The sequence below is a fragment of the Nicotiana sylvestris genome, chromosome 5 (genome assembly GCF_000393655.2).
Source record: "Nicotiana sylvestris chromosome 5, ASM39365v2, whole genome shotgun sequence".
In the NCBI taxonomy this organism is placed as follows: domain Eukaryota; kingdom Viridiplantae; phylum Streptophyta; class Magnoliopsida; order Solanales; family Solanaceae; genus Nicotiana; species Nicotiana sylvestris.
This window is the reverse complement of record NC_091061.1, coordinates 122,292,816-122,364,904: the sequence shown is the minus strand read 5'-3', so window position 1 is coordinate 122,364,904 and position 72,089 is coordinate 122,292,816. Positions and strand designations below refer to the sequence as shown.

At 38.1% G+C, this 72,089-nt stretch overlaps 2 protein-coding genes across 2 annotated transcripts; both read right to left on the bottom strand.

The window, feature by feature from the left end:
- Nucleotides 1-34,741: 34,741 nt before the first annotated feature.
- Nucleotides 34,742-36,675, bottom strand: LOC104247522 (5-epiaristolochene 1,3-dihydroxylase). The gene is made up of 2 exons (XM_009803562.2): nt 35,700-36,675; nt 34,742-35,550 (listed from the first exon to the last, which is right to left on the bottom strand). The coding sequence occupies exons 1-2, from the start codon at nt 36,591-36,593 to the stop codon at nt 34,930-34,932; spliced, it is 1,515 nt and encodes a 504-aa protein (XP_009801864.2). The 5' UTR covers nt 36,594-36,675; the 3' UTR covers nt 34,742-34,929.
- Nucleotides 36,676-54,670: 17,995 nt separating this feature from the next.
- Nucleotides 54,671-55,228, bottom strand: LOC138869249 (uncharacterized). The gene has a single exon (XM_070146852.1). The coding sequence runs from the start codon at nt 55,226-55,228 to the stop codon at nt 54,671-54,673; it is 558 nt and encodes a 185-aa protein (XP_070002953.1).
- Nucleotides 55,229-72,089: the final 16,861 nt, after the last annotated feature.

Below are 72,089 nucleotides of genomic sequence, written 5' to 3'. Positions count from 1 at the left end.
TAATACTAGAGTCAATCAGGGACGTTGAAGATACAAATTTAGTTGACTCTAGTGTGATTAGTGTTGAGGAGGTTAAAAATCTTGAAGTTCATGTATTTGAGCACGTTGGACCTCATTCCAAACACTTCTCTACATTATGTTCAGATGGTGAAATAGAAACTGGTCACTATGAGCCAATGCAAGAGTCAAAGGAAGAGGTATATGAGCCCTATATTCTGAAATTTTCAAGGCCATTTGGGCAAAGTGACACTCCTCGGTTGAAAGCCAAAAAGTTCATAAAGTATCATTTAATGTTTGGCCCGCAACAATTTGTATCACCCCATGAGCATGATCATAGAGCAAAATCAAAACTTGGAGTCCAATTTATAAGTTCAAAGTGGAGGCAGAAAGTGATTCGTGTCGTGCCGCGACGTTAAATCAAGTGCTTGTTGGGAGGTAACCCAGTTTTACTGCTTTCTTTTATTTTTTTATTATTAGTATTTTTAATTATATTATTTTTGTAGAGTCGATTTTTAATTTTCTAGGAGCATGGAAAGCAAAACTATTGGAAGGATGCAACATCAAACAAGATGGTTGGAACTAAATGTGAGGTACCCGCACGAAGGACCAAGCCTGAGAAAAGTCTGAGTACCCCATGAGATGCTAGTACTTCGGCTTTTGGCCTGCCAGGGAGTTTCTTTTACCCTCTTATTAGTATGGTGTGCATTGGAGACAATGCACAATTTTAAGTGTGGGGTGAGGAGATTGTCTGGGTGACTTTCTATGTTATTTTAGTTGTGTTAGTTTAATTGAATATTGTTTTTTTTAGAGAAACGAAAAAAAAAGATTGGACTTTTCCCGACGATGTATATCCTAGAAAATTTTCTTGAGGGATTTAAGTCTAAAGAAAAAAAGGACACAAATATTTCTTTGTAGGTAGTGTAGTTATTCCCCTTGGTTTTTCTTTGTGTCGCGGTTCTGTTCCAAGGATTTTGTTTGAACCGGGTGTAGCTAGTTTTATTTTTATTTGGAATAAGAGCCAGTTTGAGATGAATTAAATTGAAACAATACCTCTTAATTTTTTTATGCCTTGAGAACAGTTAGTACTTTGGTTGTGACACTTAGGCTCAATTTTTTACTCTTGTATAAGTACCTTAAATCGTATGATCTTAAATTTTCTTAACTGCTTTGACTAGAGTGTCTTGATAAAAACCAATCCTGAATGAGTTATGTGCCATGTGTATGTAAGGTTTTGTGGTATTTTGTGTGTGCATTTGATGTCTACAACTTGCCTCGTGTGCTTGCAAAGCGAAATAGTAGTTTTGTTCAGTCTTAAAAGTGATATAGGCGTTTCTTTGTTGATCCAGATATGTATATTTTACTCGCCTAATTATTATGTATCGTAGTTAACCCCTTTGAGCCTGTAATCCTCTTTCTTTGGCAACCACATTACAAGTCTTATCCATTTGTTTGAATTAACCATCTATTTGAACCCTCTAACCTCTCATGAGCACTTGAATTGTTATGAACTTTGTAAAAGTTAAAGTGTGGGGTGGTTGGTTTGGCTTTTGAGTGGAGCTAATGAAATAAGGAGAAAGGTGCATTATTTTGAAAAAGTAAAAGCAACTTGAATTGAAAACAAAAAAGAAAAGGAAACTAATAGTTGCATTGTTGTGAAAAAAAATATTCCTTGATAACTGGTGGCTCTTGATGTAATATGCTAAAAGAAGAATGGAGTTAATGTATAGTGATGTGAAGGTGGAGTTATGGTTTGACATAAGTGTGGGGTTTTAAATGTTAAAGTGTATGTATTAAAGTGCTTAGGGAGGTGTAGTCACTCTTATATATAAATGTATCATACCCGTCCCGCAACCTACATTACAACCAAATAAAGTCCTACTTGATCCTAGACTAAATGAGCTCGATTAGTAAAGTAGTACATTACGGGTAAGCCTATGGTGTATCTTTTGTGGCATGTGAATGTTATTTCTGAGAGTGAGTGAATTCTTTGTATCTTGAGTTCCTAATTGTTCTTAACTCTTATTGTGTGTAGAACTACTCTCTTTTGTTGTGTGAGGGAACTTGATTCATGAAGGAAAGGTAATGTTAGTGACCTATATGTTAGAGTAAGTGGGTGAGTTGTGAATAATGTGTGGTACTTGTGAGTCATATCTTGAGGTGAAGATGTTACGCTTTTGTGTTTAGTCTATTTTAAATATTCTTGGTGTGATGAGTTAGGAGAATTGTTTTAAAAGGTCGTGTCTATATAAAGTGTAGTTTGATTACTCGAGGACGAACAATAGTTTAAGTATGGGGTGTTGATGATATGCTATAATTACATATTTTAGTCGATTATTACATTCCAATTTACTGCGGTTTAATTGAGTTGGAGCTTTAATCGTTAGTGTTATGCACTAATTGTGTGTTTTATGCCTTGTAGGGGTGATTCTAAGCTATGTAGATGTTATGGAATAAATTCAAGTGACTTGGAGCTTTGAAGTCTGAGTAAAAGCCCAAGGAATTAAGTCGGGATCGTCTTCGGGGATCAACGGATGATAGTTAAGAACGAACGAAGAATCGAGTAGGCATATTGCGCACTGTCCAGTAAAATACACATAACATTTCGCTCAGAACTCCATTTAGACTTCACAATATATGATTGGAAAACTAATTCAAAGGCTAAAACTTTTATGTTTTACGTTTTTCCAAATTCCAAACATTCCGCAGTCAGGTCTGCGGTCAAATCCGCATCCGCGGACAGAATATTATGCAAAATCCTCGGTCAAGTCCGTGGTCGAATTTGCGGCCGCGGACGTCCTGACCTGGAAAAGTATCCTTTTTAGCATAGGAGAAGGTATAATTGTTTGGGCCCGACCCTACTTGGTAGGTATATATATATATATATATATATATATATATATATATATATATATATATGGAAAAGTGATATTTTGAGCACCTTTGATATACTTTTGACATAATTTAGACCTAAGGAGGCTAATGAGACCAGGGATTCGACCTAAGGAGGCAAGAACACACTAGGAGCAAGGCGGAGAATTCTTCTACGAGTTTTTCACTTCCTTCTTCCTATTTTCATTATTTGTTATAAATTCTAGTATTGTAATTATGCATACTATTATGAATAGCTAAGTTGTTATCTAGGGTTTTGATGAAACATATTGAAGGATGATTTTCCTTTCACGTTAATTTAAATTTGTTGTAGTATTTTCTCTATTTGTTCAACTACGTTATTATTGTGGTTAGTTGAAGAGCTCTCAATCGACTGTGCCTATTTAGTATGTATTACTCGGGAAAGAGTGCATATTTAGGTAGTTGTTGAACAACATCACTCCTAACATATATGAGGGATCAATACAAAGGGTTTAAAAGTGGGATTAGGGATAACGAAACCTTGGGTGCGATCCGAGTGAGCCGTACTTAATGCCAGATAGCGTAATTCGGGAGAATATGTCTAGTAAATTGTGGTAATTACTCGGGAGAGAGTTACGATAGTCAGAGCGCTCATGATCGGTAGAGAATACTTAGGCGAATTTATAGAAAACGTAGTGGGAAGGATTCCGACAATAGGGGAAATCATAACTCTAGACCTACTTAATCTTGTCTCTAACCCTTAGTATCTTTAGTTGTTAATTTACTTTTAAAATTTGTTAGTTAATTAGTTAAACACAAGAATCTTAATATCTATAAGTTAGGAATTGTTCAAGCTTGTCTTCTTGGTGATAGTGAATAGTTGTAGCTAAGCCTTAGTTCTCTGTAGTAGACTTGTAAACCGAATTATATTTGCAACGATCGCTTAGTCCTTTTTATAAGGCATAGTTGGGTGTGATCAATGGGTGTAGCCTTTTCTCTAATACGGAGCTTTGGAGTGTGATTTATCAAATTTTTTGTTATGGACTTAATTTGGAATAAATGAGGAAAAGAGGAAAAAGGAAGAAGAAGAGAAATGGAGGGGGGTTACGGGGGTGGCGACAATGGGGGGGGGGACATGAGTGAAGAAAAGGAAGGGGTAGGGATAAGGGTACGGGAGGAATAAAAAGAGGTGGGTCTTTTTTTTTATTTATTTTTATTAATATTTTATCGTATTCACACGCTTCATACCTGTGATTAACACACAACTGACCACATCAGCTATAATATTGCCACATAAGTATAGTCAACGGTCAAAGGTATTTATTAGTAGCCATTTTCTCAAGTAAAAGTGTTCAAATGGGAAATCCAAAAGTTTATATATCGGCTTTACAAACTGATGCAAGTTTAAGTGGCCAGAAAGTCATTTCACCTTTTATAATTAAACTCTCTAACTATTTGGCTCCTAGAACACAATAGCTTCCCTTCCCTCATTTGATTTTTGCTAAATGATTGACTAATGCATCAAGAGGGAATAGTTCGGAAGGAATGATTTAAAATAACTCTTTACAATTAGAGCAAAGTAAATTGAATAAAAAGTTTTTATAACCTAAATTTATTCAAATTTCTCTCGAATTTACTAAAGTTATTTTTTTTTAATGAAACAGTCACTCAACTTTTTTAACCAAGTAGCAAGAATGCCACCAAATTATTTTTTTAACCAAAAAGTAACTCAACGTCTAATTATCACACAAAATCACTAAGAGAAAAATAAAAAAGTGATTCTTATTATAATAATTAGGCAAAGCTGAATGACATTTTGGTTATAAAAATAATTTAGTAACTTTCGTAATACCTAAGTAAGTTGAGTGACGTTTTGTTTAAAAACATATAATGACTTTGATTAATTTAAGGAAAATGTGGGGTTATAAAATTTCTGGGAAAAAACATAAGTAACCCCTTGAATTACTAACTATACACTTTATCTTTCAAAAGATCAAGGGGTAGTCGGACGCCAAAGTAAAAGTGTGTAACCGGAAATCTGCGACAAGTTTTATGCCTTTTCCCTAAAATCTTTTTATTGTTAGAACCTAGAAGAGCTGACTCAGTAGCTTTTAGAAAAGATTAAGAGCCCGTTTGGATTAGCTGATTTGAAGTAGCTAATAAGCATCAGGTGCTGAAGCACTTTTAAGTGCTGAAGTTGATTTAATAAATAAGCAGTTACGTGTTTAGATACAAGTGCTAAAATTAATAATAAGTTGCTGCAGTATTTGATAAAAAGTGCTGATAAGCTCTTTTTCTATTAAAATGACTTAAATAACCTTAGAACTGTTTACACTTATTAGGGCGTAACTTCTTCAAAATTTTAGATTCCACATCGATTCAAATACAAAATATTCTACTCCCTCCGTTTCAATTTATGTGAATCTATTTCCTTTTTAGTCCGTGCCAAAAAGAATGACCTCTTTCCTTATTTGGAAACAATTTACCTTTACAGAATGATTTATAGCCACACAAAATATATGTGCCTCATTTTACACCATAAGATCAAAAGTCTTCTCTCTTTTCTTAAACTCCGTGTCCAGTCAAATGGGTTCACATAAATTGAAACGGAGGGAGTATTTTTTATTTTATTTTAAATACAATTGTGATTAGATAAGATAATTTTTATGATAAATATAATTTAATTTATGATAAGCATATAATGATAAGTTATAATAATTAATAAATGGATAAAAGTTTCTCAGTAAAAAAATAAACCAAAATAGTACAAATATTTCAAGAGAAACAAACATTGTCTTCATCACCACAATAATTAGAAAGCAATATACCAAAAAATAGATATGTCCTCGTTTATTACATAAAGTTCAAAGATTAATACACAATCACTTAGAAACAAATATGCAAATGAATAGAGAATTTGCTTACTTTAAATAGTCAATGAGAATTGCAGACTTGAAGAGGCGGAGGGTTTAGGCTGAAAAAATACGTGAGTCATTGAATATCGATGTAGGAGTTTTGTTCTAAAAAGGAATATTTAAGGATAAAATAGTAAAAAAATTAGTCAAACTTAAAATGCTTATAGCTAAAATTTTATTAGCTGGGGGTGACTAGCTTATGACTTTTGGCTTATTTCTGACTTATAAGCACTTGGCTTATAAGTACTTTTAATTTTACCAAACGCGTAGATAACCCGAAAAGTACTTATAAGCTGGTTTTACCAGCTTATAAGCTGAGGCAAACACCTCTAAACTAACCTAGAGAACTGAAGTGGCGGGAACGAAGTGTCGGAAATCACCAAAAGAAAGCGGAGGAGAACTGCCTTAACACCTGTTTGGATTAGCTGATTGTAGATAGCTGATAAGTGTGAAGTGTTGAAAAATATTTTTAAGTGCTGAAACTGATTTTTAAATAAATAATTATGTGTTTGAATAGATGTGTTAAAGTTGATAATAAGCAGTTGATATATTTGGTAGAAAAGTGTTGATAAGCTGTTCTTGTATTAAAATGACTAAAATATCATTAAAAACTTTACAAATGACTATGAATTTAAAAGTTTTTGTTTGTAATGAAAAGGATGAACAACAAATATGAAATAAAGAAAAAGTTAGGAAATTTATTTTGACAAAAATATTTTGTGAATTAAAAAATATTATTAAGTATAAACTAGTAAAAGTCTTGATCAAATTAAAAGTGTGCTTGTAAGTATAGCACCGAAGGAAAGCTTTGAAGATTTATCAATATCAACATCAAAGAGGTAAGGGAAAGCTTCTTCTGATTTCAGTAATAGCACCATTTCCTAAAGTCCACAATGTTTGCTGAAATACTTTTTGTTGTTTTTATTTTAGTCTGCTGGAGACTCTGTTCGCTGAAATCTTGGTTGATATCCTAGTTTGAAATGGATTCTTCTGTTGAAAAAAATTAGCCTCAAATTTAACCGGATTGTGGTTGCGAGAAAGCTTCCTTTTAAGTACTGTTTTGATATTCTAGAGACACGAATAATTTTCATTGCTTAGGCATTCGCTTATCTGTGTTCCCAGCGGCCTTGATCATGATTTCCGCAGATTCTTGTTTTTTGTATTAATTTGGTTTTTCTATATAAAAACAAGTCTGTACAAGCAAACATGCAATTTAGCTATATATGACATGTTGTATGAATCAAAGGGAAAAGATTAACGGTGTATTGCAATTCTTCCCATCGCGACAAAGCGAGTCACTCATGATTCGGTAGGTTCATTTTCCGCTGATGCATCCAAGGAAATCCCTGATACGGAGTTAAACAGAGGAGCTTGCAGAAGTTGTACATCGCGCTGCATAGTTGAACATAACGGTCAATTAGTTAGGATTAAAGAGCTTTATAGATGTTTATTTAAGTCCATTATCTTTTAAATTAGAAGTTCCTCAAATTACATATTGACCCCTTAATTTTCTTTGTCTTATATAAACAAAGTCATGCCCAGAATTGTACTGAGATGGCAGATTGAGTAGATTATACAACTGTAATCCTTAGGTCGTTTTCATGATTTTCTCCTCTATATAGATTGTAATTATCTCCTTTTATAGTTATGAATGAAAACCTCTTTAATTTGCCCTAATTTATCTTTGCATTTCTCTTATCTTTTCCCTTTTTCCTTCTTTTTCCATTTCTCTTCACTGTTCCATTGCCTTGCATATCAGTGGTATCAAAGCAATTCTTGGTTCTGTGGACAACCATGGCTAATAATATTAGCAATGTTATGGAGGTGCTTAAAAAAAATTCACTCGATATGTCAAGCTTCCTGGCCAGACAAAATCTGTTGGAGGCAAACCAAGAGCAAAGTAACAAGAATCAGGAAGAAGCTTTGAGTGAGCTTAGAGAAGTGCTCAATGAAGTTATCCATGGAGGAAAGAGGCCATAACGTGACAAATCTATAACCAAAAGTGGAGTTGGGCTTTATTCTCCAAATGATAAACCCTTTGATTTTGGTGACTTACTTCCCCTGGCTCTAATAGAGCTAATACCTCTGCAATACTAGTGAACCTCCCTGCCGTTAGCTCGGTTGTTCCTAACACTCAAACTAATTCGACTACAAACTTAACAACCTCAACTCCTCAAATTCCCATAAACCCTAGTCCTTCTTTGCACACTCAGAACCCCAGGACCTCTCAGCTAAAATCTTCTCCTTTTCCAGCCATGGAGTTGCAGGCTTTTCAAAACTCCTTCCCTAGAACAGCAGTACCCTTAGCTCCCCACCTTCCTAATCACCAAGGAAAGTATTATCAAACCACACAATCTCAAGGCTCCCCATTGTCACACCTCCTTTTTCACCCGCGCCCCCGCAAAGGCGGCGCAGAAGGGAGTTTTTTCAATTAAAGGACAATCGAAACGGAATATATTTATTTATTTTAGAGTCGCCACTTAGGAGATTTATGGTGTCCCAAGTCACCGGTTGAATCTCGAATCGAGGAAAAGATTGACTCTGTATTACAGTCCGCGAACCAGAAATCCGAGTAAGGAATTCTGTTAACCCGGGAGAAGGTGTTAGGCATTCCTGAGTTCCGTGGTTCTAGCACGGTCGCTCAACTGTCATATTCGGCTTATTTATTTGATTTTAATGCATGTTGAACGTATGTGCAAATTTTAACTGCGTACCGCTTTTATTATTATTATTTTTACCGAGAATTGCAACATCGTGGAAATACATCTCGAACCACGTCACATCAATGCACCCGTGGTTATTGACACATTTTAACTCTGTTGAGATTTGGATTTGGGTCACATAAATGGGCACCCGAGTTTAAGAAGATAACATTATTAAATGCGCGCCTAAAGCGACTAGCGTGTCATTATTTTGGGTAGGGCCGTTAAATTTTGCTAAACGACCCATCCCGAAGTCTAAGTAATTTTACCAACACGTATAGAGGGCCCCACAGCTTGTGTATTTTTGTTTGTCGAGGCTCGTCTCATTCATTATTTTTAAATGGAATTTGCAACGTCGTGGAAATGCATCTCGAACCACGTCACATTCAATGTACCCAAGATTAGCGACACATTTCGACTTCGATGAGATTTGGATTTGGGTCACATAAATGTGCACTCGAGTTTAAGAGAGTAAACTATTTAAAGCGCGCCGGAAGTGACTTGCGCGTTGTTATCTTTTGGGGAAGGCCGTGAAATTGGCTAAACGGCCCGTCCCTAAGTCTAAGTATTTTAAAACAAATATTTATTGAGGGCCCCGCAATTTTATATTTTTTATTCGGCGAGGCTCATCTCATTTTTTATTCAAGGATATCCTAAAGCGACTATGATTTTCTATTTATTGGTCTCTAAGAATAAAGAAAAAATCCTAATCAATTAGCATTAAAAGTTCGTGCTTCAAATTCAAGTCCGGATCCAAACAAAAGGAAACACCTTCTAGTTTGAACCCGATGCCTAACTTAAGATCCGTCGCCTGCCGTTGTAAATATTAACAAACCAGCTACCATTTCGATCCAGTTCAACTTTAGCCTTATTATATGAATTGGATTATTAGAGTTAACTATGTGGAATATAAAGCCATTTTTGAGCTCTTTTTACAATTTGTTGAAAATTGCTTCAATGCTTAAAACTGACATCAAGCTAACATTAATCACTAACATTAGTTACTAACATTATTTACATTGCTATTTAAAATGATGTTATTTACTCGAGTGGACTCGCGATTTCAGAATTAGACCTATTAAACCAACATGTTGATTTTCATAAACTATTTGAACCTGTTTTGCGACATAAACTATTTGAAACCGTTTCACGACTACTGAACAAAAGAATTAAATACAGTATATTTCATAACTAGTAATAACCAACTAAGATTAATTACAATTGATATTCCATGTTTGTAGAAATAGATTCAACCAGTCCAGTTTATGCATTTCAAAATCATTCCAATACGTACTATGAAATATCAAGTGAACTACTGCTTATACATCAAATTAAACACAAAGAAATAGTTATTTTCAGAAATCCATTCCAACAACTCTTTACTTCCTTTCCTTTAAATTTGAGAGCTGTAGAACATGTACCTGGATAACGGAAATACAAGAAGACAAATGAGCAGTCAGCAACAGTGATAACACAGCAACGCAGTGACAGAACAACCCAGTGACAGATTAAAAAGGAAGGAACCAGTAGAGTTCCAGCAACACCCAATGAAAACAGTAGCCAATAACCAATAACAAACTCAGGAAGAACCAATTGAAACCCTTTTCAGTTTCTTAACTCTCCAAACACTGAACCTTTTAGGATTAAAAACCAGCCTTTTTTTTACTCTCGAATTACTGAACTTTTAAATGTTAAAAATCCAGCCTAAACTCTCTGAAAACAAAGACCGAAAGAGAACTGATTTTTCCTTTTCAAAAACCAGCCCCTTTTCTGTCTTGAAATGACCCTATTTATAACCCAAAACAGGTATGGGAAACATATTTTATTCAATCCTTTTTAAGCTTTTCATACCATTATGTTTTGTTCCCCACACTTGCATGCTTTGTTCCCCACTCTGCTTTGTTCCCCACTAGCAAATGCCTTGTCCCCCACTATATTAAACAAATGTATTAGTTCCCACTACCATATGTCTTGTCCCCTACTATGTATTAAACAATGTATTATTTTAATATTATTAGTGCTTAGTGGATGAAACACTCGAATGAATCATTTTTTAAAACTTAAAATACCGAAAATGCCCCTGAAACTATTGAAATTACCATTCTACCCCATCAACTATATCCAATCCTCCTAAATCAATTAACCAAACTATATCAACTATAACCAATCTTAAGTGAGAAATCCTAACAATTGACTAATTTAAACACATGAAACTAACTCTCAATCAACGACATTAAGATTCATCAAACTCAAATCACAATTTAAGCTTGAAACTTAATTCAGACCAAAAATAAAGATTCATTGATTAAACTAACACACTTCTAGATTAAACCTAAACAAGAACAAATGAATACTGTCAACATACTGAATGAAAACAAACTGACTTCATATGCAAGAAATGATGAACAACGACAAGAAAAGAAACAACATAACATAACTAAGAAACGATAGAAACTAGAACGAAGCAAGATAATTGAAACAAGTAAGAAGAACGACAGATTCACGAACTTGTACTGCTGCTCACTACGTTTGATCATGGAAACACGCACCTCATTGATATCAGTTTAACCAAAAAACAAGATGAAAAGAAAAGGGAAATGGACCTTCATTGTTGCCAAAAAATGGATTTCCAAAGTGATTGAACACAGAAAACTCTTTGAGCAGAGCTGTACAGCAAAGGCAAACAACGAACAAAAGCATCAAACTAATGTTCAAGAAACGCGAGCAAATCTGGAACCAAGACCCCGCCGGAAACTCGAACTCGCGGACTGGAGATGAGTCATTTTTCAAAGGAGGGTTTTGAAGGTTTTGAGCCCGAGTTTCATGGCTGCTCGAGCATGACGACTGACGGAGCTGGAGTGGCGGACTGTTTCAGGTGGCGTTGGACGTCGACAGTGGAGGCTGAAGCTCGCGACTGGAAGGTGACGGGTGGACGAGTGACGACGTTGGTAGTAAAGCTGGCGTGAAGGTAGGTGGTCGTTTGGATAAAGCTGGTGGACATGAGGCGGGCTGTCGACGAGTTGACGGAGTCGCCGTTGTTCGTTGGACGTCGATGGGGAAGGCTGGCAGCCATGGATGTCGTTTGGAGCTTGGAGATGGTAGTGGGGGGGGGGGTCATTTGTTTGAAGAGGAGAAGAGGGCAGCCATGGGGGTCGTTCGGAGCTGGAGATGGCAGTGGGGGGGGGGTCGTTTGTTCGAAGAAGAGAAGAGCGCAGCCATGGGGGTCGTTTGGAGCTGGAGATAGCAGTGGGGTGGTTTGGAGAAGAAGAAGAAGAAGAAGAAAGGGCAGCCATGGAGGTGAGGGGGAAGGGGAGGTCGTTTGGAGAAGATGAAGAGGAGAGGGGTCGGATGGTTTAGGGTTTAGGGGTTGAAAAATTAAAAATGGAAGAAGGGGGAGTGGTTGTTTGGGCTATGGGGCAGACCGGGTCGGGGATGGGGTATGGGCTGGGTATCCGGGTTTCAATTTCAAAGGGGAAGAAAAATTGTTTGGACTTTAAATTGATTTGGCCCAAATATGACTTAACACTCCTTTATTTTGTCTTTCTTTTCTTAAACTAATAAAACTAAAAATTCCAAAAATCCTAAATTAGCTTATAGGACTAGATTGATTTACAAAAGTACTACTAACTTTTTAATAACAATTAACACACACAATCAAATAAAATCACATAACTTGAACATGAAATGCTAAAAATGCAAAAAATACATTATTTTGTGATTTTCTTTCTCTTAAAAACAAAACATGGTTCAATTAATTCCTAAGTGCACAATTAAATCTTAAATGTGCATGCAACATATATTTTTGTATTTTTTCTTAATTAAAGTAGAAATAAACATGCACAGACAAAAATACAAATAAATCACGAACAACACCAAACCATTTTATTTTAAATTTTTTTTGGTAGTAATTCTCATAGGGCAAAAATCCCGTGCTCACAGCTGCCCCTCTTTGTCCGAAAACACAAAAGGTTTTTGTGAAAAGATAACGTGAGCGGATACGAGCAATTTTTTGCCCGTTAGAATACTCCGTGTGAAGCATTTTTTAAAAGATTTAACCTAACCTTTGCTTCAAAGGTTTCCTACATATCTCTGGCTAGAAGGGAATTAGGTTAATGTAGTTCGGGAAGTTTTGGTAGCTGGGCCTACCATGGGACTGCAATGTTACTGCTATTGCACGCTGTTATTACTGCTTTCCGACCTCCTTATTACACCATGCTGAAAGAAAACAAGAAGCTAGACTAAACTATAGTCTATGAATTACAAAATCTTATCTAGATCTTCAGCCATGCTCTTGTGTCTCTTGTTGCTTTGATGTCTCGGTGACTGGTGTTTCCTCTGATGTTTCTTTCTTTGTGACTTGACTCGTATTCTCTCTTGATTGCCGAATTTGAACTGCTTATTTCCTTCTTGTGAGCTTCGAATTATTCTTTCATCGAAGCTTGAACTACCTTCTTCTGACTAGTGTTGCCTTCCTTCCGACTTCTGAATTTTAACTTATGCTGGGGATTTTTGTTGTAACCCTCCGCTTTACTGACTTCAAACTTCAATGTCTTCCTCTGTTATATGGGCGGTCTCCCAGCTTCAAAACTTGAAAATAAAACACCATTCCTTTCTTCAGGCGGGCTCCTGACTTCAACAACAACTTCGAAAAATAAAGCGCCATTCCGTTCTTCAGGCGGGCTCTTGACCTCAACAACAACTTCGAAAAATAAATCCTCATTCCGTTCTTTAGGCGGGCTCCTGACCTTAACAACATCTTCGAAAAATAAATCGCCATCCCGTTCTTCAGGCGGGCTCCTGACCTCAACAACAACTTCGAAAAATAAATCGTCATTCCGTTCTTCAGGCGGGCTCCTGACCTCAACAACAACTTCGAAAAATAAATTACCATTCCGTTCTTCAGGCGGGCTCCTGACCTCAACAACAACTTCGAAAAATAAATCGCCATTTCGTTCTTCAGGCGGGCTCCTGACCTCAACAACAACTTCGAAAAATAAATCGTCATTCCGTTCTTCAGGCGAGCACCTGACTTCAACAACAACTTTGAAAAATAAATCACCAATCCATTCTTCAGGTGGGCTCCTGACCTCAACAACAACTTCGAAAAATAAATCGCCATTTCATTCTTCAGGCGGGCCCCTGACTTCAACAACAACTTCGAAAAATAAATTGTCATTCCTTTCTTCAGGCGGGCCCCTGACTTCAACAACAACTTCGAAAAATAAATTGCCATTCCGTTCTTCAGGCGGGCTCCTGACTTCAACAATAACTTCGAAAAATAAATCGTCATTCCGTTCTTCAGGCGGGCTCCTGACTTCAACAACAACTTCGAAAAATAAATCGTCATTCCGTTCTTCAGGCGGGCTCCTGACTTCAATAACAACTTCGAAAAATAAATTTTCATTCCGTTCTTCAGGCGGGCTCCTGACCTCAACAACAACTTCGAAAAATAAATCGCCATTCCGTTCTACAGGCGGGCTCCTGACTTTAACAACAACTTCGAAAAATAAATTGCCATTTCATCCTTCAGACGGGCTCCTGACTTCAACAACAACTTCGAAAATAAAATGTCATTCCGTTCTTCAGGCGGGCTCCTAACTTCAATAACAACTTCGAAAAATAAATTGTCATTCCGTTCTTCAGGCGGGCTCCTGACCTCAACAACAACTTCGAAAAATAAATCTCCATTCCGTTCTTCAGGCGGGCTCCTGACTTTAACAACACCTTCGAAAAATAAATTGCCATTCCGTCCTTCAGGCGGGCTCCTGACTTCAACAACAACTTCGAAAATAAAAACGCCATTGTTTCCCCTTACCTCCTGAACCATTTTCCTTGAATTATCTTTCTTCAAAACTGCTTCCCTCAAAACTTGTACTGTCCTCCTTCTTCAAAACTACTTCCTTCAAAACTTGTATTGTCCTTCTTCAAAACTACTTCCCTCAAAATTGGTGTCTCGTTTCTCTGCGAACTGCTGGGGATAACACTTTTTCAAAAATATGTTATCTTACTCCTTCAAAGGCTACTCCCTTAATACTGATGTTTCATTCCTCTGCAAATTGTTTCCTTTTGCGAAATTGGTCTTCCTCTTTTTTTCTTTTTCTCTTTTTTTTCTTCTTCCTCCCTTAAAACTCGTGTTATCTTCCTCCTGACATTGCTTTCTTTAAAACTTGTTTCGCGTTCTCCCGAAAAACTGCTGGGGATACTGCTTTTCACCAAACTTGTGTTAGACTTCCCGAAAATTTTCGAAATAAATGAAAATTTTCTGCCCCAGTTTGATAATCTTCTTGTGGCGCATCTTTCCGTCATCAGTAACATTCTCTATCCCTACTTCAGATAAAAGAAAATTTGGTCAATTTAAAACGTGGTGGTTGGTTGTGATACTCCTGCTGGGGATGTTATCAACCATTTTCCCATCTATGTGTCGTCTGACCATCTTGAAGCTTGGCTGATGCCTTCCGTATCTTGATGATTCCTTATTCACAAACCTCTTAACCATTTTCCCAGTCTCCTTATCTGACCTCATGTATTTTCATAACAGCTGATTTCACTTGAAAATCTTGCATGTTCCTTGATTAACCACTCCCTTCATCGTCTGTGTTACTGAAATACCTTTTTCCGATGCAGACCCAATATCTTCTTTTGCGGTATTGTCTGTGAACTGGCATTTCCCCAACCTTTGGGTCTCCTATGAATTTCCCATTTATGTCCATTGCTTTCCGCGTTGTTCTTTCTTGATTTTTCGCTGGCCTTGGCCTTATAACCCTCGATTTCTGCTGGGGATATCCTTCTTAACACTGGTCCATCCTTTTGTCAATCTCATCATCGAATATACCCTCGGTTCAATCCCCTGTCCCTCTTTTTGTTGCACTATCCCTGAATTGATATGGTCCAATCTTGGGTATTTTGTGCGAACCTCAAAGCACGCTGACTATTACCAGCTCATTGCGCTTGTTCTTTCCTGACTTATACCACTTTGATTACTAGTCAGATCTCGTCTTGCATAATTGGAAAGCTGATGGCAAATTTTGAAATCATTTCTCCCTTGTTCTGACCAAAGAGACTCAAGAAGAAGAAACGACAAAGGTAAAAGGAACGGAGTAAAAGACAAAAGGAAGAGATGACTCCTGATGAGAAAAACTACAAAGTAAACCTATCAGATGTGGATGCCAACTCCATTGGCCATGACATGCACATGTGGCCTATCCTTTGTTGTTAATCTCCTTTCACAATCTTCGTCTGGTGCTTTCCTATTTGATTCTCAATCTTTATTCGACTTGTAGTACCCGAAGGGTTTTCACTATCAAGCCTCTCTCATTTTGATTTTTCTCTCAATTTATAGCCGCCTCAAAGTGCCCATGAAGGTTTTCACCGATAAGACTCTCTCATTTTATTACTTATCTGCCGGGGATCAGAGTGTTATTCTCGACTTCCATTTTCATGACTTGGCATCTTTCGAAGACTGGTCAAAAGGTCTTTCTTTGGATTGTAACGTGGGGTTTTGGATAGGGCTAGAAAGAAAGGGTATTTGTGGCTCAAAACGAATCAATTTGGGTTCAAAATTTACAAATTTCGGAACCAGATTTCTTTACATCAAACACAACTTCTGCCCCAGTTTCTTGCTTGGTGATTTTTTGATTTTTTGTTACACTATGACCGAGCCGTAAAGCGCCTACGTATCCTCTTTGAGGAATCAGGTCAAACGTAGTTCCCAATTCCTTTTTTTTGTTTTCCTTTCCACTTATTTATTATTTTCTTTTCTTTTTATTTTTCTCTCTCTTTCTCATTTCTCCTTTCTCCTTTTTCTTTTATTGTTTTGTAGTTTCTGTTGTTTTCTTTTCCTTTTTCTTTTTCTTTTTCTTTATCTTCCATGCTTGTGTTTTCTAATTTTTGCTACTGATTCCGAGCGAGGGGTATGAAAGAAAACCAATAAGGCTCAAAGGGTTAACGAAAGATAAAGTGTTTAGATAGAAGAATAAAATCCCTTCGTCATTCCAATCTTCAAAAAATGTCAAGCACAAACAACACAATTAAACATTCACCACATCTTCTGATTGTGCCGGACTTGATAACCATATCCACACATTCGCCTTTTCATTTGTCATTTTTAAAGCACCATTGGGCAATACTCTCACTTTCGTTACCATGAACGGCCCCCTTGTTAATATGGCTAACTTGCTTTTATGGTTTTTCTTTATGTTTTACTTTCCCCAGTTTCACGTGGCTGGGGCTTCAAATGATCTCAAGCTGTTCTTATTTCCCTTAAGTGTCTCGATCATCTCCCAATGGCTTTATAATTAACTCTTAAGATTAGGCTTAAACTGTGCGCGCATGTCATGTCACTAGAATCGGCGTTGAACAAAGACAAAACAAATGGATAAAAAGAACTAAACAAAGAAGATGACTGGAGGTAACAAAAGACCGTAATTTGCATTAGACCAGTGGTGAAATGGTTCGTATAACGAAACAAGCAAAACAACTGGGGTACAACCTTGGAACAAAGCTAAAACAATCCTAGACAACACTAAACAAACCACTATGACAAAATGGAAGGATAAGAGGGTTTGACCTAAGACAATGTCCGGATTACAACCCTGCAAATAACACGGACAACAGAAATGATAACAAAATGAACCACCAAAACTCCGCTCCGGCTGACCAAGAAAGGGAGCGTCTTCCCAATTAACAAGCACGACATCTTAGCCACTGAGCTTCACATCAAGACCACCATCTTCCTCAACATCTTCAACTTTAGTCAATATCCTAAGGGGGTTCACATGCTCTTTATTACTGTCGTCGATCGCAATCACTCCTTCGTGAATCATTCTTTCTATTTCCCTTTTTAACGAATGACAACTCTCAATGCTATGCCCTGGGACATTGGAATGGTATGCGCATCGTGTAGTAGGATCAAAGCTTCTTGCATGTGGATCTGGAGTATATCCGGGGAGCGGCTCAATCAGGCCATCATGCTTTAGTCTTTCAAACAGACTTGCATAAGATTCTCCGATAGGGGTGAGAGCCTTTCCTCGTTTCAGCAACCTCTTGTTCCTAAATGCCTGATTTGGCCTAAAACCTGATCTAGGGGGTTTCTGGTGTGCTCGTGGGGGTGGATAGGCACTTTGTGGAGCTGGGTACTTGGAGAGTGAAGCATGTTTTTGGGAGTCCCATGGAGAGAAGTAGCGTCGGGGAGGGGAGTAGCGTTGAAAAAACATAGTTGGACGACAAGTGATGGAGCTACTCGGGTGGCTGGGAAATCTGTCATGGGAGGGTAGATATGGAGAGTATGGAGGATCATCCGTTATTGTTTGAGGTGTTTGGGTAAGGATAGAGTTTAAGAAGCTAGGCGGGGGTGGTGCTTTCCCAGTCATCCATGCCCGATACATGTCTGCCACATGTTGTCTCAACATTCTTACCTCTTCTACTAACCTGTAGTCCTGTTCATCCAACTGCTTTCGGGCATCGGTACCAACCCACTCAGTTCGGTTTCTCTCTGCCATTGTTTTTTTCCTTTGTGTTGCAGGGAAGCGTTACTTTAGAATCACAACCAACCACCTTTCTGGAAATATAATCGAGAACAAAATGGGAGCAACCTGTTAGCGTTAGGGTTTTCAACAGATAGGAAAACACACATTGAGGATGCAATACAACTAGGCAATTAACCCTTTCTATCATTCATTTGCTTCAGTTATGTGCGCCATTCCGGCTTCTTGTAATTGTGCTCTTTTTTTTCTATTTTTTTATCTCTTCTTTTTAATGGTGGTTGAATCTTATGTGGATTGCCTACGTATCATGTCCCCGCATGAATCAGACCGTGCGTAGTTCTGACCACAAGTGCGAAAAAACAAAGACACCATTTTTGGATTTTCAATCTTTATTAGCAAAACAATCTATTACAAGGCAAAACACTTTTTGAAAGGAAACTGACGGACTTGACACAGACTACAAACTTTATGCAAAAGGGAAATTACAAACTCCAATGGACAACAAACTCTGAAGACAAAGAACATACAGACTTCAAACTGTGAATGCCTCAGAGTTTTTAATTTTTGGGCGCCCGCGGGGCGTCGTTCGGCCTTGCCGCGGGTTTTGGTGCAAGGCCCTTCTGCAGATCTTTTAAATCTTCCATGACCTGGTGGATGTGAATCAGTATTGAAGCAAAGAAGGTGGTACGGGACATATCCTCACAAGCTAGACACTTTATGGTGATGTAGTGCCCGATATCGTCGATTCTTCCCTTGATTCTGTCCCTTTCCATAGGCAATTACTATATGTGTTGATTCCGCATCCCCCGCACTTGAGCGTTGTAAAAGAGTTGATCTTGAAACACATCCATCTGTTTCTCCATCCGGGCCATCAGATCATAGCAGCGCTTCCTATCTGTTCCGACATCTCAGGCTTGTCTAAAGATCCGCTCTTTGAGAGTGGATATTATTTTTCTCAATATAGCGATGTTCCCTCCATAGTCCCTCTTTATTTGCCACGTATGCTTTGCTTGCGCTTATGTACCCCTCGAAGAAATCTGCCTCGTCTTTACAAGCTGTGGGGGCTTGGTACATCTAGGATACCATTATGGGCAAACGTGCTTTTATTGACGACTCCTGCCAGCGTTAAATCAATATTTTTGTCTTTTCGGGGAAACACCACCATGCCCCCAGAATGCTACCATGAAGGCGAACCACCTATGTTCATCCCATTTTGTCCGATTTCCTTTACTTCCAACCCCGCTTTTTGGATCGTTGAACCCTCCTATATGCTCATGAACTGCAGAGTAGAAAAACTTTATCCGACTCAGTGTACGGGACTCCTTTGCTTATCTTCAGTAGATCCATGAACTGACATGTATTGACCGCTCTTGGAGGAACCAGATATTTGTGCCTTAGCCCCTCAGTAATGTCCATATAACCTGATACCTCTTCTAAGGTTGGGGCGCGTATAAAATCTGAGAAGTGGAATACATTGTGGGCCGTATTCCAAAAAATGTAACCAAAGCCTTTATGATATCCCCCTAGGATTAGTCTTCAGCCACCCAGTGAGGCCTCCCAAGTATAGCTTGACCGTGTCGCGCTCTGATTCGTCCAAGTCATCCCACCACATGTGCAACTCCAAAGGGATCTTGTTCACTATTGTTACGTGTAAATTCTGATTTGTGCTCATTCTGCACATTTATTAGGGTGTTTAAAATTTAAGACTTATTTGACTCAAAATAAAAATAACACACATTTTTCAAAAATAAAATAAAGACCCGATTTCGCAAATACGGCCTTTCAGCACTTCGAGAACGAAGATTTTAAGGCTGTGTTGGCTCACTGATGAAAGCCTTGCAAAAAATGACCACAGGTGGCCGTTCTTGCAAAAACGGCCTTCCGGCGCCCTTTTTAAGGACATTCGGCTATTTCTGACAAGAATGGAATTACTCTAACTATTTTTCAAACAAAAGTAAATTCGGTTCTTTTGGCTATTTTTGCAAAAGGGGAGGCTGGTCCCGATGATGGTTGTCGACGTATCTCACACCCTATGAGAATCAAACCGGCGTAGTTCGGGCCGATAAAACAAACTTCTTTTGAAAACAAGACTCTTTTCATTGGCAAATATATATATATATATATATTATATATATATATATATATATATATATATATATATATATATATATATATATATATATATATATATATTCTTTTTTTTTTTCAATTTTCTCAAAAATTCGGCAGAGTTTCAGCACTATTTGGACATTGGTTTTTTCCAAAATAGGCGATTAACTCTCTTTAACCCTCGTAAAAATATTCAAAAGTCGGTCAGCCTGCAAGTCTGAAGCGAATGAATGCACAAGTAGTAAGTAAGATGCATCAGGATGGTCTTTTTCATTTTTGGTACACCTGTCCTAGACAGACCCAACCCCTGTGTTGAGCCTCCAAAGTTAAATGCACGTAATGCAAATGAACGTTCCTACTAGGGATCCGGCATGAAGCTGAGTTATTCTAGGTTTATAACCTGGGTATTTGTTCTAGACTGTGTACCCGAGAGGACAACTCGAGTCGAGGAGGGGGCTACGTACCGGGGACCCGCGGGATCGTCCAGCTTTGTAACTTGTCCGGCCTCTTTCTTATTTCAAGGTATGACACTAACAGAATAGGGAGTCTTGACCAGCAAGCTCATCCCCGGAGGTAAGAGGAGAAGGGTGTCGGCACAGTTTGTATACAGTTCATATAATATCAAAGCGGTAAAAGCAGCATTTAGCACGTTAGGCCCAAACATGTAACAAAAATCAGATAAAGCCAAATATAACAATTTATCTAAGCTCGAATTCTGAACCCTGAACCAGTGGTTCTGGGCTCTTTGTCCCCAGCAGAGTCGCCAGAGCTGTCACACCTCCTTTTTCACCCGCGCCCCCGCAAAGGTGGCGCAGAAGGGAGTTTTTCCAATTAAAGGACAATCGAAACGGGATTTATTTATTTATTTCAGAGTCGCCATTTAGGAGATTTATGGTGTTCCAAGTCAACAGTTGAATCCCGAATCGAGGAAAAGATTGACTTTGTATTACAGTCCGCGAACCAGAAATCCGAGTAAGGAATTCTGTTAACCCAGGAGAAGGTGTTAGGCATTCCCGAGTTCTGTGGTTCTAGCACGGTTACTCAACAGTCATATTCGGCTTATTTATCTGATTTTAATACATGTTGAACCTATGTGCAAATTTTAACTCCGTACCGCTTTTATTATTATTATTTTTACCGAGAATTACAACATCGTGGAAATACATCTCGAACCACGTCACATCAATGCACCCATGGTTATTGACACATTTCAACTCTGTTGAGATTTGGATTTGGGTCACATAAATGTGCACCCGAGTTTAAGAAGATAACATTATTAAATGCGCGCCTAAAGCAACTAGCGTGTCATTATTTTGGGTAGGGCCGTGAAATTTTGCTAAACGACTCATCCCGAAGTCTAAGTAATTTTACCAACACGTATAGAGGGCCCCGCAGCTTGTGTATTTTTGTTTCTCGAGGCTCGTCTCATTCATTATTTTTAAATGGAATTTGCAACGTCATGGAAATGCATCTCGAACCACGTCACAATCAATGTACCCGTGATCGCGACACATTTCGACTTCGATGAGATTTGGATTTGGGTCACATAAATGTGCACCCGAGTTTAAGAGAGTAAACTATTTAAAGCGCGCCGGAAGTGACTTGCGCGTTGTTATCTTTTGGGGAAGGCCGTGAAATTGGCTAAACGGCCCGTTTCTAAGTCTAACTATTTTAAAACAAATATTTATTGAGGGCCCCGCAATTTTGTATTTTTTATTCGGCGAGGCTCATCTCATTTTTTATTCAAGGATATCCTAAAGCGACTATGATTTTCTATTTATTGGTCTCTAAGAATAAAGAAAAAATCCTAATCAATTAGCATTAAAAGTTCGTGCTTCAAATTCAAGTCCGGATCCAAACAAAAGGAAACACCTTCTAGTTTAAGCCCGATGCCTAACTTAAGATTCGTCGCCTGCCGTTGTAAATATTAACAAACCAGCTACCATTTCGATCTAGTTCAACTTTAGCCTTATTATATGAATTGGATTATTAGAGTTAACTATGTGGAATATAAAGCCATTTTTGAGCTCTTTTTACAATTTGTTGAAAATTGCATCAATGCTTAAAACTGACATCAAGCTAACATTAATCACTAACATTAGTTACTAACATTATTTACATTGCTATTTAAAATGATGTTATTTACTCGAGTGGACTCGCGATTTCAGAATTAGACCTATTAAACCAACATGCTGATTTTCATAAACTATTTGAACCTGTTTTGCGACATAAACTATTTGAAACCGTTTCACGACTACTGAACAAAAGAATTAAATACAGTATATTTCATAACTAGTAATCACCAACTAAGATTAATTACAATTGATATTCCATGTTTGTAGAAATAGATTCAACCAGTCCAGTTTATGCATTTCAAAATCATTCCAATACGTACTATGAAATATCAAGTGAACTACTGCTTATACATCAAATTAAACACAAAGAAATAGTTATTTTCAGAAACTCCAACAACTCTTTACTTCCTTTCCTTTAAATTTGAGAGCTGTAGAAAATGTACCTGGATAACGGAAATACAAGAAGACGAAGGAGCAGTCAGCAACAGTGATAACACAGCAACACAGTGACAGAACAACCCAGTGACAGATTAAAAAGGAAGGAACCAGCAGAGTTCCAGTAACACCCAATGAAAACAGTAGCCAATAACCAATAACAAACTCAGGAAGAACCAATTGACACCCTTTTCAGTTTCTTAACTCTCCAAACACTGAACCTTTTAGGATTAAAAACCAGCCTCTTTTTTTTACTCTCGAATTACTGAACTTTTAAATGTTAAAAATCCAGCCTAAACTCTCTGAAAACAAAGACCGAAAGAGAACTGATTTTTCCTTTTCAAAAACCAGCCCCTTTTCTGTCTTGAAATGACCCTATTTATAACCCAAAACAGGTATGGACAACATATTTTAATCAATCTTTTTTAAGCTTTTCATACCATTATGTTTTGTTCCCCGCACTTGCATGTTTTGTTCCCCACTCTGCTTTGTTCCCCACTAGCAAATGTCTTGTCCCCCACTATATTAAACAAATATATTAGTTCCCACTACCATATGTCTTATCCCCCACTATGTATTAAACAATGTATTATTTTAATATTATTAGTGCTTAGTGGACGAAGCACTCAAATTAATCATTTATTAAAACTTAAAATCCCGAAAATGCCCCAGAAACTATTGAAATTACCATTATACCCCATCAGCTCTATCCAATCCTCCTAAATCAATTAACCAAACTATAGCAGCTATAACCAATCTTAAGTGAGAAATCCTAACAATTGACTAATTTAAACACATGAAACTAACTCCCAATCAACGACATTAAGATTCATCAAACTCAAACCACAATTTAAGCTTGAAACTTAATTCAGACCAAAAATAAAGATTCAGTGATTAAACTAACACACTTCTAGATTAAACCTAAACAAGAACAAATGAATACTGTCAACATACTGAATGAAAACAAACTGACTTCATATGCAAGAAATGATGAACAACGACAAGAAAAGAAACAACATAACATAACTAAGAAACGATAGAAACTAGAACGAAGCAAGATAATTGAAACAAGCAAGAAGAACGACATATTCACGAACTTGTACTGCTGCTCACTACGTTCGATCATGGAAACACGCAGCTCATTGATATCAGTTTAACCAATAAACAAGATGAAAAGAAAAAGGAAATGGACCTTCATTGTTGCCAAAAAATGGATTTCCCAAGTGATTGAACACAAAAAACTCTTTGAGCAGAGCTGTACAGCAAAGGCAAACAACGAACAAAAGCTTCAAGCTAATGTTCCAAGAAACTCGAGCAAATCTGGAACCAAGACCCCGCGGGAAACTCGAACTCGCGGACTGAAGATGAGTCATTTTCTAAATGAGGGTTTTGAAGGTTTTGAGCCCGAGTTTCATGGCTGCTCGAGCATGACGACTGACGGAGCTGGAGTGGCGGACTGTTTCAGGTGGTGTTGGACGTCGACGGTGGAGGTTGGAGCTCGCGACTGGAAGGTGACGGGTTGACGAGTGACGACGTTAATAGTAAAGCTGGCGTGAAAGGAGGTGGTCGTTTGGATAAAGCTGGTGGACGTGAGGCAGGCTGTCGACGAGTTGACGGAGTCGCCGGTGTTCGTTGGACGTCGATGGAGAAGGCTGGTAGCCATGGATGTCATTTGGAGCTTGGAGATGGCAGTGGGGGGGTCGTTTGTTCGAAAATGAGAAGAGGGCAGCCATGGGGGTTGTTTGGAGCTGGAGATGGCAGTGGGGGGGGTCGTTTGTTCGAAGAAGAGAAGAGGGCAGCCATGGGGGTCGTTTGGAGCTGGAGATGGCAGTGGGGTGGTTTGGAGAAGAAGAAGAAGAAAGGGCAGCCATGGAGGTGAGGGGGAAGGGGGGGTCGTTTGGAGAAGATGAAGAGGAGAGGGGGCAGGTGGTTTAGGATTTAGGGGTTGGAAAATGAAAAATGGAAGAAGGGGGGGTGGTTGTTTGGGCTATGGGGCAGACCGGGTCGGGGATGGGGTATGGGCTGGGTATCCGGGTTTCAATTTCAAAGGAGAAAAAAATTGTTTGGACTTTAAATTGATTTGGCCCAAATATGACTTAACACTCCTTTATTTTGTCTTTCTTTTCTTAAACTAATAAAACTAAAAATTCCAAAAATCCTAAATTAGCTTATAGGACTAGATTGATTTACAAAAGTACTACTAACTTTTTAATAACAATTAACACACACAATCAAATAAAATCACATAACTTGAACATGAAATGCTAAAAATGCAAAAAAAATATTATTTTGTGATTTTCTTTCTCTTAAAAACAAAACATAGTTCAATTAATTCGTAAGTGTACAATTAAATCTTAAATGTGCATGCAACACATATTTTTGTATTTTTTCTTAATTAAAGTAGAAATAAACATGCACAGACAAAAATACAAATAAATCACAAACAACACCAAACCATTTTATTTTGAATTTTTTTGGGAGTAATTCTCATAGGGCAAAAATTCCGTGCTCACACCCACTAGTGCCACCACCCTTATGCCACCAGAAATATAACCAGCCCAGCCAATTTCCTTCTGCCTACTATAATCCAAGCACACATATGCCACTACCCTTATACCACCGAACCCCATATATATCCACTCCCTATCCTTATCAGAATGTCCCCACCACCAACCAATTCCACAACTCAAACACTCACAATGTGACATTGCCCAGTATACCTTTTACCAAGTACCACAAGGTTGAATTTTCCAAGCTCAATGGTGAAGACCTTAGGACATGGTTGTACCACGTAGAGCAATTGTTTTCCTGATGAAGACCATACTATCCAGCAAAAAATGAAGCTAGTTTCCATGCATTTTGAAGGGGATGCTCTACAATAGCATTTAGGCTATATGAGAAGTAGAGTAGGGGTGGGCATAATACCGATCGAACCGAAAAAACCGGCCGAACCGAAAATTTTGGTTTATTCGGTTTTGATTTTTCGGTTTATTCGGTCGATTTGCGGTTTATAGTTTTAAAAAGTTCAGTTTTTCGGTTCGGTGGTCGGTTTTAATAGTTCGATTTTCTGTTAAACCAAAAAACCGAATTTCGGTAGAGGCAGGCTTGAGATGTTGCTTCTTCTGTTGAGATGCTGAGATGTTAAATCGACACACGTTCTTAATTAATTTAGGTTAAACTACTATTTTCAACCTAAAAGAAAAGGAAAAATAAATTAGTAAAGATATTACTCCTCTTAAATAAAGGGGTGTAAAAACTAGAAAAATTACGATTTGAGAATATTCTTCATGTATTAGCCGTACTTATATAGTATGTTTATATAGGAAATGATGATATAGATGCCTAGAAATTGTTTTTTAGAATTTAGTAGATCTTACGTTGAGATAAACATCATAAGATGCACTTGACCTTAACGTGGGGAAGATCTCTGGGAATCCCACTGAAAAATATTCGCATCAGAATTATTAATGGGTAGTTTGTTGTTCTACCTAATTTTTCTAGCTATGTATTTCGCTATTGATAGTAGAAGCACTTGTATCGACGGCAAAAAATAATTTATTTTCGTTATTTCGTACTATTTTTGTCATGGCTTGAAATCGAAAAATCGAACCGATTAAACAGAAACCGAACATAAATAAACTGAACCGAACCGAAGTTATTATGGTTCGATTTTTGTTATTAAAATCACAAACCGAAAACTGAATTAACCGAACCGAAATTCTACAAAATCGAATCGAACCAACCGATGTCTACCCCTAAAGTAGAGGACAAATGCCACTTCCTACTTGGGATGAATACTTGTGGGCTTTATGTGATAGCTTTGGAGCTGAGTATTCTGATCCTATGACTGAGATTATGAATATCAAGCATCCTGGGAGTGTGAAGGATTGCCAAAAGGCTTTCAATAGTGTTACACCCCAAGTTTTCATACGTGAGAGTACGTCGTAAGTCATTGATGTAAGCTCGAAAATGAGATTATATTTGGAAGAAAATACAGTAAGTTAATCATGTTACCTTGTAGGTTACAAATATTTAAGATCATGAATAACGAGTACCAAGAGGGTTGGAAATCTTAGAAGCTAAACCAATTGAAAAAAATAAGTTTCGTCAAAAGTCGACAAGTTTGGAATGTTATAACATGTACTTTGGGGTGAGACTAGGGTTCTTACATGATAAGGAGGTTATTCTATGAGTTATTTTAGTCGTATGATATTCATTTTCTACATTTTGAAGGCAAGCAAGTTGTGGAACAAGAGTTGGCAAAGGTCATCACAAGTTACATTCATAAATTTGCTGAAATTTAGGTCAAATATATCTGAGAATTTCTCCTAATATACTTGGAATCATGGGGTGTTCTACCTACCAAATTGAATACCTACGAGTCTAGTTTCTAACACATTAAACCGTTCGTCAATACGACATCGGAGTAGAGAGATATTCGTGTTTTTGCGAGACCGCGCAAGCAACTCCCAATGGGACCCACTTAGGCGGTGGTTGACCTACTTCAATTTAAAAACGATTTGGACGCCTATTTTTGCTCATTTTTCAACTAATATTCGTCTCCAAACTTCTCCTAACCCTCCTAAACATATACCACAAGGGCTTGAAGTGATTCCAAAGTGATTACACCATATTTCAACATCAAAACTTAGTTCTAGTGAAGAACACCTCTTTGAGGTTGTGTTGTCATTGAGGATTGTTGTGGGTTGTATTTAGATGAAATTCCAAGTTTTTGCTGCTGTCTAAGGTGATTATAACAGCCTACTAATTGTACTTAAGCTTGCTTGTATGATGGTTAAGTTGTTAGGATGATAAACTACAAGATAATACTTGAATTAGCTTAAGTCACTTCTATGGTGTTGTATTGCTATTAAGGGTTGTTGTAAAATGAATATAGCTTGGATTTTGACTTGAAGTTACTGTAGGAGGTATGTATATTGTGTTCTTGCTTGTGCCTAAGGTTATCTTGATATTGATTAAGTTAAATGGATGGGCTAGGCATGAACTAGTGAATAAAGTTGCTAGTTGGGGATAGTTGAAGTTATGAATTATTTTCGTTGTTATAAATATATGGTATAAGGCTGGAATCACTGATAAGGGGTATGTTGAAGTAAGAAGTCTATAAGGATTGATAAGGGGTATACGAATTCCAATTGGAGCTTGCCGCTCGTCGTAATGTAGTTGTGACTTGTTGTTGTTATATGATGTCTTGATATTGATAATTATGTATTGATGGATTGCTCTGGTCATTGTTGTTTGTATATGGTATTGGAGGAGGCTCTTGTTACAAGGGAGATGCTGCCAAAATTTACGTAAATGAGCTACTAGCTTAAGTTATAGACTTAGCCTTTGCTCAGCACTGATTTTGAATCTCCTTATACTATGATAAATTGAGTTGACTTGTTTGAAGAGTTGCTTGAAAGTGATTTAGGACTCAACGGGTTTAAGGTATGTTAAGGCACTTTCTTCTTTCTTTTGGCATGATCTAAAATGAAATGAACATAAACGATACGCTATTTCATAATGACTCTACTCCTAGCAACTAAGGTTGTCCATATTGTTCTTTCCTTATAAAATTATTCTAAACAAGTGTGTATGATCCTTAAATCCTACTAAGGTTCATATTGATGGTAGGGATGTCCATAATGTTCTTAAGTCACTCCAAAAGGTTTAGAATGTGATTCCATGAGTCGAGCATGCATTATGTATATGTATCTATTTTACTCTACCGAGCCGCGCTATAGTCGGCCGGGTACGACACATATTGTGCAACCACTGATCAGTTGGGTTTTACCGAGCTCCACGTGGCCGGGTACGATTCTACCGAACCTTATGATGGTCAGGTAAGCTTTTACAGAGTCCTCTTTGAGGCCGGGTACGATATGATGATGATGATGCCCACAGAGGCAAATGTTTTTAAAAATTTTATGTATATATATGTATTATGCATTTCATATCATAGCCCCTAGAGGCACTCAGATGTTACAGGTTGTATCTCCTCTATCTCTCTCTTTACATTACTGTTCTTGTTTATGCTTTCCTGCCTAACATACTCGGTACTTTATTCGTACTGACGTCCCTTTTGCCTGGGGACGCTGCGTTTCATTCCCGCAGGTCCCGATTGATAGGTTGACAGTCCTCCTAGTAGGCTATCAGCTCAGCGAAGGTGTTGGTGCACTCCACTTGCTCCGGAGTTGCCTATTTGGTCAGTATGCTTTGGATATGTATTGATTGGTATGGCGGGGCCCTGTCCCGACCTTTATGATTTTATGTACTCTTAGAGGCTTGTAGACAGATGTCAGGTGTATGGATAATCATATGGCCTTGTCGGCCTATGTTTCGAGTTTACTAATGGTCATGTCGGCCTTATAGGCCCGTATGTCACATATATTAGTTTGTATATCATGTTGGATCTTCATATGTTGAGTATTCCCTTATGTTTTATTCTTGTTATCTCATGACGGGTTATCTGGCTCATTTAATCATGATAACATGTTAAGAGAGATATGTTACGTTGGTACTCGGTTGAGTAAGGCACCGGGTGCCCGTCGCGGCCCTTCAGTTTGGGTCGTGACAAATAGTGTCATGACTAGGATGAATGTGTCAGTTGAACATGCTATTAGTATATTCCTGAATAATCTTAAGCCTGAAATCAGCAATGCTATGAGAACTGGTAATCCTACCAGTTTATCACAAGCCTACTACTTGGCCAGGCTGTATGAGGCCAGCTTTATTGCACAAAGCAAGGCTATCAAAGCAGCATTTGCAGTGCATCAGCATTCTATTGTAAGTACACCTCAAGGACAAGGCTCTACTGGGTGGGTAAAGGCTGCTACACCTACCTACAAACCACATGTTACTGCCAACTTTGATGGTTTCAAGAAAACAAGACTTACACCAGCTGAAATGGATAAGAAAAGGGCCCATGGTATATGCTTCTTCTGTGATGAAAAGTTCACACCAGGGCATAAATGCAAGGCTAAAAGGCACATATACTCCATGGAAATAAATATAGAAGAACTGAGAGACAATGAGGAAATAGAGATGGAAGTGGAGGAAACTGAGGAGCCTCAACAAGCAACAAACCCTGTTGAGAACTGTGAAATATCTCTTCAAGCCTTGAATGGCACTAAGGGCTACAAAACTCTTAGGATACATGGCTTCTCTGAACAAAATCCTATCAATGTTCTCATTGACTGTGGATCAACCCACAACTCCATCAATGAGAAGGCTGCTAAGAGAATAGGCTGCACAATTAGCCAAATACACCCTCAGGATGTATCTATAGCTGATGGTAGGATCATTCTAATCTGTTAAGGGAAGCAAGGACTTCAAGTGGCTCATGCTAGGGGTTCTTTCCCAAGATGACTTCCTATTGCTTTCTATAGGCAGCTGTGATGTTGTGTTGGGAATTCAATGGCTGTGCAAGTTAGGAGACATCAAGGTCAACTTTGAGACGCTTTTTATGCACTTTCTCTATCAAGGGAAGTCTGTCACCCTGCAGGGTATTTATCCTTCATTTAAAACTGTTGATGCCAAGGCTTTACATAACATCTCTATTGATATTGCTCAGATCTTCATGATCAAGGTCTGTTCTACCAACATGTCACCAGCTGCAAACTTTCATAAACAAGAGGAAATTCCGGTACCAGTCCAAACATTACTCAATGAATATAACATGCTCTTCCAAGAACCTAAACATTTACCACCTTCAAGAGGAGTGTTTGACCATCACATTCCCTTAGTTGAAGGCAGTGCTCTTATTAATTCTACACCTTATAGATACTCCACAATACAAAAGAATATGATAGAAGATATGGTGAAGGAAATGATGGCTCCAGGGATCATCCAGTATAGTTCTAGCTCTTATGCCACACCTCTGGTCTTAGTTGGAAAGAAGGATGGCTCATGGAGACTGTATGTTGATTACAATGCTCTAAACAAAGTCAATATTAAGGATAAATTTCTCATACCTATCATTGAGGAGTTATTGGATGAACTTGGGGGGTCAGAAATTTATTCTAAGATAGATCTAAGAGCAGGCTATCATCAAATTAGAATGGCACCCTCTGATGTGCACAAGACAACCTTTAAAATACACTCGGGACACTATGAATACTTGGTCATACCCTTTGGATTGACCAATGCTCCCTCTAGTTTTCAAGGGCTTATGAACCATATTTTTCAAGCATATTTGAGAAAGTTTATCCTAGTGTTCTTTGATGATATTCTAGTTTTCAGCAAGACATTAGATGAGCATGTGCAGCATCTCAGATTCACCTTTGAATTGTTTGTGCAACACCAACTTTTTGCTAAAGGGAGTAAGTGCGTGTTTGCAGCAACTAGGATTGAATACTTAGGATACTATATTTCTCCTGAAGGAGTGACAACTGACCCCAAGAAATAGAGGTAATCCAAGGACGGCCTGAGCCTATTAACATCAAATAGCTAAGAGTTTTTTTGGGCCTAGTTGGGTACTATAGAAGAGTCATTAGGGGTTATAGAGTTCTTAGAAAGACACTTACTGATTTACTCAAGAAGGACAATTTCAAGTGGTCTCCTCAAGCTACTTCAGCCTTTGAAAAGCTTAAGGAAGCTCTCACTTCTGCACCAATGCTAGTATTACCTGATTTTTCTACACCCTTTGTAGTTGAAACTGATGCTTGTAGTAATGGCATTGGTGCAGTTTTGATGCAAAAGGGTCAACCAATAGCTTACTTGAGCAAGGGTCTCTCACCTCAGCACCAAACACTGTCAGTGTATGACAAAGAACTATTGGCATGAGTTATGGCTGTAAATAAATGGACTCAATACTTCACTGGCAGGCCCTTTACAGTGAAGACTGACCAAAAGGCTCTAAAATTCCTTCTTGAACAAAAATTGCATAAAGGTTCAAAATTGAAATTGATAGCAAAACTTATGCAATATGATTTCATAATTGAGTACAAGAAGGGTAAGGAAAACAAGGTGGATGATGCCTTATCTAGATTGCCTGCAACTGAACTAGCTGCCCTTACCTTATCTTCTATTCAAACTGACTTGCTTAGTCTGATCACTCAAAGTTGGAACATAGACCCAGACTTGACTGCCTTGATTCCGACTCTAAAGAGGGTACAGAGATACAAGGCTACACTTTAATTCATGATAAACTTAGAAGACATGGTAAGTTGGTGATTGGTCCAGACTCTAGCTTGAAGAAGAAGAACATCATGCAGTTGTGGCATGATTCCCCTATAGGGGGACACTTTGGGATTGAACAAACATACATGAGGATAGCATCATTGTTTTATTGGAAAGGTTTGAGAGAAAATGTTCATACTTATGTCAATGGTTGTGACATTTACCAAAGGCACAAGTATGATAGATCCCCCTACCCAGGACTTCTACAACCCTTGTAGTTGCCCATCACAGCTTGGAGTAGCATCAACATGGATTTTATAGAGGACTACCCAAATCAAAAGGAAAGACTGTGATTCTTGTAGTAGTTGATAGACTCACTAAGTATGCTCACTTCATGAGTCTCTCTCACCCTTATTCAGCTTCAAAAGTGGCCAAACTCTTCATGGAACAGATTCACAAACTTTATGGCATGCCTAAAGACATAGTGAGTGACATGGACCCCATCTTCTCCGGTAAAGTTTGGCAGGAATTGTTCTCTATGCATGGGTGAGACTTAATACATCCACAACATACCACCCTCAAGCTGATGGGCAGGCATAGGTCATCTATAGATACCTTGAAACATATCTCAGATGCTTCTGTTCTGATTCACAATCTGACTGGTGTTCATACCTTTCTCTGCTGAGTGGTGTGTATAATACTACTTTTCACTCTTCCATACAAAAAACATCATATGAGGCTCTGTATGGCCAACATCCCCCCCCCTCCATTTACCTTATGTAGAAGGTGCCTCGACTGCAGAAGAAGTTGATAGAAGCCTCTTGACAAGAGAATTCAAACTGCAACTCCTCAAACATCATCTCCAACGAGCACAACAAAGAATGACTGCTTAGGCTAACAAGCATCGCTCAGATAGGCAATTCAAAGTGGGAGATTGGGTTTACCTCAAAATTCAACCCTATAGACAAGTGACACTATTAGGTTCCCATTTCTCAAAGCTCTCAGCTAAGTACTATGGACAATACCAAGTCTTACAAAAAATTGGTCCTCTGGCATACAAATTGTCCCTCCCACCCCAGTTATTTATCCATCCCACCTTTCATGTTTCCCAACTCATATTATGCCACAACTTACCTACCAATATCTCTCACTCTCTTGTCCTTGACATATCCGGCCCCTATTGCCCAAATCCTTAGAAAATCCTTGATCGATGCATGGTCCAAAAAAGGAACAAGGCAGTTACTCAAGTTCTGGTACAATGGGATCAACTAACTCCTAAGCAAGCTACTTGGGAAGACTACCACTCCCTTATGGTTAGATTTCCTTCCTTCCTTCCTTGAGGACAAGGAAGATTTTGACAAGGGGGATCTGATACGGAGTAAAATAGAGGAGCTTGTGAAAGTTCTACATCGCGTTGTATAGTTGAGACATAACGGTCAATTAGTTAAGATTAAAGAGTTTTATAGATGTTTATTTAAGTCCCTTATCTTTTAAATTAGAAGTTCCTTAAATTACACATTGACCACTTAATTTCCTTTGTCTTATATAAACTAAGTTCTGCCCAGAATTGTACTGAGATGGCAGATTGAGTAGATTATACAGCTGTAATCCTTAGGTCGTTTTCATGATTTTCTCCTCTATATAGGTTGTAATTATCTCCTTTTATGGTTATGAATGAAAACCTCTTTTATTTTGCCCTAGTTTATCTTTGCACTTCTCTTTTCTTTTCCCTTTTTCCTTCCTTTTCCGGTTCTCTTCACTGTTCCATTGCCCTGCATATCAATCCCAGCAGTCAAACCAGCGTGTTTGTTCCGCACCCTCCTTCCAATCAAATCTATTCCAAGGTGTCCGGATGCAAGGGAAAGAAAGGAGGGATTGAGCCCCCGGGTGCTAGATCGAACATAAGTACAAGTCCAAAATAATCATACGAACCTATAGGAACCTTTAAATCATGATTCTCAATCTGTTTAGCTCAAATGTTGATCTTGGTCAACTCTCTGAAGTTAAGGCTTCACGTTAGCAACCAAGTGTAACGCCGTTACCTTTTTTGTAGGATTTTCATTTTATAGGGATATTAAGTGCTTGATTTTTGAAATACAAGGGGTGTGTCTATAATGCAGTCAAATTATAAGGGTGTTTAAATAATTTGCTCAAGATTAAACCCTTCCTTTTTGTTATGAACACATGTGATTAAATGATAAGAAGTTAAAATATTTGAATTTTCACCTCTGTATTCTTCAGGTCGTTTTTGGTCATGCTTTAGAAAGTTCTGATATTTGCATTCTATTCAGTGGTTTTCTGATAAATTGCATTCTATGCACTGATTTGGTGTTCTTACGTTCTGCTTGTGCTATTAATTTCGTTATAAAAATTACCAGTGATGTTGAAACTATACAACAATTCTGTGGCCTTTTATCTACTTTGTGTTGAAGTAAGATGGATGATCTGATGCCTCCTACCCCCTTTATTAAGCGCCGGAAGGTAACATACTTTTAAACTATAGTTCTACCTCCAACACTTTTTTTTCCACTCCTAGGCTAGTGTATAAAGCTTTTTTTTTTTAAATGCAGAATCTCTCCAAGTGTGGGATTGACGAGTGACGACTTGCCTGATGAGTTGCTTATTGCCATACTTTCCTGTTTGAACTTCCACGAGGCAGCAAAGACCCGTATTCTCTCGCAGCGCTGGAGATACTTATGGGAACATACAATTTGCAGAATTGAATTATATAATGACGCCACATTCGAAATTGAGGCAGCAGAAAAGTTTATAAATTCGGTGAATGATGCCTTAAAATTTCATGAGGGTGCATTTATTGAGCGGTTAGTTTGCTGAGAACATTGGCGACTCTCAAATCTTTCCGATTTGTTAATTCCTTTTGTCCCACTGCCCTTTACTGGAGGAAGTCTGTATTTCAACCTCAGATTCTCTTGAGAGTTTGAAAGTTGCTCGTTCATTATCTAAGTTAAGGTCCATGGAAATATCAAATTGTGAAGCTTTAATTTGAAGACTATGAAGGTTCATGCTCCAGAGCTTTCAAGAAAGTTCTAAGATGGAACAAGTTACCATAAAATCATGGCACAATTAATTGGTGCGTCCTCCTTATACATGGAATGTGATACATTTTTTAATAAAGAATACATGTATTGGAAATCGATAAAGCCTATAACACCAGAAGAATGATTATTGTACAATATTGAGGTTGATGAAGGAAATTTAAAATGTTTATGCCAATATTGAATTACTCTCGAGAAGGTTGATAAGGAGTGGCATTTAAGTAAAGGTCACCCTTTCTAGCAATAGTTATTCCCGATAATTCGGTCAAGTCTAAGTCTCTTGGCTTGATTCCGGTTGGGAGTTTCCAGTCAAAGTGATAGAGTAATTGAGCCAATGGCAAGTAAAGATTAGCTAAACCAAATGACATTCCAGGACAAATTCTCCGTCCACCGCCAAAGGGAAGAAACTCAAAATTATTACCAAAAAAATCCACAGAGCATTGCTCAAATCTCTCTGGCTTAAAGCTTTCCGCGTCATCCCAATATTTTGGATCTCTTCCCAATGCCCAAACATTAACCATAACTTTGGTCTTTGCAGGAATAGTGTAGCCGTTTATATCCGTATCTTCCCTGCATTCTCTTGGGACCAAAAGTGGAGACGGTGGATGAAGTCTCAAAGTTTCTTTAATGACTAACTTTAAGTATTTCAGCTCCTCCACATCATTTTCATCAAAAGATACTTTGTCCCTAAAGGCTTCTCGCACTTCTGCTTGAGCTTTGGTGAATACACTTGGATTCTTCATCATTTCAGCCATAGCCCATACAGTTGTTGTTGATGAAGTTTCTGTTCCGGCAGCAAACATGTCCTGCAAATTAATAATCGCCATGTTATAATATTAGATTATTTTTCTAACAAGAAATCTTATTTGTAGAAAAAAATCAAAAATCTTGTAGCTATGACAATGAATATGGGAGTAAGAACAAGCATAGGATTGTAGTATTGAAAAGTACTTACAACAATAACAGCTTTGATATTGTCGTTGGTGATGGGAAATTGAAGACTTGTGTCATTCATAAGTCTCAGTAGGACATCAATTAGATCTTCGCCTCCTAATGCGCCATTACTCTTGCCAGCTGCAAGATTTTTCTTGTGCTCGTTGATGACATCCTCAACAATGGCGTCTACCTTAAGGTGGGCATTCAAAAGTTTACGCTTCATCCCACTGAGAACATGAAGAAACTTGTATGTAGGGAAGATGTCTACCACATCAAAGCCTTCTGCTAATCCTATTACTTCTCTGATCTTTTTGGCAAATATGTCTTGCCCCTTGAGTACTTGCCCAAATGCTGATCTACACGTCATGGAGCTTGCAAACCAAATGATCCTCTGCGTAAAATTAACTAGCTCACCTGAAGAAGAATCTGACCGGATAGAGTCAATGAGACGAACGACTTCATCACGTCTGATGGAGCTGAAAGACCGAACATTCTTTGCATTGAGAAGTTCCATGACACAAATTTTACGCATTTGTCTCCAGTGGTCGCCATAAGGGCTAAAGGCAATGTCGGACTGGTTATAACAGATAATGTCCATGGCTACAATTTTAGGCCTAGATGCAAAAACGACGTCATGAGTTTTTAGCACTTCTTTTGCCATGTCCCTAGAAGTAACCACAACTGCAGAAATTTCACCTAACTGAAGGTGCATAAGTGGTCCATATTTTTTGGCTAAATCTCTAAGGACATGGTGCGGTTCTCCACCAATCATATGAAGCATACTTCCTAGTATTGGTATTTTCCATGGACCTGGTGGCAATTTTTTGCTTTGGCTATTGGAGTTCTTCCATTTCCTCAACAAAAATAGGAAAGATAGGAATAGGAAAATGGAAACCAAGCTGAAGAATTGCATTTTCAGAGATAAATGGAGGATTATTCGATGATTCTTCAAAGTCTAGATGCGTATGGTCTTTTATAGGCATTTGTTTTGGCAAGAAACGGAAAGACAAATATGATATTTCCTGCAACTTTTGTTTTTCAACATCTCATTGAAGCAGACTTTGTTTACTTTCCTGTTGACCATTAATTATTCATAGGCAAAATAATTCAGCTGACTAGAGAGCAATAATGATGTAATTATTTATTAGTATTGTGGACTAATTATTGTGAAGCCAACATATGAATATATTCTTTTTTCTATGCTGGGAAATTTCCTAGTAATCTGAAAGTATGGCCCAGAAAGACTCAAATTTGGCGGCTAGAAATTTGATACTAACTACTAATACTTGAATAAAACCCGAACGAAATGTGCAGTTGCCATCATGGAATTAAATATTGGAGAATTTGGGAACCACGATAATTTGATAACTCAAGGTCCTGCTTTGTGGCTGTTTTTTTACCGAGAGAGTTTGAGAACCACAATAATTTGATAACTCAAAAGGGTTTTAAAAAATACTTTTGAGTCGCCACCTAACATAAAAATAAAAATAGCTGACTAACTGGTGCTGAGTCACTTAGCTAACTTTTTAATTTGAAAACTTTTAATTAAAATATTATAACAAGGAAATCTGACATATAACACAATTATTCGTGATTGCAGGTGGTTATGGGGAAGAAGCTGGTAGTCAAGCTATTAGGAATAAAGAACTAAATGTTGGGAGAGCTTTACCCCTTACTAGGACTACCTGTCGCATATCTGAATTAGTCGTGCCAATGAACTTCGGATACCTCATGGTTAAACTAAACAAATGGAGTGGCATGTATAACATACATGTTTTAGTAATTAACATTGACAACCATTTATTTAGAGGAGTACTCCCTAAGGAAGTGTGACAAGTTTTCATTTCAAGTGATATAATAATTTTTATGCACGGAACTTCAACTTTTTTACTGAGTGAAATTTATGTCATAAAGTTTTAGTTTTCAAAATACTATTTACTTTCAAATTTCAATTTCACCCAAATATTGTCCAAACCCCTTTGAATAGCTGGAATACTTCATAAAATCCATGGTTGATTGACGCATTTCCACGAATGATGAGGAGAAATAGAGTGCCATAAAAGTAGAATCCACAAGTCAGCATTAGCAGTTGAATAAACTACTTAAGGATTTTAGAGCATGCACTGCATTATTCCTCTGTTTACAAACTTGTTTGTTTGGCGAAAATCATAAATTAAAGTGTAGCAAACATTTATGATGTCCCACAGGCCACAACACAACTACTATCTTGAGAAACAATTAGCGTAAGAAAACTTAAAAACAAAAAAGAAATATACTATTATATTGGATCAATAGAGACGCCATGAAAGAAATCAAACGGCTGCTGAGTACTGCCAAAAAAATAAAAATAAAAAGGCTGCTTGTATATAGTCTAACTTCAAGTAAGGCAACTGAAGAAATAAAAAATTAAACAAGAGAAAGAAAACAAGATGTATGTGTAGTATGGCATATCAATTATACTTGTGCCTTCTCTTCCATTTGGGTCGTCTCACTTTCATCCTAGAGTTTCTTTCTTCTCCAATATACAAGAACCAAAACTTCTCTTGATCTTGTGGAAAAAAATACTAAAATTAGCAATGGCCTTAGCTGCAGTTGGCAATTATCTTGTGAAGCATGAAGAAGAAGAGATCGTTCGCCTCGTCGCCAAATTCTCTCCTAGTCTTTGGGGCGATCGTTTCCATTGAAAATCAGGTATAAACTCTTCATCTTTTCTTCTTACATGCAAGCTGGCAAATGTCGGATTTGAACATTTACTTTCTCGCAACAACATCATATTTGAGCATGAAGTCTGCTATGGAGCAGAATTTTGAGTGGTTGTCCTGCTAAATTCGATTTAGAAATTTGTGTATCGGCTCGCAAGTGGTTATACAAGAGAAAGTCAAAGTCTGATGGGACTATTGATCGCTACAAGGCTCGGGTGGAAGAAGTTTATTTTTGTCAAAGAATCCTAAAATTCTTGAAACTAGTGTGATTTATGTCAAGTTATTAATGATACAATCACATACGAGGTTTGAGTTGTATCTCACGAAATTTAATTTTATGAGATTTGGACAAAGTGTTGTGATGATAATCGATAAGCTAACCCCTAATCTATCCACCTTTCCAGGTCGGAAATAGTATGGGACAAATTACAACAGGAATTGAGTGTTGCATGAGATACGACGATATATCAACAAAAGAGGCAATAGCTAAGTTTAAAGAAATGGCTGAGGCATCATGGAATAATATTAATGAACGAATTCTTAGGCCCACTCCTGTCTTTATGAAGTTTTTATCTCGTATTCTCCGTCTTGATCGTATTGTTAAGGTTACATATATATAAATAATCAAGATCGATATACTCATCGTGAGAAAGTCCTACAAACTCACATTATTGCCCTACCTGAGGACTCCATCAAAATTTGAGCTGCCAATTGTTACTCTAAGAAAACTTCATTCTTCATTAATGTGTTGAGAAGATAGATATAAATATTTTATTTTTATCCTATTGTAAACATCCTCTTTCATCTTCAACATCAACTTCACCACCATGAAGCCAATCACCGACGCATCGCCCCAACAACAGATCATTACACCTCCAAAACCACCTGACCCTCCAGATATTATCATCGCCACTCCGACCACCTCCTTCAAAGAAAACTTACTGGCTACTGAAGGTTTTATTGATATGGACATCGTTCCCTAGACAAATGGCAACTATCAAGAGCATTAGCAGACATAATAACTACATGGCACACCAACAAACACTTAAACCACCTTCAACGATATTAAGAAAATTTCTCTTACGGACGACGACCTACAACGCATTTACTCACCATGGAGATTCTCATTAATCATCAACGTCATTGGTAATCGTCTCCTCCATCACCACCTAAAACAAAAATACAAGAACAATGGAAAGCATCTGAGAACTTTGCTCTGATCGACTTAGGATCAGACTACTTCATTGTCAAATTCTCCAAGGAGGAGAATATGGTTAAGGTGCTGCAAAATGGACCGTGGTTCCTGTATGGCCACTTCCTCTCCATAAAGCAATGGGAATCTAATTTTGTGGCCAGTAAAGCCAAACATACTCTGCTATTTGGGTGAGATTAGCACAACTGCCCACAAAATTCTACGACGTCGCCATATTGGTACCCTTCTAAAATTAATTCTTGTACAAGCTCTACCCTTCGTGGGAGATACGCACGTATGTGCATAAATGTATCATTAGAGGAACCAGTACAATCTCATATCTACATAGGCTCCCACAAACAAGAGATTTTTTTTATAAGGGATAGAACTTTCTCTATAATCTATGTGGACACATTGGCCACACTCAACGAATAAGAAGTAGCAACGGATAAACTCCTTATTAATAACAAAGAAGCAGAGGCAGATCACACGCAGGAAGTGTTGGGAATAAACCCCTTGCCAAAATAATATTCACGGTAATAAAGCGGAATAATAATGTAGCACCGAGATACGGTAATTAACAAGAATAAAAGAGCAACAATGACACCAAGATTTTTACGTGGAAAACTCTTCTGAATAAGGGAAAAAATCACGACCTCGATAGGAGCAACTGATATCACTATAGTAAGGAATTTACACTTTGTAGGCCCGAGTAAAATACTACAAAGACTACTACAATACTCAAAAGAAATAACCCTCTTTTGATATTTCATCTCACTACAATATCGCTCACACTCTCTATTTTCTTCACAGACTATTTTCTTATACCTTGTCTGTGAAACCTCACTCTTTCTTTCTCTCTTTGTTGATGTGTGGAAATGAGAGTTGAAGCTCTCCTTTTATAGCCAAAGCTTCACTCTCTAAAGCCTACCATATTTGACAATTTGCACATTTTTCACAATTCAACAAAGTTGGCTACCAAACCAAAGAAATTCAACAAAGTTGGCTACCAAACCAAACTAATTCAACAAGGTTGGCTACCAACCAAACCAAGTCAACAAGATTGACTACCAAACCAAAGTAAAACTTTTATTAGGCACATGCGTAATACTTCTTCAATGAGATGGACCTCATCGGGAAGCAGCATCCCCACAACAACAACAACAACAACAATGGCACACGGTCCAATTTAACAAGAGCAGAGCTTTTGGTACTTACAAGTCAAAAGGGATGCCAACAAATGAAGCAAACCTGAAGACTAACTATTCTCTTGCGACAAGTATTAACGTTCGTATTTTTGATGCGGATACAGGTAAATACTTAAAACACTTAAAAACTTGTTTATAAATCCAAAAATAATAGCTATAGTGACCGTCCCTCTAATTCCCCACTAATGAATCCACCAGTCGCCAAGCGCTTGATCTTTCTTCCACCAATAGCTTTTCACGGCTTCCTGAGGAAAACGAGGAGTCTGAAAATCACACTGACATTCAAAATTCTCCAGCTTCTCCGCGTAACTGTTGTTCCCCCAATGAAACCCCTTCAATGCAACCAATGCACCCTTCTCCTTCCATTCAGACAAGTGGCGCACACATGCCACAACTCCCAAACACTAAAAACAAATCACAGCCTTGCAAACCCATAAACATTTTCATAAATGAGAATTACACTGCTGATTTAACCAAAGACATCCCCCAAAGTCCCAAATTACAATCAATTCATGTCCCGTTAACCATTGCTCACGCCTCTAACTCACCTGTTAATAGTTCCACTCAAAAACACTTGGCAAAAATCACTGGCCAAGTGGCCATGCAAAGAATTACAATAAACCCAATCCTACGCAAAAGATTTGCAATCATCTCCTAGTCTTACGAGCAATCACTCCTCTCCTCTAATACCAGACCCCTCAACTCCTCATGCCAAGCTTATTAATTCCCCTGCATAGGAGGCGAACTCCTCTAGGTCTCCCTCCCCAGCGAACCCTTTGGCATCTCAATATCCAAGTACAAATGGAAACCACATTCCACACCTCCACCAACACATGCATCCACAAATGCCGCCACCACCACCACCAATACTACCATATCCCACGATATTTGCGACCTAGGCATTATCACCGACAACTCACTGCTCAATAGGAATCAAATCTACAACCTCACTTTCTTTCCACCAGAGGAGACATTTGCCAACAATGTTGAAATTGGCAAAATGTTTGTCCCACATCGGTGGGAAAACAAAAGTTGGGGGGATTTTCCCCCTATAAAAGAAGACTTAATGTTTAGGATTGAAACACACCTCTCATTTGCCTTCTCATCTGTTTAAGGCATTTGTATCTTCTCTCTTTAGTATTATTTCACTTGTATTTTTGGAGTGAAATAAAATATTGGTTGTGTCCGAGGAGTAGGCAAAATTAGCCGAACCTCGTAAATTCTGGTGTTCCCTTTATTGTTGTTTTATTGTCTTATTTATTATTTGGTGGCTGTCATAATTTTTGGTATAGTAGTTGTGACTTATTCACACTATATACATTTGGCTTCCGCAACAATTGGTATCAGAGCCAAGGTACTGTCTAAGTATGCTCTGTGGTTGCAGCATAGTCTGATCTTCCACATCAGAAAAGATTTATCTTGGTAACTGAGTCAAGGTTCTGTCTGAGTATGCTCTGTGGTTGCAGCTTAGTCTGATCTTCTACATCAGAAAGGAAATAATCTTGATTTGTGTCGTCAGCTATTAAATAATATTTGTGTCAAATATGGGAGACAATAAACAAGAAGAATCTACATCAAGTGTCAACAATACGTCATCATTGGCATCTTCGCTTATGACAAGAATTGTGTCAAATGCGAAATTTGCGGTAGAAATTTTTGACGGGTCCGGACATTTTGGGATGTGGCAAGGCGAGGTTCTAGATGTCCTTTTTCAACAAGGGCTAGATCTGGCCATTGAAGAAAAGAAACCAGATGTTATTGGAGAAGAAGATTGGAGAATTATCAACCGTGTTGCTTGCGGTACCATTCGATCCTACCTTGCTAGAGAGCAGAAATATCCATACACAAAGGAAACTTCTGCAAGTAAATTATGGAAAGCACTGGAGGATAAATTTTTGAAGAAAAACAGTCAAAATAAATTGTACATGAAGAAGAGACTGTTTCACTTCACCTATGTTCCTGGTACCACGATGAATGAACATATCACCAGTTTCAATAAGTTGGTCACAGATTTGCAAAATATGGATACAACTTATGATGATGGTGACTTGGCCTTGATGTTGTTGGCGTCACTTCCTGATGAGTACGAGCACCTTGAAACTACTCTACTCCATGGAAATGACGAAGTTTCTCTCAGAGAAGTTTGTTCGGCTTTGTACAGCTATGAACAAAGAAAGCGAGAAAAACAGAAGGGCGGAGAAGGAGAAGCACTATTTGTGAGGGGTCGTCCTCAAAATCAAACGAGGACAAAGAAGGGAAGATCCAAGTCAAGATCCAGACCCAAGCAAAGATGAATGTGCTTTTTGTCGAGAAAAAGGGCACTGGAAGAAAGACTGTCCGAAGTTGAAGAATAAGGCCAAACATAACAATGGAAAGGCCATTATGGATTCAAATGTAGCTGATTGTGATGATTCAGACTTCTCATTAGTTACAACAGAGTCATCAACATCATCAGACATATGGTTGATGGACTCGGCTTGTAGCTATCATATGTGTCCCAACAGGGACTGGTTCGTGGAATTTCAAGAAGGAGAATATGGAGTCGTCCACACAGCGGATAACAGCCCTCTTACCTCATATGGCATTGGTTCAATACGATTAAGGAACCATGATGGAATGATCAGAACATTGATAGATGTTCGATATGTACCGGATTTGAAGAAGAATCTCATCTCTGTGGGAGCCCTAGAATCAAAAGGGTTCAAAATCATTGCAGAAAATGGAGTGATGAGAGTATGCTCCGGTGCACTAGTGGTAATGAAGGCTAATCGGAAGAATAATAATATGTACCGCTATCGTGGCAGTACAATTATTGGGACAGCGACAGTAACATCCAGTGACGACAAAGAGGCAGAAGCAACCAAGCTATGGCACATGCGCTTGGGACATGCTGGAGGAAAATCCTTGAAAACTCTATCAGATCAAGGATTGTTAAAAGGAGTAAAGGCTTGCAACTTGGAGTTTTGTGAGCATTGTGTCAAAGGGAAACAGACAAGGGTTAAATTTGGTACAGCGATCCATAATACTAAAGGCATTTTGGATTATGTACACTCTGATGTTTGGGGTCCTTCCAAAACACCTTCATTGGGTGGGAAGCACTATTTTGTAACCTTTGTTGATGATTTTTCTCGAAGAGTGTGGGTGTATACAATGAAAAACAAAGATGAAGTGCTAGGAATTTTTCTCAAATGGAAGACGATGGTGGAAAATCAAACAGGCAGGAGGATCAAGTGTATTCGCACAGACAATGGAGGTGAATACAAAAATGATCATTTCAATAAGGTCTGTGAAAATGATGGCATCGTCCGACACTTCACTGTTAGACATACACCACAACAGAATGGAGTGGCAGAACGTATGAACCGGACCTTGCTGGAGAAGGTACGGTGTATGTTGTCCAATGCTGGCTTGGGCAAAGAATTTTGGGCTGAGGCAATTACATATGCATGCCACCTCATTAATCGTCTACCATCTGCTGCTATTGATGGCAAGACACCATTTGAAAAATGGTATGGAAAACCTGCTGTAGATTATAACTCTTTGCACGTGTTTGGCTCAACTGCATATTATCATGTGACGGAGTCAAAATTGGATCCAAGGGCAAAGAAGGCTATTTTTATGGGAATTACTTCTGGAGTCAAAGGATATCGCTTATGGTGTCCTATGACAAAGAAAGTAATATTCAGCAGGGATGTTACCTTTGATGAATCTGCTATGGTAAATAAGGTAACAGAAGATACCAAACAAAATAAAGGTGCTTCTAAGCAGGTGGAGTTTGAGGGAAAATTTATTTTTCCTACACAAGAAGCAGAGGAGGAAACAAATGAAGATTACCCTCTGGAAGGAGAGCCAGTAGAGGAGATTCCAACTCAGGAACCTCAACAACAACTTGAATCAATAGCAACCAGCAGGCCAAAAAGAACAATAACGAAACCTGTTCGTCTCATTGAGACGGTTGCTTGTGCAACCTCAATTGTAGCTGATGATGTTCCTACCACTTATAAAGACGCTGTCCAAAGTTCAGAAGAAGATAAGTGGAGGATTGCCATGAATGATGAAATACAGTCCCTTCATCAGAATCATACATGGAGATTGGCCAATCTCCCGAAGGGAAAGAAAGCAATTGGGTGCAAATGGGTATTTGCAAAGAAGGAAGGATTTCCTAACCAAGTAAATGTTCGCTACAAAGCAAGATTGGTGGCCAAAGGATATGCTCAAAAGGAGGGAATTGATTACAATGAAGTGTTTTCTCCAGTTGTAAAACATTCCTCCATTAGAATTATGTTGGCTTTGGTAGCACAATTGGATTTGGAACTAGTTCAGATGGATGTAAAAACTGCGTTTTTACATGGAAACTTGGAGGAGGAAATCTACATGACTCAGCCAGAAGGATTCAAAGTTGCTGGAAAAGAAAATGTGGTGTGCAAACTTGAAAAATCGTTGTACGGATTGAAACAATCTTCTAGACAATGGTACAAGCGATTTGACGAGTTTATGTTGCGGCAAGGGTACAAGAGAAGCAAATACGATCATTGTGTGTATTTGCACAAGCTTAAAGATGGTTCCTTTGTATATCTTCTCCTATATGTTGATGATATGTTGATAGCTTCCAAGAATTCGGAAGAAATTGATAAGTTGAAAATTCAACTGAAGAAGGAGTTCGAGATGAAGGATTTGGGTGAGGCAAAGAAAATTCTTGGCATGGAGATAATAAGAGATAGACGTTCAAAGAAACTCTGTTTATCTCAGAAAGAATATTTGAAAAGAGTACTACAACGTTTTGGCATAGATGACAAGACTAAGCCAGTTAGTACTCCACTTGCTCCCCATTTTAAGCTAAGTACTAATATGTCGCCAATGGATGAAGCTGAACGAGAGTATATGTCAAAGGTACCATACGCAAATGTTGTTGGTAGCTTGATGTATGCAATGGTTTGCACAAGGCCTGACATTTCACAAGCTGTTGGAGTTATTAGCAGATATATGCACAATCCAGGGAAGGAGCATTGGCAAGCTGTGAAGTGGATTCTACGGTATATTCATAATACTGTAGATGTCGGGTTAGTTTTTGAGCAGGAAGACAATCAGTCTGTAGTTGGATATTGTGACTCAGATTTTGCGGGTGATCTGGACAAACGACGATCAACTACTGGTTATGTGTTTACTTTTGCAAAGGCACCAGTTAGTTGGAAGTCTACTTTGCAGTCAACAGTTGCTTTGTCTACAACAGAGGCAGAGTACATGGCTATTACAGAGGCTGTGAAAGAGGCAATTTGGCTTCAAGGATTGCTAAAGGAGCTTGGTGTTGAACAAAAAGGTATCACAATTTTTTGTGATAGTCAAAGTGCTATTCAATTAGCGAAAAACCAAGTGTATCATGCAAGGACGAAGCACATTGATGTTCGGTATCATTTCGTACGAGAAATCATAGAAGAAGGTGGAGTCACAGTGAAGAAAATTCATACTACGGAGAATCCTGCTGATATGCTGACAAAGGTGGTGACTGCGATCAAGTTTCAACATTGTTTGGATTTGATCAACATTGTTGAACACTGAAGATTGAAGATGAAGACACAACCAAAATTTGTTATTGAGAGAAAATTGAAGATGTGGAATTTTGCCAAGGTGGAGATTTGTTGAAGTTTGGCAAAATGCCAAAGTCCCACATTGGTTGGGAGTTAAGTTTGGGGGGGATTTTTCCCCTATAAAAGAAGGCCTAATGTTTAGGATTGAAACACACCTCTCATTTGCCTTCTCATCTGTTTAAGGCATTTGTATCTTCTCTCTTTAGTATTATTTCACTTGTATTTTTGGAGTGAAATAAAATATTGGTTGTGTCCGAGGAGTAGGCAAAATTAGCCGAACCTCGTAAATTCTGGTGTTCCCTTTATTGTTGTTTTATTGTCTTATTTATTATTTGGTGGCTGTCATAATTTTTGGTATAGTAGTTGTGACTTATTCACACTATATACATTTGGCTTCCGCAACAAACAACCCACTGCTTTTTTCGTGGCAACCACAGCTAGTAATGATGCCACTGGCTCCACCTCTACCACCACCTCTATAAGTACCCCATCAACCACAGGGTCTACCTCCTCCAATGGAGATGCAACAACCTCAACATAGAATGGAGCAACCACCTGTAGTACAGGACTTTCCACATCCTCCAGAACTAGAACAAAACAACGAGATGGTGGAGAAGCAAGGGGAACCTCTCCCTAGGTGATCATTCACAGAGATTTAAAGCATAAGGGGCGCTCAACTACTACTATTCTAGGAAACTACTGCTCTTTCAGGAGATGGAAGACAAGGAGTATATCTTCAACTGTCCAGCAGCAGTATACAAATGCTTTGTGGACATCAGGCCACCCTTAAACAGAGCCGTAGGGAAGTACGCGATTGTATTGAGTCCCTCCTTAAGGGGGAGTCAAATCCCTCGGGGGGGGGGGGGGGGCAGTAACTCCTCTCCTGCCTTACCCTAAGCCCCAATGAATAAGCTTACTAGCTTTGTTATCTGGAATGTCAGAGGTGGAACAATTCTACCTTTAGAAGAAACTTCAAAGAAATTCTCGTCACCCACAAACCATGCATGTTGGCCTTTCTTGAAACTAGAATGGATGACCACTCTACTCTGAGGGACACTTTCAACTTCGATGGCATGATGGAAGTCCTTGCTCAAGGACAAGTAGGTGGGATAGTTTTCCTGTGGATATGTAATATGGTCACTATCACTAGGATTTGCCAATCCAACCAGGAGCTCCATGTCATGATCCAGGTAGCTCATAATCACCTACCTTGGCTTTTCAGCATTATTTATGCTAGTACTAGAATTACTGACCGTATTCAGTTATGGGAAAATTTAGAAACTAATCATGGTTTATGGTTTATTGGCAGTGACTTTAATGAAATTCTAAGCCAGGAGGATTTGTGGGGGTGGTAGACCAATAAATACTTCTAGATCTAGTAGGTTTTGATTTTGTATAAACTATTGTAGGCTTATTGACACGGGCTTTAAAGGTAGTAGATACACATGGTCAAACCACAGACATTGTATGGTCTTATCATGGAACGACTTGATCGTTGCTTTGCTAATAAGGATTGGGTTCAATACTACCCTTTTAGTGACCATCAATAATACCTGCACCACTAATATTATAAAACCCTTCAGATGTGAACCCTTTTGGTACTCTCACCCAGAATTTATTAATCTAGTTAGCAGTGGCGGAGGCAGAATCTCCACGAAAGGGGTTCAAAATTTTTTTCTGTAGCTAGTGGGAATTGAACCCATGACCTTATGTAGATTTTGAACCCCCTTGACCACTAAACTACACTTTTGGATTATGTTAAGGGGGTTCAAAACTTAATATATAGAGGTAAAAAATAGAGTTTACCTTATATATATTGTGTAATTTTTCGACGAAGGGGGTTCGGGTGAACCCCTTGCGCCCCCTAAATCCGCCCCTGCTAGTTAGTAATAGTTGGCATAATAGGAATTTCAACGAAGCCTCTAGTGTATTTAAGCAAAATATTACTACATGGAGCTCTTCTACTTTTGGAGATTATCTTTTTAAAAAAAAGGCACCTTCTAGCTAGGCTAAATGGGTATTCAGAGATCCCTTAGATACCCGACTAGCCAATTCGTCAAACACCTATAATCTCAGCTTATCAACGAATATAATAACATCCTTCATTTTGAGGAAGACTATTGGAAAATTAGATCCCGTATTAATTGGCTATGTGATGGAGACGCTAACACTAGGTTTTTTCATTTCTCTGTAATATGTAGGCCGAGAAAAAATAGGATCTCCTTCTTCAAAGATGACACTGGGAATTGGATCACTGATCCAAATATGCTTTTCTCCCATATCTTACAATATTTCCAAAAAATCTACACTGCGGACCATTCGCACACTAACTGGAAGGATAGCCAAAATAGTCCAACTTGTTATCACCAAATAGACCTCTCATCATTATATCGTCCACTGCATATCAAGAAATTGTAAATGCTATTTTCTATTTTAAACCCTTCAAGGCACCTAGGCCAGATGTTTATCACCCTTTTTGTTTTCAAAAATACTAGCACGTAGTAGGGAAATCGGTGCTAAAATTTTGTCACTATATATTTCTAAAACAACCAATCACAGAAACGCTTAACAATACTGTACTATGCCTTATTCCAAAATTCCATAATGCAAACAACCTAAACACAATTCGCCCCATAGGTCTTTGCAACACTTTGTATAAAGTTATTACGAAAGTTATTGTCACCTGACTCCAACCTTTCCTAGCAAATCTAATAAGCCCTTATCAAACTAGTTTTCTTAAAGGAAGATGTGCTTGTCATAGCGCTATCATTATTCAAGAACTCATTCACCACCTAAACACCACAAGAGGCTCTATAGGAAAATTTATTACCAAAATCGATTTAGAAAAAGCTTTTGACCATCTTGAATGGTCCTTTATCTACAGAGCCTTAAATTTCTTTAAATTCTCTCCCAAAATTACCAAACTCATCATGAGCTGCGTTTGCTCGAGTAAAAATATCCATTTTGGTCAATGGATCCATGACTAACTTCTTCTACCCAAAAGAGGCATTAGGCAAGGCGATCCACTCTCACCTTATCTATTCATCTTGTTCATGGAATTACTGTCTATGTGCATTCGCCACCAAGTGGATATTGCTAATTGAGACCCAATTCATATTAGCAGTAACAATCCGTATTTCTCACACCTTTTCTTCACGGACGACCTAACACTCCTAGCCACTACCAACAACAAATCAGCCCTCACGATCCACCAATGCCTCTCTTACTTTTGTTCTTTATCAGGTCAAAAAATCAACTCTGCCAAATCAAAAGTTATTTTCTCTAAGAATTTTCCAACCATAGTAAGGGATAACATTGCCTCCACCCTTGGCATCGCCACTGGACAAAATTTTGGAAAATATCTTGGATTTCCTATTTTTAATTACAAACCTAAGAATTCTAACTTTCAATATATCCTTGACAATAAGCGAAATAAGTTGTCTAGTTGGAAAATAATTTTTATTTCAATAGCAGGTAGAACTACCATTGCCTTGGCAACACTAAACTCTATTCCAAACCATACGAGGTAATACTTTAAACTGCCAAAAAAAAAATGCTCAAGGCAATTGACAAAATCCAGCAAGACTTTATTTGGGGCACCACTACGCTACATAAAAAAATTCGTTATGTCAATTTGTGATACCATTAATCTCCCTAAAGAGCAAGGGGGCCTAGGAATTCAACAAGCCACTAATAAAAACATTGCTCTCCTCAGTAGCCTATCTTGGAGACCTCTTACAAAGCCGCGAACCCTATGGGCAACCACTCTTATTAACAAATATAGCAATAGGAAAACTACTTCCTCCTGCTAATTCACTTGGAGAAATATTCTTCGTTGTTGGGAAGTTTGCTTTAAGGGGTTAGGATGGATACTAGGCAATGGGAAAATGGCCAACCTATACAATTCCTCTTGGATCCCCCTTAGTCAGCCCTTAAATTCCTTATTTCGAGGCCCAATCCATAGAGAAGACCACAAATTAAAAGTGGTTGACATCCTCTTGAATAACCAATGGTCATGGGATAAGCTAACCATTCCCTTATCGGATGATATTAAAATTCGTATCCTGAGTATCACACCAAACCCTACGAAGAATGACATTCCAATTTTTAAACTTTATCCTAATGGTCTATTCACCACAAAATCAACCTACCAACTAATTCAACCATTAACACAACCTACTACCAACTTCTTTTGGATTTGGTCCCTCAAAACTCTCAAAAGAATCAAATTCTTTCTATGGAAATGTTTGCAAAATCGACTGCCCACAAGACACTACCTACATCTATTTGGGATGACTCTATCCTCCGCATATCTAACATGTGCTAGCCCTGAAGAAACTATTCAACACATCCTCCTACAATGCCCCCATGCATCTCACTTCTTGAATCAATTAGGTATTGATGTGCTACCACCTGCCAACCAACCAACACACTGTCTCCTTCGGCTCAAGGATCTTAAACCGAACCTCTCTAATCACATGATGACCTGGGATTATTTTTTCCCATTCACATTATGGCTAATATGGATAAACCGGAATAATAACACTTTTCACAACTTGACTAACACTCTTTCCCCTACCTTGGTCTTCATGAAAACTTTAGAGTTCCAGCATACGGCAACACATGTTACTAGCTCGGAGAACAAGCACTGTGTCTTAAATATATGGCATGCACCTTCTCTTGGCCATTAGAAGCTCAATACAGATTGATCTTTCATAAATGCAACACAGGGTGGAGGCATCAGAGGAATTTTTAGAAATGCCAATGGAAATTGTGTCTTAGCCTTTGCTGGATGCCTGTTTGGATACAATCACACTTATATGGAGCTTCTAGCCCTCCAACAAGGACTTTAGATCGTATGGGAAAAACAATTGATACCCTGGAAATAGAAACAGACTCTACTGAAGTCTTTCCTTATTAGAACAAGATTATCCCACTTATTTAAATATTGATGTTGAATGCAGGTACCTACTGAAGAAACTAGGGAATCCTTAAGTCACACTGCTTCAGGAAGAGTAACAAAGTAGCCCATGCACTAACAAAACAAGGAAGAAGGAGGGCCCCATCCAACAACTCCCCTATATATTTTGATCCCATCCGCTACTATTTTGTAGCTCATCGAAGAAGATGCAGAAGGCTTAGGAACTACTAAGCTAATATCTAGCAATGTTTGTAACAACCTAGCTATATTAGGAATCTATGTTGTATTAATAGTAATGTTAATGCCTTTACTAGTACTAGTACTACTACTGATTCGATGGTTAATACCATGAACAATACTAATGTAATGCTTCCTTAATATATCTATAATATTGTTTATCTGTAAAATGGTATAGTTGAATTTATACGTGGTTTATAGACAGTAGAATTAATTTGATCCTGAAATCATAGATGAATTAGATAAAAATATGATACTTAACCTTGGGATTGAGATAAAATAGCAGAAATAGCAATTCCAGGAGCAAGGCTTCCGGACACAACAACAATAATATCAATAAACAAGAAGATAAAATTATATTGAGTTTGAATAAAATGTAGCATCTATTTGCCAGAAATTTCATCGCCTACAATGATAATATAGCTCACTATTTATAGCTGCACCTAGGGAATAAAGTCCTAGGATCAAGCCCCTCTTTAACGTCAATCAAGCGGGTAAATCTACCTAAGAAGGGGGCATTTTCTTTGAGTAGAGAGCTTGACCCCGTCATGTGGAGTTCTGCCTGCGCTACCAGGTGTGTTTGGCACAAGTATGTCCTTCCGTGTGGAGGATGATTGCTTGTTTTTTTCGCCTGTGCCAAGAAACGAGAGAGGAGATAACCCTAGATCACGTGATGAACTTTTATTCCTCCAAGATATTCTGCGGGGGAATGGTAATTCAGCAAACATGGCCACCATGCTCTACTATCTAGCATGGATGGTGACAACGACTGTGGGTGGATAGAACAGTTCGTTGCAGCTGCCACTAAGGACATCATTTCGGCAACAGCTTCATCATTTATGGAATCATGGAACCGCACTCGTAAGTTCCTCATTTAACTTTTCCTTCATTAAAGATCATCTCATATCATTAATGACCCTCCTTCTTTCGCCTGTTTCAGCAACTCGATGGGTACCACCTAAAGTTGAAGGCTTCGACCAATGGGTCCAGAAAATCTTGGGCATCACTATGCCCGAGACCCGCACGTAGAAAGAACTAGCCCTTAAATAGGGGTGAAGGTCCAAAAATAATGGTAACTTGGACTCACCTTGCCTTTGTTTTTTGTGTAAGGAAGTTGATTATCATTTCTCTTTTTGTTGAATTCAGGTCTACCCGCGGGCTCGGTTGTCGTCCCCAAGGAGGATGTTTTGGCTTACCATGATGATGCGGCGAAGCTATTTCAGGAGGCATTAACTCGAACAAGCATTTTCGGGCCTATTTCGGGTGAAAGTGTTTCTTTTTGGAGTCCCCGAACGGAGAGAAAGCAAGCCAAAAAGAGACGTTCCTCTGTGGCTGCGGAAAAAAATAAAAGGACAAGGATGTCGTGCTTGAATCATCTTAAGATGTTGTGGTGTCGAGTGTCGCGCCTGATCTGACCCTAGATACTGCGGTTATTGATGATGATGGAGAAGCTAGTGATGAGGGGGCTTCTCTACATAGAAGACAACGACCTTCATCAACTCAACATAGTGCTCAATCTATTAAGTTAGTTACACCAACCAAGGACGATGCCTCGGCACTCTGGGGGGAGTTTGAGATAATGGAAAATGCCAACTCCCATTGACCAATCCCAATCGGTGCGCCTGGTGCTGTGAGGCTGAGTACCGGGCCCTTGCCGTCTTCAGTTGATAAGTAACCACCAACCGGTTCTTCACTTGTGTGCGTTTTTATTAAAAGGTCTTATTGTTGCTGTTAAAACTTTCTTCATAGTATGTTTTTCGTTGTTGCCTCGTTAAAAACCTTGCCAGAAAAACTCAATTGGGACAAAAACTAAATGAAGGGAAAATGAGTGCAGCACATACTTTCAGTACGGGTGATGTTCGTCAGCAATAGTATCTCAAGAGGTGTGCCACGTTCTAGTTGCTTGGCAAATTTTCTCTATCTTGATTTTCCAACTCGTATGATCCTTTCTCGGTGACAACTGAAACCTGGTAGGGACCTAGCTTCCCTGCATTGAATTCCCAGGTATTTTGAGTTACTTTCCTTAAAACCAAGTCTCCCACTTTGAATAACGAAGATTGGCTCTTCGATTATAATAGTTTCTATTCTCTTCTTTTGAGCTGCCATCCTTATATATGCCAAGTCCCTACGTTCATCAAGCAACTCTAAATTGATCAACATTGCTTCATTGTTTGCTTCCTCATTTTCCTGAAAGTACCTTAAAGTAGGGCCCCCTACTTCTACCGGGATCAGGGCTTCTGCTCCGTACACAAGGGAGAAATGAGTCTCTCATGTGCTCGATTTAGCCGTTGTTCGGTACGCCCATAGTAATCCTAGTAGTTCCCCGAGTCATTTTCCTTTAGCTGCTTCCAATCTTTTTTGAGATTTTGTATAATCACTTTGTTCGTTCATTCCGCTTGACCATGTGCGCTCGGATGGTCGAGAGAAGGCATGATCCTTTTGATTTTCAAGTCTTCAAGGAACTTCGTGACTTTTGCGCCTGCAAATTATGGTCCGTTGTCGTAGGATATCTCTTTTGGTATCCCAAATCTACAAATTATGTTCTCCCATAAGAAATCCACCACTTCTCGTTTGTCGATCTTCTGATAAGGACCTACTTCAACCCACTTAGAAAAATAGTTAGTTACAATCAAAAGGACCCTTACCTTACCAGGGGCCGACGTTAGTGGTCCGACAATATCCATTCCCTACTTCATGAATGACTAGGGAGACAAAATTGAGTGAAATGGTTCTGTTGGTTGATATACCAACGGTGCGTAGTGCTGACACTTATGGCATTTTTAAACAAAAGCTTTGGCGTCTTTTTCCATCCGGGGCCAATAGTATCACGCCCTTACCAATTTTAGTACTAAGAAATCTGCGCCTAAATCGTTTCCACAGATCCCTTCGTGGACTTCTTGCATAACGCAATTAGCTTCGGAAGCTCCCCAATATCGGGCCAGCGGGACTTGGAAATATTTCCTGTATAATTGGCCTCCTTTGAAACTATATTGCGCCGCTTTAGCGAAGAGCCCCGGGATGTTTTTGGATCTTCAGGCAACTTTCCGTGCTTGATATAATCAATGATCTCGTTCCTTCAGTGACAGACCAAATTAGTTGCGCTTACCTCATAGTAATTATCTGGGTCTAAAACTGAGTGCATAAGCTATACGATCGTACCAGATTCTGATCCCTTCATTTTCGTTGATAAGCCAAGTTTAGCCAGCGATTCCGCTTCTACATTTTCTTCCCTCGAGATATGCGTAATTGACCACTTTCGGAACTGAGCGAGCAAAGCTTGGACCTTCACCATGTATTGTTGCATGCGCTCCTTTTTGTCTTCGAAGATCCTGTAGACCTGATTTACCACCAACTGAGAGTCGTATTTGATTTCTATGACTTTGGAATCCAGTCCTTGGGCCAATTCAAGCCCTGCAATCAAAGCACCATACTCCGCTTCATTATTAGTCAATGAAACCGTTCTTATGGCCTGCCTTAGGGTTTTTCCCAAAGGTGTGGTTAATACTATGCCAAGCCCGGACCCTTTTACATTGGAGGCTCTGTCCGTAAATAGTGTCCAAACTTCTGATATCGATTCTGACATCATCATTGCTTCTTTAGTAGCCAAAGGTAGCAATGCCGGACTAAAATCGGCCACAAAATCGGCCGAAACTTGTGACTTAATCATATTCTTAGGTTTATATTCTATGTCAAATTCACTCATTTCGATAGCCCATTTGGCTAACCTACCCGAAAGTTCGGGTTTATGAAGGATATTCCGCATGGTAAATGTGTTACCACAGCTATCTGGTGATACTGAAAATAAGGTCTTAGCTTTCGAGCAGCGACTACGAGGGTTAAGGACAACTTTTCCAAATGTGGGTAGCTAGTTTCTACTCCCGTTAAAATTCTACTCATATAATAAATGGGAGATTGCATACCTTCGTCCTCACGGGCTAAAATGGCGCTTATTGCTACCTCCGAGACTGCTAGATAGATTAACAGTTTTTTGCCTTCCTCTGACTTTGATAATAGCGGAGGACTTGACAAGTATCTTTTCAAATCCCTCAAAGCATGTTGACATTCTGGGATCCATTCGGAGTTGTGCTTCTTCTTGAGTAACGAAAAGAAATGATGACATTTTTCTAAAGACCGGGAAATGAACCTGCTTAAAGCAGCCAATATCCTCGTGGGACTTTGAACCTTTTTTACACTTGATAGATGGTCCGTAATATCTTCGATGGCTCTAATTTTATCGAGGTTAACTTTAATTCCCCTTTGAGATACCAGGAACCCTGGAACTTACCAGAGCTGACCCCGAACGCACACTTTTTAGGGTTAAGCTTCATGTTATGCTTCCTTAGGATGTTAAAAGGTTCTTACTAGTGTTTAAGATGGTCACATGCATTCAAAGACTTTTAACAAGTATATCGTCTATGCAAAACTTTCATGGTTTTCCCTATATGTTTTTCAAACATTTTATTTACGAGCCGCTGATAAGTGGCTCTAGCGTTCTTTAGCCCGATGGGCATCATATTATAGCAATATGTGCCGCAGATTGTTATGAACAAAGGTTTTTCCTGGTCCTCTGGGTTCATCTTAATTTGGTTGAACCTGGGGTAAGCATCGATGAAACTCATTAACTCATGCTCGGCCATCGCATCGATCACTTGATCAATGTTTGGCAATGGGAACAAGTCCTTTGGGCACACATTATTCAAGTCTTTATAGTCTATGCACATGCGAAATTTATTATTCTTATTTGGAACTACTACTACATTAGCTAGCTAGTCTGGATACTTTACCTCTCGGATTGAACCGATATCAAGTAGGCGGGTTACCTGTTCTTTGACGAATTTTTTTCTGGCCTAAGTTATAGTCCATTTTATCTGTCTTACTGGAGGGACACTGGGATCCATGCTCAGCCAGTGTACGGCCAATTTCGACGAAATACTAGTCATATCTGCATGCGACCACGCAAAACAATTGACGTTAATTTTAAGAAATTCAATAAATTCAGACCTTAGTTCGGGGTGCAGTCCTATCCCCAAGTGGAATTTCCTTTCTAGAAACTCTTCAAATAATGCGACCTGCTCAAGCTCTTCCGTTGTGGACTTTGTGCGTCCGTCTCTTCTAGTATCTGGAAATACCTTGGCACTTGATAAGATTCTGGTGTTCCTCTGACTGATCTTGTTTAGCTCGAGAGCGGGTGTCGGTTCCTGTAATTGCTATGCCAGGTGCTCTTTCCCTTTGCTACTGCTTACCGAAATTGCATTCATCTCCTTTGCCACCGGTTGGTTACCTCTTATTTGTTTAATTCCCTCGGGAGTTGGGAATTTCAACAACTGGTGATATGTCGATAGCACAACTTTCATCTCGTGCAACCATGGTATTCCCAGGATAATTTTGTATCCCATATGACCATCCACCACATCGAAAAGAGTCATGTTCATCATCTCTTCGGCATTCGTGGGCAGCAGGATCTCTACTTGGGTTGTCACGCTTGATAGGTTGAACCCTACGAGTGGTTTTGTTGCCGGAATGATGCTTACGGTAAGTTTGGCTTGTTCCAATACCCTCCATTGTATAATATTGGCCACTCTCCTTGGATCTACCAGAACACGTTTAATTTTAAAATCTAATATATTAAAAGAAATTACCAATGCATCATAGTGCGGCAGCAACAATCCATTTGCGTCTTCCTCCGTGAAGGTGATGTCGTCTTCAGCGACTTACCAAAGCCTCTTGCTATGGGTAACTAGCACCTTCGTCTTCTTAGCCTTCGAGAAGGTAACCCCGTTAATCTCATTTCCCTAGAAAATCATGTTGATCATTAGGAATGGGGGATCTTCTCCTTCTTTTGAAGGCTCCGCATTATCACGATTGCGACCGTAAATACTTTTAGCCCAGTCACTTAAGAATTTCCTGAGATGGCGATTTTTCAGCACTGTCGCAACCTCTTCGTGCAGATGCCTGCAGTCCCCAGTCCAGTGACCGTTCGTCTCGTGGTATTCACACCATAAATTAAGATCCCTCTGGTTGGGATCAGATCTCATTGGCTTTGGGAACTGTGTCTCTTTAATGTTCCTCATAGCCGACACCATCTCTACTACACTGACATTGAAGTTATATTCTGAAAGTCTAGGGTAGAAAGGATCTCGAGAACCCAACGTTTCCTTTTCCTGCAATGACATGTTGTTTCGATCGCGATCAGTTCTTTTATTGATAATGAACCTATCCACACCGATCGGAAACCTCTGCCACATCCTTGGCCCATTCATAGGGCAAAAATTGGCTCCTTGAAGACCATCGATCTGTGTTGAAATCATCTTTTGATTTCTCTTTATTCTTTTCTCGTCCCTTAACTAACATCGGGAAGTTGAGCTGACCATCCTCAATCCTTATCGTTGACTCATACCAGTTGTGAACATCCGCCAGGTTGTCGTTTGGAACTCGAGTAAGCTTTCTTTAAATTTTTGGAAAGCATCGTAGTCCTCATATTCAAACCCTTAGTGAATGCTTTAGCCTCCCATTCATCCGGAATGGCCAGGAGCAACATCCTTTCCTTCTAAAACTGAGTTAAAAATTCCCGCAACAACTCAGACTCTCCTTGTGAAATTTTGAATATATCGGCCTTTTGGGTCTGTACCTTTCTGGCCCCAACATGGGATTAATGAAAGAATCTATGAGCATCTCAAAAGAATCTATGGAATGCTCGGGCCAAATCGAATACCACGTCAAGGCTCCTTTCATGAGAGTCTCTCCGAATTCAACAATACTGACTCTATCTCTTGGGGAGATAAATCGTTCCCCTTCACCGTCGTTGTATAGGTGGAGATATACTCTTGAAGATCTGAGTCCTATCATATTTTGGTACGTCCGACATTTTAAACTGCTTCGGGATCAATTCTGGTGTCGTGCTTGGTTTGTACGGCAATTGAGTATACTTCTTCGAGTCTGGACCTTTCAGCACTGGAGGTGCACCCACGATTTGGTCCATGCGGTCTTTCACTTCCCTTATACACCGTAAGAGTTTGTTTTTGAAGGGATTTCTCTCGTTGTTGTGATCAGAACCATTTACCTCAGCCCCATCGAATCCGACCTCGCCCCTGGTGTATTGTTGTCGACTCTTTGTATTGTTTGATTTACAAGAGCTTCGGAAGGAACTGGAGCTCGCCCATTCGCGTTATTGGAAGCACCTGATAATGCATGTTTGAGTTCTGTCATAACCTTATCCATCCGTGTGAGATGACCTAAGATGGCCTCCTGTTGCTCCTGCAACACCCTTACCGCTTCGACGATGTGCTCTTCTTCGGCATCATCATGGGTCGCCTCTCGAACATGTGGAGGGTACTGCCTATCATGGACCGGAATGGCCTCGCTCCCCTCACTGTGGGTATCACTGATCGAATCCTTACGGCGGGGCTGTTTTCCTTGAGCCTCAAGGTTTGTGTGTGGTGTTAACACCATTATCTGCCATTTTCTATGAATTTATGCTAAGAACAAATAACCAAACACATTAGTAAAAGAGGCAAGGACCAACTTAATTACACAACTGTCTAAGCCCTACGTTGGGCGCCAAACTGTTTACCCGTAAAATGGTACAGTTGAATTTATACATGGTTTATAGACAAGTGAATTAATTTGATCTTGAAATAATAGATGAATTAGATAAAAATATGATACTTAGCCTTGAGATTGAGATAAAATAACAGAAATTGCGATTCTGGGAGCAATTCCGGGCACAACAATAATGATATTAATAAACAAGAAGATAAAATTATATTGAGCTTGAATAGAATGTAGCATCTATTTGCCACAAAATTCGTGTCCCCTGCGATGACAATAGAGCTCACTATTTATAGCTGCACTTAGGGAACAAGGTCCTAGGATCAAGCCCCTCTTGAATGTCAATTATGAGGGTCATTGAAGAAAGTGTAACAACAAGCAATGAATGTTATATTCTCTGTAACTGACTATGTACTTAATGTTATAGAATATTCCTCACTTAATGGTACCGGGTGACAAGCATTTAATTTATCTTTGTGAGTATTATTCTATCCGTTAACAGACGAGATCTTCACCTTCAGATTCAATTGTCTTCTGTCTTTAGCCCCATGTGTCACTTCCTTATTCGATCATTTAATATAAACATATTTTACCCTGTAGAAATATACCTTTTGTTACCCAAATAAAAAAGTTGTTAGGGAGCTTCTTTTACGGCTGAACAGTGCAATTCCTAACTAAGACCTCCCTAATTAAAGTCCTTGTAAGGGAATAATGCTATAAGTGTTATAAATCCACTTGCACTGTAGTCTGTAGATGTCGTGCCATTACAAGATTTGTGGGGAAAACTTTTTATATAATAATAGGGTTTTTTTAATAAGGAGATACTTTTATTTAAAACTAGGAAACATTGTCACAAAGATCCAATGGATCATTACACATAACATTAATGTCGTCTACAACATTTTGATTTCCAAAACTAGCCAGAGTTCTACAAGTGTTTTCAAGCACTGATTTTTTACTAAAACCTCTCTCCTTGCCCGCCAGCATCCTGGCCACGACAAACAGATGAGGCATAACAAAACACACTAGCTTATTTATAGTTGTCTGCTTGGCAGCTTCCTTAGCCAGCAAATCTGCTACTCCGTTCCCTTTCCTGAAGCTATGCCGGACCACTAGATCTTTCTCCTTCATGGACATCAACCACCTGCAATTATGTAGAAGAGATTCAAATATAGAATTGCCATTTTCAAGGAGATTTAATACCTCAATAGATTCAGTTTCAATTTCGATTGGGAAGAGATTTTTTTCCATGGCAAACTTTAGACTTTGCTGAAGTGCCAGTAGTTCTACATGGGTACAGGATGCAGCTTGCACTTTCATGTTGAATCCCATTATCCAGTGGTCGTTATGATCACACACAACTCCACTTATTCCACTGGTCGTTTGTTTGTATGATCCATCAAAATTTAATTTGAACCAACCCAGTTGGGGTTTCCTCCAGTTGATATTTAAACTAAGTTTCTTTTCTTGGTTGCTTTCTCTATCAATAAGGTAGTGATATTCAGTTGCTTGGTTGATGATGTATGGGAGTGAAATATTTTTATTTGTATTGTTTTCTAAATTATAGTTTCTGTTTAACCAAATGTTTTGGAGTAAGAACAGAAGAAGTTGATTCCAATTTATATTGTTTGAGTGAATCCTGGGGTTACTGTGTCTGATGGCATCCAACGGACCCTGGTTATTGGAGCTGGAGACTGCACTGTCCCATTTAAGGGAATATCAAATTTTTTTTGCGATGACACACTAAAGGAAGATATGAGGAAGGTTTTCCTCGCCTGACCTACAAATAGTGCATGATTTATCTATATTCATACCAATGTGATTAAGGAAAGATCGGGAGGGAAGTCTATTGTGATAACATTTTCAAAGGAAGAATTTTATTTTATTGGGACAGTGGGCATCCCATATCCATTTAAAGTTTTAAATTGTAGGAGTGGGATTCTCTATGAGGGGGCAGCAGGATGCCGTAGAAAAAGTACCATCGCTATTAGGTTCCCAAAGAAGGCAATCATAGGGGCGATTAATAGGAATCGTAATATTATTGATACTACTAATAATATTTGGGGGTAGGACAAAAGATAGTTTTTCAAACGACCAAGAGTTGTTATTTATAAGATCACTAATTTTTTTAGTATGTTCATTTATATCTAAGGGGCCTTCTATGCAGCTTCTGAGATGGGGGGAATTTGAAATCCACCTAGAATTCCAAATAGAGAGGGTGGATTTCCTTTGTATGGACAAAAGGATACCTTTGTTGCAAATAAGCCATCCCTTAAGAATACCTTTCCAAGCAAGGGAGTGCTTTGTTTTTGTGTTATTATTAAGAAATTTTTGTGTTAGGATATTTGCCCAAGGAACTTGAGGATTATTAAAAAGTCTCGCGGCCATACTAGTTGGTAAGGCTAGATTTTTTGATTTTGCCTTTCGAAGTCCCAATCCCCCTTTATCTTTATCAGTGGTAATTGTTTCCCATCTAATAAGGTGGAGTTTCTTTTTGAATTCTGTAGTACCCCATATGAAATTCCTTTGAATTTTGTCAATAGAACTGAGGATTTTTCTGGGGAGGAGAGTATATTGCATAACATGACTAGGAATGCTCGCCAGAGTAGATGATGCAAGCGTGGTTCTACCAGCAATGTTTAAGCAGCTAGATTTCCAAATGGCTAAACTGGATCTCATATTATCAAGAATATACTGGAAATCATTTGCCTTTGGGCTAGAATTGGTTATTGGAAATCCTATATATTTGCCGAAGATGTTACAGTTTTTAATCCCAAACAGGTTGTAGATATCATTAATGCAATTTTTAGAACAGTTCTTTGAGAAGATGATTTTGGATTTTGCAAAGTTTATAGTCTGTCCTGACATGTTACAAAAAGTTTTCAGACTTGAGAGAATAGTGTCACACGATTTTCTATTAATATGGTGAGATTGTCGCAAAACAAAGTTGGGAAAGAGCTATACAATTTGCTGAGAGTGTGATCAGATCCCACATTTTAATGTCTACTTGGTGGTTGATGTATCTAGTAAACAGTTCCATGCAAAGAATGAAAATATATGGTAACATAGGGTCACCTTATCTAATACCACGACTTGGAGTGAACCAATTTGTGGTTGTGCCATTTACTAACACGGCCATGGAGCTAGTAGAGATGCATGACATGATGAGCGAGGTGATTTTAGGAGAGAAATTAAAGTATAACAGGGTTTTATAAATAAATGACCACTCAAGTTTGTCGAATGCCTTTTCCAAATCAAGTTTAAGGATCATTTTACCTTTCTTACTGTTACTCTTCCTGAAATTGTTCATTATTTCTTGGATTAAAATAGCATTATCACTAGCTCGCCTATTTTTCAGGAAACTTGCTTGAAAATGGCTTATAGTTTTATCCAAAAAAGGTTTCAATCTATTAGTGATAATTTTAGTAATTATTTTATAGATGTTATTACAAAGACTGATAGGTCTAAAGTTTTTAAGGTTATTGACATTGGGAAATTTTAAGATGAGACATAAAAAAAGTACTGTTTATCTCCACAGGGATATGTTGGGAAGAAAAGACCTCATGGAAGTAGCAAATATTGGCTAATATTTTTGGTAAAGAAAAGGATGGAATCCATTCGGCCCAGGTGCTTTATAAGGTTTTAAAAAAATAAGGCTTTATAGATTTCACTATTACTAAGGGGTCTGTCAAGTGAAGATAGGTCTAGGTGGTCAAGCTTTTTGGGAGATTAAATTTTTTTGAATAATAGTGGAAAGTAATGAAAACTTCTTCAAAGTAGTTTTGTGCATGAAGGAGGATTTTATTGTGATTATCGATCCAATTACCTGAACTATCTTTGAAATAGATAATGTGATTGCTCCTTCTTCTATTAGAGGGACAAATGTGGAAAAATTTAGTATTTATGTCGCCATCATTTAGCCAATTGACCCTTGATCTAAGCTTCCAGTAGTCTTCTTCTACTTTTAGGTAATTATTGTATTCTTTTTATAAGGATTTTTCTAGGTTTTGAAGGAAAGTTCTAGTAGCATAATAAGGGGAGCACTGAATACCATTTAGTCTAGCCAAGATTTTCTTCTTTTTAAAAAAAAAATGTCCCCAACATATTTTTTCTCCGGTTAGTAATGTTGAGAACAAAATCATGCATGGCCGACATAAAGTTGTTATTGACCTAGTTCGAATAGACTATATTAATAAAATCGGGATGAGTAAACCAAATATTCTCTTAAACGGCTTGTGGAGGGGATGACATGAGGAAAAATTGAGTTTAAGGAGTAAAGGGTTGTGGTCCGAGTAGATTTTAGGTAAATGCGTTACTGAGGAGCCCGGGAAGAGGCTTAACCAATTTTCATTTGCTAGAAATCTATCCAATCTTTCCATGATTAGCCCTTTGTGCCTATTTTTGTGATTAGTGTTATATCCCGTATTTCATACGTTAAAGTTTCGTCGTAAGTTAATCGACGTAGACTCGGGGTTGAGATTATCTTGAGGTTATAAGCATTTACACTATTTATAACAAGCGATAAGTAAGTGCCGTGAAGGTTAAAGGGTAAACTAATCAAAGAAAACAAATTTCATTGAAGGTTTTCGATTTGGGATAAAATACAGTCCGAGCCACAATACCCGGTATTTATGGACTAGTGTCATACAAGGTACTACATAACCATGATAGTAAAGTGTATAAGGTATGTTAAAAATGAGTAATATTTTAAGTAATTTGAGATAATTCTTAATTATGTAGCTAATTGATTAATTATTGAGTAATGGGAAATTGTGTAGTTAATTAAGGAATTATTAGGTAATTAATTAAAGGGTTGGATAAGATTTAACCCCCCCCCCCCCAACGTGGAAAACATCCCTTCCCATTTAATGACTATTAGTAAAGGCTGAAAGGTGTCACACTTTAAGAAAGAAACGTGGCACTAAGCTTGAAATGTGGGCCGACCTAAAAGTTAAGGACAATATTCCCAATTCAAAGTCAATTTCTAATCTCTTAGGAAAGAGTTTCAGCCAAGGTTTTCCTTGTATAGCAATGTCATTGCTAATCTCTGAAGAAAGAGTTTTAGCCAAGATTATCTTTGCATAGCAACATTATTGCTTCGAGTATTGCATACCGATTTTTCCCTACTCCGATCTTGTCATCACGTGTTTTATTACAATTAACGTGTATTAGACGGATTGTCCAGAGAACCAGCTCAGGTATGTTAAGTCTGTCCCTTCTTTCCTTTTGGTATGATCCAAGTAATGATACATAAACGTAATGTTATTTCATAAATAGTTCTTTTCTTAGTAACTAAGAAGGTCTATGTTATTCATTCCTATAAAATGATATTCATGCATGTCTAAGTATCTATCTAGTTCTCTATTGAGGTATTTGATAAAAATATTAATGTTCATAATAGTATTATATGTATCATCATTTACCATCGAGCTACGGCCGGTTGGGCAGTACACATTTATCACCGAGCTATGGCCAGTCTGGCAGTCATGCATTTACCATTGAGTTGTGACACGTTGTGCAGTTATACATTTACTAGCGAGCTATGGTCGGTCGGGCAGTCATGCATTTACCACAATGCTACGGTCGATCAGGCAATTACTACTGATTAGTTGGGCAGTTAATCAGAACAATTATAATGTAGTTTTATTTATATATGCGAGATGGGTATTATTCTATATGTTATGGCCCTCAATGACAAGTCAGAAGTTATAAGTTAACTCTTATCCCTCCCGAGATAGTATCATATTACTACGTTTCATTTCTGTCTTACATACTCGGTACATTCTTCGTACTGACGTCCCTTTTCCCGGGGTGTTGTGTTTCATGCCACGCAGGTATAGATAGGCAAGGTGAGGGCTATCCAATGTAGGCTGCCCCAGATACCAGCTTTTGGTTGGTGAGCTCTACATCTTCTTGGAGTATTGCCGAGTCATGTTCTATATATGTTATTTTGTTTTATGAGGATGTCGGGAACCTTATCCCTACTTATATATTATGGTCATGTGTTCTTAGAGGTTCTGCAGACAGTGCCCTGTGTATAGTTTTGGTATGACATGTCAACGGCCTTGTCTGCCCCTATCTATCTACATAATTTTTTTTTGAATTAATTATATGAGTTAAGTTTGAATATTGTTAATTATATATATATATATATATATATATATATATATATATATATATATATATATATATATATATGGCCTATCATGGCCCGTGACGAGTCTTATAGTAAAAAAAGAGGGATAAGGTACGTGGCACTCAGTTGAGTAGGAACCGGGTGCCAGTCGTGGACCTCTGATTTGGGTCGTGATAAAAGTTGTATCAGAGCAGTCATGTCCTAGGGTTGTCTGCAAGCTATGTATAGTAGAGTCTTGTTTATAAATATGTTGTGAACCACGTTGTATAAACAGGAAACTACAAGGCATTTAGGGACTAGTTACCTTTCCTTCTTGATATTCGATCGTGAAATAGAGTAGAGTCGTAGGGAATAAATCCCTTGACCTTTGGCTTGTTTTATATATACAACAATGCCTATGACTAGGAAAGCTACAGCTGGTCAGAATGGTAAAGTAGTGGCAAATGAGGTCATGAGTAGAGCACCAATGTCTAGTGAGGGCCAGAGTAAGACTTCGAGGGGAAGTGTGACACCCTCGCATAGTTCTCTGATTTCGCCAGCACCCGAGGAGATGAGGAGTAACCAAGTACCTCCACCTATTGCTCATCATGAGGATATGGATATGCGGAGTGTAGTACGGTTGTTGACTAGATTGGTAGCCGCTCAGGCTCTACGCTAGGTAGGTACAAGTGTTGATCACGTTGACAGAGTTATTAGCGCAAGAGTTAGAAAATTCATCAACCTAGACCCTCCAGTGTTTACTAGATCCAACAAGGATGAGGACACGCAAAACATTATTGATAGAATTGTCTAAAGGGACAAATGCATCTCCAGCGGTATGTGAAGAGTTCTTAGGGGCTTTCTTGCATCATTACTTGCTGGCAGAAATTCGTCAGGCAAGGGTAGAGAGGTTCTTGGATCTTAAACAAGGGAATATGAGTGTGCGGGAGTATAGTCTCTAGTTTGATTCCTTAGCGAGGTATGCCCCCTCGATTGTGGCTGAAATGAGTGACCGAGTGCATCGGTTTGTGGTAGGACTTGGACCGCACCTGATTAATGAGTTTCATGGCCGCTCTGCTCGATAGTATGGATATTTCCCGCATCTAGGTTTTTGCTCAAAATTTGTAGGATCGGAAATGGCAGCAATACAAGAAACATGATGAGGGTTAGTGTAAGAAGGTTAGGTTTGCTAGACAACCTGAGGATTTTTCGGGCGATCCTATGCCACCATATCTTGTTGATAATGTTTGATAGTTGCAGAGTATGTATTATGAGGGATCTGTCTATTCTTAATCAGGTGAGAGCTAGAGAATTTTGTGTTTTCAAAATCGGAGGGATTCAGCGCAGATGAGGGTGCCTCCTCCACGGTGCAGTCAATACGATAGAGCTCATTCTGGACAATGTCGTCAAGGATCTAATGCATGCTATACTTGTGGAGACCCTAGTCATTACATGAAGGATTATCCTATGAGTGACCGAAGCGGGATGGTTTAGCCCTATAACAGTCTCCTCCTTTTCAGTACGCCCTCTAGAGCGAGGCCTTCAGGCATCAGCTGGTAGAGGTAGAGGGAGAGGTAGAGCATCTAGCTTAGGCGGTAGTCAGAACCGCATATATGCTTTGGAAAGTCATCAAAACCCAGAGGCTAAACCGGATAATGTGTCATGTACTGTAACTATAGGTAATGTTCGATCTTATTAATGCAAATTACCCAATTAATATAGTTAATATAAGAGTGAGTTGGAATTACGTCTGAAGGGTTAAGGGAAACCAAGGTTAGCTTGTAAGCAAAGTAAGAACCCGAGGATAGTGGACCAAGGGAGGAAAGGGGAGTAACCTAGGACATTAAGAAGTTAGAACCCTGATAGCTCTAACCCCTGATCGCAGCAAACTCAACCTCACGCAATGGTAGGAAGAGCGGGCACTAAGACTTTTACCTGAATAGTGGTATCGGGGTCAATTTCCACAGGGAGTTTGGGATGAAGTTGCGTATTTGTTCGGACTGGGAATGCGTGCTTGCTCCAAATTGTACTTCTAAAAGTTTTTGGGGTTTTTGTTTAATAACTACTATTATCAACTACAAATTTAGGCTAATTTATGCTAAAGAGAGATGTTCTAAGTTGTGATTAATATAGAGAAAGGCACTAGGGTCGTGGCATCACCTAGGTGGTTAACTAACAGGTAGAGACCACTAATAATAGATTGACATATTTGGGATCAATGTTATAACCGTTGCACAATTATACCCACTCTCACACCTCTTGGTAGAGAGAGCGATTTTGTCCAATTGACTCTCTCGAGACCAATTGGGTAGGCCAATTAAACCAAGCAACTAGGGTTCAAGTAGGGTGATTACTCTCTCGAGGTTTAACCCGTTAATTGGGACTACCATTTCTCATGGGTCCACCCCAATTCCTTGTTGGGTCAATTTTGGGGTCATAGACTCTCTTTCTCAAGAAGAGTCAAGACCCACTAAGATAGAATCAATGTTTGCAACCAACAATCCTTAATTAAACCATAAAAGTAACCCAAATAATAAACACCCAATAGTAATCTATCATTAAGATGCTACACCCATTAATTACCCACACTAGGGTTGAGCCACAACCCTAGCTAATGGGTTTAGCTAGACATAATTAAAGAAGAAAATGAAGAAATAGAAGATGAAACAACCATATTAATTAATTGTTCAGTATAACTTATTAAAATATGATAAACTCTATGATAAACAAAGAGGTTAGAGGGAATATGTTTAGTAAATACATGATAAGGATAAATAGTAAATCTGAATGAACAACCACAACCACACGTATTTATTAGAAGAAAATATTGAGTACAAAATACTTATATTATATATCTTTAACAGACTTAATAACGATGTTAAAAGAAAAATTTATGATATTTTAGTTACTTTTGAAATAATATATGTAATGGAACAAGCATTTACAGAACTAATTGTATCACAAGAAATAGATATATTAGATCTATATGAACTAGATTTATATTCAGATTAATGATCACATATCAAGTTAATAAAATCTGTTTATAAATGAAACATAACACTTTTCATTATATAAGATTCTATAACACCCAGAAATGGAAACTTCTTAAAACCCTCAGTAACATAAATAGAAAAATAGATTGTGTTAAACACAATATTAAAACCTGCAAAGACATAATTAGATATAATAGATTGCGTAATAAAGCTTTATTAACTATAGAAAATGAAATTGAATTCTATGAAGATAAACTTGAAAGTTATCAACACAGAAAAGAAATAAATCTGAGAAATATAGAAACCATGGATATATGTATCAACAGGTATACATCTCAGTATTAAACATGACCCCTCAAATTGTACCATGGATATATGTATCAACAGGTATACATCTCAGTATTAAACATAACCCCTCAAATTGTGGTAGCAATTTGAGGGGTCATGTTTAATACTGAGATGTATACCTGTTGATACATATATCCATGGTAATTTGAGGGTCATGTTTAATACTGAGATGTATACCTGTTGATACATATATCCATGGTTTCTATATTTCTCAGATTTATTTCTTTTCTGTGTTGATAACTTTCAAGTTTATCTTCATAGAATTCAATTTCATTTTCTATAGTTAATAAAGCTTTATTACGCAATCTATTATATCTAATTATGTCTTTGCAGGTTTTAATATTGTGTTTAACACAATCTATTTTTCTATTTATTTTATTTTAGTGTTTTTTACTTCCTCTATCTGTTGTATTTTTTCTTTAGCTTGCTGTTGTATTTCTTTAATCTCTCGTTTTCTATCTATTTCTTCGTTTTCTTTTGTTATTCTAACCATGGCGGTTAAACTATCCTCTAGTTTTACAGTTTCTTTTTCTAACATTAAGTTTAGGTTATTTCCTATTTTTTTATATCTTCTTCCTAAGTTGGAAAATATTATTGTTATTTTTAATCCTTCTGGATTCTCATATGTTTTCTCTTCTAGTGCGAATTATTCTTTATTCATCTTTTATCCTTTAGATAACAAACATATTTATATTCTGTTTTAGATATTATATCGATTAATTTAGACAGCCTAGCTTTGTTTATTTTTGTGATACTTAAGTATTCATATTCTATGTATAGTTTCTTTAGTTTCTTTCTAATTTTCTGCGATTTCTTAGTTATTTTAATTGTTTCACTGTTTTGCGGGTTTGTACTATTAATGTCAGTGTTATTTTTCATGATTTGCTTCTTAATATAAATGTTTATTTTCCATAGCTCTGATACCAATTTGAGGGGTCATGTTTAATACTGAGATGTATACCTGTTGATACATATATCCATGGTAATTTGAGGGGTCATGTTTAATACTGAGATGTATACCTGTTGATACATATATCCATGGTTTCTATATTTCTCAGATTTATTTCTTTTCTGTGTTGATAACTTTCAAGTTTATCTTCATAGAATTCAATTTCATTTTCTATAGTTAATAAAGCTTTATTACGCAATCTATTATATCTAATTATGTCTTTGCAGGTTTTAATATTGTGTTTAACACAATCTATTTTTCTATTTATGTTACTGAGGGTTTTAAGAAGTTTCCATTTCTGGGTGTTATAGAATCTTATATAATGAAAAGTGTTATGTTTCATTTATAAACAGATTTTATTAACTTGATATGTGATCATTAATCTGAATATAAATCTAGTTCATATAGATCTAATATATCTATTTCTTGTGATACAATTAGTTCTGTAAATGCTTGTTCCATTACATATATTATTTCAAAAGTAACTAAAATATCATAAATTTTTCTTTTAACATCGTTATTAAGTCTGTTAAAGATATATAATATAAGTATTTTGTACTCAATATTTTCTTCTAATAAATACGTGTGGTTGTGGTTGTTCATTCAGATTTACTATTTATCCTTATCATGTATTTACTAAACATATTCCCTCTAACCTCTTTGTTTATCATAGAGTTTATCATATTTTAATAAGTTATACTGAACAATCTTTTCTGGTCACTACCATGTTTTTCATGCTTCAATCATTTACCCTAACAGCGCCTCAACTCTGTGTACTCCCCTAAATGGCTTCCTTGCCTACTGGTTTCCACTTTAGGATGGCATAGTCTGGGCTTAACTACTCTCAGCATTATTAGACAGGCAAACTTTCTCAAGATGTTCTTTATAACAGTACTATAACATGATAAACAATTATGATATTCAAGAGATTATAAGGAATATATGAGTTTAGTTAAACATGATTATGAATAAACTTACCTGGTTTTGTAACTCGTTTGAATGCTCCATAGCTTTCAGAAGTTTGTATATAATCAGATATTTTATTGAGAGAAGATAAGAGAGAGAGAGAGTGAGGATGAGGATGTCTGAGGCTGTCCTCCCTTCCTCTGATTTACAAAATATATAGAAAATTTAAACGACTCCTACTGTTCATGAACGACCTTTACTGTTCATGAATGTGACTCGTACTATTTACTTTACGACTTTTTTACATGACTCTTACTATTCATGAACGACCTTTACTGTTCATGAATGTGACTAGTACTATTTACTTTACGACTTTTTTACATGACTCTTACTATTCATGAACGACCTTTACTGTTCATGAATGTGACTAGTACTATTTACTTTACATTATGTGTTTCCAGTAGCTGTCTTCTTCTTTTGTCTTCTTGTTGATACCTTCATTCTAGTTGGACTTCTGGTACATAGTTATCATCTCCGTTGCACTTTGAACATATGTGGTCTGGATATTTGTGTCCTACTAGTTTGCAGTATCTTGTTAATAACTCGTTTGAAATAAATTCTTTTTTCAATGCTCTGGTAGTTGGTTGCATTTCTGGCTTTAATAATGATAAAATCCATTTCTGGACTTCATCCATATCTCCTTGTCGTAGTTCCTTTGAGTTGGCATATATCATTAACTGGTCTCTGGAATAGTAGCTCCAGATAGCATTTCCTTGTAGATAATTGTTAGCTAGTTCTTGAATAATAGTTGCTATACCAATTATTCTTTTATTGGCATAGAAACTTGGTATCTCCATTTTCTGTATCTCCGGTTGTTTCTCTATCTCTTCCGGTATTATCATATCTCGTGTTAGTCCTATCTTTATCACCTGTATTATGGGTTTTATTTCATCATATAGTATTTCCGCTGGTGCTGTATAGAATTTGATGAAGAATAGGTTGCCTTTTGTAATTCTCTTGAAGGTGACAAATGCTTTGTATAGCTCTGGTATTCCAATTATTTCTTCTCCGTCGTGGGTATATACTGTGCTAAGTAGTCCGTAGTTGTAACATGTCTTTACTAGGTTTGCTTTTGTTTTTGGCTGGGCTATAAGCCTATTATATCCCTGTAGTTTTTGGGTTACATAATCCTGTGTTGGATCTGTAGTAGTAGTTGATCTAGGGTTTAGGTTCAAGAATGTCTGAATTTTATATATATTCTCAATATATGTTTGAGTAATATGGTTATATACCTTTTTGTTGTGGTGTAGGCTATTGGCATAGGTTGTAGTTTGTGGGGCTATAACTATTGCTTCTCTTGGCTTTTTTGATGTAAATGGCTTATCAAATACGTTGTTTAGGTTTACATTGATATGTGGCTTTTTGTTAACTTGTTTGCTTGTACCTGCAGCTGTATATAAAGCAACTGTGTTATGGGTTTTTTGGAGTTTCCCAACGTCTCCTTCTAACTCTGGAAGTTTAGAGTCTTCCGATTGACTTAGTTCCGCATTTTTATAGTCATGCTGCTGACTTAGCTTGCTTTCCTCTAGCTGTTGTAATCTTTTTCCCATACCATCCATCTGTAAAGATAGAGTAGTAAGGATTGTAAATATGTCTTTTGATTCTTGGCTTTCATCTGTTTGGGTACCTTTGTCTTGATAGGTAG

What these genes read in the sequence shown, in the direction of transcription:
- LOC104247522 (XM_009803562.2), bottom strand. Translation starts at nt 36,593, where the DNA reads ATGCAATTCTTCAGCTTGGTTTCCATTTTCCTATTCCTATCTTTCCTA. An exon ending in ATATCAAAGCTGTTATTGTT is followed by an intron (nt 35,551 to 35,699) that starts GTAAGTACTTTT and finishes ATTAATTTGCAG; the next exon opens with GACATGTTTGCTGCCGGAAC.
- LOC138869249 (XM_070146852.1), bottom strand. Translation starts at nt 55,228, where the DNA reads ATGAGTGAATTTGACATAGAATATAAACCTAAGAATATGATTAAGTCA.